The sequence below is a fragment of the Homo sapiens genome, chromosome 2 (assembly GCF_000001405.40).
Source record: "Homo sapiens chromosome 2, GRCh38.p14 Primary Assembly".
NCBI classification, from domain to species: domain Eukaryota; kingdom Metazoa; phylum Chordata; class Mammalia; order Primates; family Hominidae; genus Homo; species Homo sapiens.
This window is the reverse complement of record NC_000002.12, coordinates 5,514,682-5,586,770: the sequence shown is the minus strand read 5'-3', so window position 1 is coordinate 5,586,770 and position 72,089 is coordinate 5,514,682. Positions and strand designations below refer to the sequence as shown.

The 72,089-nt window shown below is 40.6% G+C and overlaps 2 long non-coding RNA genes across 2 annotated transcripts; one reads left to right on the top strand and one right to left on the bottom strand.

The window, feature by feature from the left end:
* Window positions 1–30,610: 30,610 nt before the first annotated feature.
* LOC124905950 (uncharacterized) lies at window positions 30,611–36,991 on the top strand. Its single transcript, XR_007088652.1, has 2 exons — window positions 30,611–30,782; window positions 36,716–36,991. It is a non-coding gene; the product is annotated as an uncharacterized LOC124905950 (long non-coding RNA).
* On the bottom strand, window positions 36,572–46,671 carry LOC107985842 (uncharacterized). Its single transcript, XR_001739261.2, has 4 exons — window positions 46,472–46,671; window positions 39,339–39,435; window positions 38,770–38,917; window positions 36,572–36,946 (listed from the first exon to the last, which is right to left on the bottom strand). It is a non-coding gene; the product is annotated as an uncharacterized LOC107985842 (long non-coding RNA).
* Between the last annotated feature and the right edge of the window lie 25,418 nt (window positions 46,672–72,089).

Here is a 72,089-nt window from a genome sequence, read left to right as displayed (position 1 = left end):
TGCTCTGAGAACCACTGATGTAGACTAAGGCACCCACGCACACCAGGGCCAGCCCCAACAGGATTGGAGCCTCAGGCAGTGCAGTGGTGTTCCAGGCACACGTCATGGCCCTCCCCTCATGTCTTATTTCTGTCCTGGCTGCTCATCTCCCCAGCGATGTCAGGGTATATCCAGTCCATCACTTTTTAGTTTCCTTTGCCATTCTTACCTCTTCTTATCCATGATTTAAGGTTTGGCTTCTACAGTGTTGACCTCAGTCTCATAGATGAATTTCTATTACTGGCTTTATTGAGATACAATAGTATATTCATGGAGTTGTGTAACCATTACCACTATGTATTTTTAAGACATGTTCATTGCTCCCCAAAACACTCTGTGCCCACCAGCAGTATTCCGCATTCACCCTCCTCCAGTCCATGGCCATCACTAATCTACTTTCCTTCTCTATGGATGGGCTTGTTCAGAACTTTTATGCCTGGCTTCTTTCACTTAACATAATGTTGTCGAGGTTCATCTACATTGTAGTATGTATCAGTACTTCACTCTTTTTTAGGAAAGAATAATACATGTCCAATGACGTACCACATTTTGTTTTCCACTCATCAATTGATGAATACATGTGTTGTTTCCACTTTAGGGTTATTATGAATAATGCTGTTATGAGCATATGAACATTTATGTACAAGTTTCTGGGTAAACATATGTTTATATGTTTTCATTTCTTTTGGGTATATATCTACGAGTGGAATTGCTGGGTCATATGGTAACTCTAACATTTTAAAGAACTGAAAAAATGTTTTCCAAGGTGATTGCATCATTTTACATTCCTACCACCAGTGAATGAAGGTTTTGATTTTTCCATCCTCTATCATTGTCTATCTGGGTGATTATAGACATCTTAGTGAGTGTGGAGTGGTAACTCATTGTGGCTTTCACTAGCATTTGCCGAATGATGAATGATTTTGACCATAATCTTATATGCTTATTGGTCATTTGTATATCTTCTATGGAAAAAATATCTATTAGATCCTTTGCCTTTTAAGTATCTTATCAGATACATAATATGTAAATATTGTCTTCCATTTTGCAGGTTGTCTTTTTATCTTCTTGATGCTGTCCTTTGAGACATAAATGTCTTCAATTTTTCACAAAGTCCAACTCATCTATTTTTTCTTTTATTGCCTCTGTTTTTGGTGTCATATCTAAGAAACCACTGCCTAGCCCAAGCTTACAGAAACTTACTCCAATGATTTCTTCTAAAAGTTATATTGTTTTAGCTCTTACCTTTAGGTCTATTTTTAACTTGGCAGTAATATTTGTTTCTGGTATAACATGTGTGAATTAGGTGTCCATTTTAATTCTTTTGCATGTGTATATTAAGGTTTCACAGAACCATTTGTTATAATTACTATTCTTCCTTTATTTCTTAGATGAATTTTAAAAACTTTCTTCTCATGTATCAGCCTGAAATACCTTGATAACATCTCAAACTAGCCAAGCCTTCACTCTCTCCCCTTCAAGACCTGATCTTCCTCTTTAGAGTTTCTCTGTCTCTTCTGAGAGGGGATTGGACAGCCTTTTAGTTAGGATACACTGAAGAAATCCTTATGATCTTTAAGGAAGTTTGGGACACTCTGTATTGGCAGTGGTCCTGCAAATGTTCAGGCGTTGAGTGCCTGTGGAACTCCAAAGTCTGAAGAAACAAATTCTTGTTCTGCTGTAATCTGACTTTATAGATCAAGCACATTTTTCAATATTCACAGTCATATTGTGAAGATAGAATCTTTTAAATGAGAAAGTCGCTGCCACAGGGTTTCCCACATAGATAAAATTAATGCTTTTTAAAAATTTTCTTCTTCAATCATTTCAGTTTGAATATGTACCAAATGAGGAGTTGAAACACTATGAGACTCAACCTAGATTTGTCTCTATGAAATCAGTCAGTTCTGGTAGGGTGGGAATTTAGATACATTTGGAGAAGAAAATACATTAATTGTTGGAATTTATTGAGTGGTTATTATGATCCAGATAGGTTGCTAAAGATTTTTAGACATTTTTAATTTAATTTCTACAACTCCTTATGAAGTGACACTATAACTACCTCCACCTCTGCCAAGTGAGGACAATGCGGCTTTAGAGGAGGTATTAAGTTGCCAACAGTCCCAGTTTGAATAAGGCAGAGCTGAGACATGACCAGGAAGTTTGACTGAAAAGTTTGCATTTTTAATCATTGCACTAAACATTTCTAGGAAACCTGCTTACCCAATTTTTCTGTTTTTTATAGTTTCATATTTATACCAGAACATATCTTTGCTTTATGTGTTTTGTTTCGTTTTGTTGTGAATCCAGGGTAGTTCATTCAATAAATATCAATGCTAATCTTGTTTTGATTCATAATCAATTAAATCGAGAAAAAGAAAAAAAGTGCTGCAGGGGCACTTACTCTGAATGCCTGAGTCCATGTTCTTAGTTAGAAAAGAGATGCAAGGCTTATTTGAACTTGGGGCCACGGAACCCAGTAACAACATTTAAGGATGGGTGATCATCACTCAGTCCCTGCAGGGCCAGGACTGCAATTGTATAAGCTCCTTTTGGTTTTAATGGGAGAGAGCTGAGGTCTACTAACAACATAAAAGTCTCTTTGGACCCACAGATTAAAACCAACACAATTCTGGTTTTAATGCCTGCTTGACAAGCATTTAGAGCAATAGACTTTACAGAAGATTATAGGGTAAGAAGAGTGCCAAGACCCCTTCTAGCAGCTGGTGAAATTGTAACATACTTTTTTTTTTTTTTTTTTTTTTTTTTGAGATGGAGTCTTGTTCTGTCACCCAGGTTTGAGTGCAGTGGCGTGATCTCGGCTCACTGCAAGCTCTGCTTCCCAGGTTGACGCCATTCTCCTTCCTCAGCCTCCCGAGTAGCTGGGACTACAGGCGCCCACCACCACGCCCGGCTAATATTTTTGTATTTTTAGTAGAGACGGGGTTTCACCATGTTAGCCAGGATGGTCTGGATCTCCTCACCTCGTGATCCGCATACCTCAGCCTCCCAAAGTGCTGAGATTACAGGCGTGAGCCACTGCGCCCGGCCGAAACTGTAACGTTTTGTCAGGGGTAATGTCTGATAGCATCAGGGATCTCCACAGTGCTAACTTCTGAGAGGACCAATGAAGAGCTATTGAGGTCATTGAAAAGGTCAAAAGCCTTAGCAGTAGGGAGTCCAGTCTTCTGTTTCGCTTAATGGACTAGTGCCTTCATGAGGCAACTCTTGAAAAAGCCCCAGCCATGGAAAAGACAATAGGAGTGTCAACTGTTAGAAGAAGGGCTTCCTCATGAACCCGAGATGGAGGGACATCCAGGCTGTACGGACTCTTCGTGCCCACGTAACAGGTGCCAATGCAGAATGGGAGCATTCATACATCAAACCTGAGCGGGAAAGAGGTGGAGTGCCGATCATCAGGATATGGTAAGCTGTCCAGGCCCAGAGGGAAGTGCTTCTGAACATTCCTTCCGGAAAAATCCGCCAGCGAGAGCTAAAACGCAGACAGAGCTTTCTAACTGTTCATTTCATTATTATTTATCATAGTGAAAAAATGAACATTACCCCAATGTTATAGTAGTAGAACATTTGAATAAATTATAATTTCAACATATGATGGATATTATACAATTATTAAAGTGAGGATTGTAAGGGATTTATTAGTACTTCCTGATGACATGTTGAATGACAAAAGCATATTGTAAAGTTACATGTACGATATGATTAAAACTATACATGGACTTAATAAAAAATTGGGTAGCTCTAGTTATATGAAGAACATTTGAATTTTTAAAAAAACCTAGAAAACAGGCCAATAAAATAAATACTCAACATTTGAGTAAATATATAACACTGTTTCAAGAAAAGAAGGAATCATAGAGTGGACATAATGCCAGAGATAGATGAAATCTGAAAGTTGATCACTAATACATCCTAATTTTGGGAACAGAAACCGAAGCCAAAAGAGAAGTTATTTGCTGTTGATTAAGTTAGTGACAAAGCTGGAGTTAAAATGTGGTGCTCTTAAACCTTTTCTCTTCTCAACTTCTTGAAAGATTTTTTCACATTCACTGATGTGACTATTTCTCTTACTTCCTTCCCTCCTCCTCAACAATTCCAGATCCATCAAAGGCTCTGGAAAGGTTGAATTAAACCAAGAGACTTGAACTATGTCCAGCAACCTCACTATAATTCTACTCCATTCACTGCAGTTGAAGAAAATAAATAACATACAAAGGACTGAAGATAATGTTGTGATGTGGATATTCAATTATGCTGTAAATATTTAAATATTCATTTGGAGTATGAAAAATTTGTTATTAGTAAAAAATTATTTTATATTCACTCACCTTTACACAGATTTTATGGTTGAGAGCTATTAGGTCTCAAGGTCCGTTTCACCTAAAATCTGACTACTTTCTTAGAAGTAAGGAAAAGTGAATTTCTCAGAAGAGGAAAAGTAAATTTAAAAGACCCCTCATTAATGAGGCGAGCATTTCAATGAGCAGTATTCTGGTCTTGCCTTCCTGAGCTCTGATGGAAAGTTTCTATTTTAAAGGAGTGGCAGCCGTTCTTCTCATACTTCTGTCTAGCTCATCCAAGCAGAGTGGCAGAATAAGTGGGCGTTCATCAGCAGATCTTCTCATGAGAATGTTTAGAGCTTCTTATGGAAGTCAAGGATCTTCAGTAATACAAGACTAGCTCATTCTCTAGACATGTTTTTTACACTTCCAACTAAAAGTCACTGTCATGAATAAAAAGATCAATTATTGGAAAGGCATAACAATCCTAAAGGTATATGTACTTAGTAGAAGACCTTGAAAACACATGAGAAAAAAACTGATAGAAGTTAAAGGAGAAATACACAAGCCCGCAATCACAGGGAGAAGTTTTACAATATCTTTCTCAGTATTGTATACGACAAGTAGACCAAATGTGAATAGAGATATAGATTTCAATAAAACTATTAACCAAATTGATCTAATTAACATTATAGAACACTACATTTAAAAATAGCAGTATACATTATTTTCAAGTGCTCATTAATTATTTACCAAAATAGATCATATGTTGGGCCATGAAATCAGTCTTAAGAAATTTCAAAAGTCTGAAGTATTATAAATTATGTTATTTTACTATAACATTTGGATTAGAAATCAACAGCAATTTCATATATAGAAAAAACCCAAACATTGAGAAAATAAACACTTCAAAATAACTCCTAGGTCAAAGAAACATAAATTATAAGACAAATTAGAAAATATTTCAAAATATATTTTAAAAATATTTCAAAATAAAAACAAAGCATATAAAATATGGGAATGTGCCTAAAGTAGAGCTTAGAGGGAAATTTATACTCTACATGTTTCTATTGAAATGAAAATTTTAAGTCAATGGTCTAAGATTCCACAGCAAAAAAACAAAAACAAAACAAAACAAAAAAAACTAGAAAAAGAGAAATGGGGAACATTTTTAAAAATGAAAACTAGAAATTTATGAAATACTGAGCAACAATATAGCAAATTATCAAAGCCAAAACGTAGTTCTTTAAATAACTTAATAAATTAAGTAAAACTCTAGGTAAACTGGTCAGAAGTAAAAGAGAGAAAGCACAAATGCCAATATCCTGAATGAGCAAGAGGATACTATAGATTGCACAAAAATATAAATATAGATTGCACATTATAAAGCACTATTCATGAATGATATATCAATAAATTTATAATGGATAAATTTCTTGAAAACATGATTTACTAAAACTGACACTAGAAGAAATGGAAAATTGGAATAATTAATATACATAGGATAAGATGTATTTATAATTAAATACCTTCTGACAAGGAATACTGCAGATCCAGATATTTTTACTAGTAAATTCTATCAAACATATACAGAATAAATAATAAAACTCTTTAAAAAACTGAAAAAATTCTTAGAAAATTGAATTGATATTCTAACATTCACCAAGTCATTTTTGTGAGGCCATCGTGAACCTGATACCAAAAAATTACAATAACACTATAAGAAAAACTCAAATTATAAAAACAGATGCAAAAAAAGACAGTATCTATCTTTTTGTGACTGGCTTATTTCACTTAGCATAATGTCATTGAGGTTCATCCATGTCAGAGCATGTGATAGAATTTCCACCCTTTTTAAGGCTGAAAAATATTTCATTGTATGTGTATACCACATTTTTTTATTATTCATCTGTTATGGACGTTTGTATTGCTTCCATCTTTTAGTTATTGGGAATAATACTACTGTGAACATGAATGTGCAATTATCTCTTTGAGATCCTGCTTTCAATTCTTTCAGATTTCACCCAGAAGATGAATTACTGGATCATATGGGAATTATATTTTTAATTTTTTGAAGAATCTCCATCCTGTTTTCCATGGCAGCTGTACCATTTTACCTCACCAACATTGCACAAGGATTCCAATTTTTTCCATATCCTTGCCAACAGTTATTTTGTTTTTTTGATAGCTGCCACCTTATTGAATGTAAGGTGGTATTTCATTGTGGTTTTAATTTATATTTCTCTGATGATTAATGAAGTTAAATATATTTTCATATACTTATTGGACATTTATATGTCAACTTTAGAGAAATGTCTATTCAAGCCTTTTATCTATTTTTTAATTGGGTTATTTGGCTTTTGTAGGTGAGTTATAGGAGTTATTTATATATCACAGATATTAATCTTTTATCAGATGTATTATTCACAAATATTTTCTCCCATTCTGTAGGTTTTTTTTACTCTATTAATTGTGCTCTTTTATGCACAAAAGTTTTTCAGTTTGATGTAGTACCATTTATCTATTTTTGTTTTTGTTGTCTGTGCTTTTGGTGTCGCAGCCAAGAAATTATTGTCAAATTCAGTGTCATGAAGTTTTTCCCCTATGCTTCTAGGAGTTTTATAGTATTAGGTGTCAATTCATGTCTTCAGTCCATTTTGTTACTTTTAATATATGCTAAAAGATAAAGGTCCAGCTTCATTCTTTTGCATGTGGATATTAAATTTTTGCACCACTATTTCTTGAAGTGATTTTCCTTCCCATATTGAATGATCTTAGCACTTTTGTTGAAGATCTTTTGACCATATACACTACGGTTTATTTCTGGACTCAGTATTCTAGTCTGTTTGTCTGTCTGTCTATATGTCTGTGCCACTCTGTTTGATTACTGTGGCTTTATATGCTTTGCAATCAAAAGGTATGAGTCCTCTAGCTTTGTTCTTTTTCAAAAATATTTTTGCTATTTAGGATTCCTTGAGATTCCATATAAAATTCAAGATGAACTTTTTTCTATTTCAGCAAAAAAAAGTCATTGGGATTTTTATAAGGATTGTACTGAATCTGTAGATTGCTTTAGGTAGTGTCAACATACTAACAATATTAAGTCTTCCAGCTTATGACCATAGGATATATTTCCATTTATTTGTGTCTTTAACTTCTTTCAGCCATGTTTTGAGGTTTTTATTGTATAAGTCTTTCACTTTCTACGTAATGTTTATTCTCAAGTATTTTATTCTTTTTGATGCTATTGTACATGGGATTGTTTTCTTAATTTGCATGTAAGATTTTTCATTGTTAGTGTGTAAAAACACAACTTACTATTGTGTGTTAATTTTGTGTCCTGCAACCTTGCTAAGTTTATTTATTAGTTCTAACAGGCTTTTGTGGAATCTTTAGAGTTTTCTACATATAATGACAAACAGAAACAATTTTACTTCTTCCTTTCCAATTCAGATGCCTTTTATTTCTTTTTCTTGCCTAATTGCTCTGGCTAGGAGTGGTGAGAATGAGCCTCCTTGCCTTGTACTTGATCTGAGAGGGAACATTTCCCATCTTTCACCATTGAGTATGACGTTAGCTGTTGCCTTTCATACATGACTTTATTATGTTGAAGTAGCTTCTTTCTATTCCTACTTTGTTCAGAGTTTTTAATCATGCAAATGTGTTGAATCTTGTCACACTATTTTTTGCATCAATTGAAATGATTATGTAGTTTTTGTCCTGCATTCTATTAATGTGGTATATTATACTGACTGATTTTTATGTATTGAAACATCCTTGCATTCCAGGAATAAATCCTATTTGGTCATGTTGTAGCAACCTTTTAATGTACTGCTGAATTTGGTTTGTTAGTATTTTCCTGAGGATATTTGCATCAATATTCATAAGGGGCATTGGTCTGTAGTTTTCTTTTCTTGTACTGTCTTTGTCTGGCTTTGGTATCAGGGTCGTGTTCGCCTCATAGAATGAGCTTAGAAGTGTTCTTTGTCTTCAATTTTTTGAAAGAGCTTCAGGAGAATTAATGTTAGTTCTTTAAATGTTTGGTAGACTTCTTCAGTAAAGCCACCCTGTCCTGACCTTTCCTTTGCTGAGAGTATTTATTAGTGGTTCAATCTCCTTACTTTTTCTTGGTCTATTCAGATTTTTTATTTCTTTATAATTCAATTTTGGTAGATTGTGTTTCTAGGAATTTTATCTATTCCTTCTAGGTTTTCCAAACTGTTCACAGTATCCTATTATAGTCCTTTTTATTTCTAGGGTGTTGGTTATGATGTCCTCCTTTCATTTATGATTTTAGTTATTTGAGTTTTCTTTCTTTTTTTCTTAATCTTGCTAAGGATATATCAATTTTGTTGGTCTTTTTCAAAAACCGACCCTTCGTTTGTTTATTTTTTACATTGCATTTCTATTCTCTATTCCATTTTTCTCTGATCTAATCTTATGATTTTCTTCCTTCTGTTAGCTGTGGATTTTGTTTGTCCTATTTCTAGTTTCTTGAGGTGTAAATTTAGATTGCTGATTAAAGATTCTTTTTCTTTTTTAATGTATGCATCATAGCTATAAACTTCTTTCTTAGCACTACTTTCACTGGAACCCATAAGTTTCAGTATATTGTGTTTTTATTTTTATTTGTCTAAAGGTGTTTTAAAAATTCCCATGTAACTTCTCATTGACCCATTGTTTATTTAAGATTGCATTGTTTACATATTATGGATTTTGTAGTTTTCCTTGTGCTAGTGATTTGGTTTCATTCCATCAAGATCAGAAAAGATTCTTCATATAAATTCAATCTTCTTGAATTTTAAGTCTTGTTTAGTGGCCTAATATGTGATCTACCCCAAAGAATTGGTCCATGTATGTTCAGGGAGAAAGACTATTCTGCTGCTTGTGGTGGTCTTTCAAGGTCCAATTGACCTGTGGTGTTGTTCAAGGTCTCTATTCCCTTATTAATCTTCTGTCTGCTTGTCCTACCCATTATTTAAAGTTAAGTATTGAAGTCTCCTACTATTATTGTATTCTTGTCTATTTCTCCCTTCAATTCTGACAAAGTTTGCTTTGTATATCTAGGAGTTTGAAGGTGTTGGATAACTAATTATAATGGTTGTATCTTCTTGGTGAATTGACCCTTTTATTATTGTATAACATCTTTTGTCATCTTTTTTTTTTTTTTTTGAGATGGAGTTTGGCTCTTGTCACCCAGGCTGGAGTGCAATGTCACAGTGTCGGCTCACTGCAACCTCTGCCTCCTGGGCTCCAGTGATTCTCCTGCCTCAGCCTCCTGAGTAGCTGGGATTACAGGTACCTGCCACCACACCCAGCTAATTTTTGTATTTTTAGTATAAAAGGGGTTTCACTATGTTGGGCAGGCTAGTCTCAAACTCCTGACCTCAGGTGATCTGCCCGCCTCAGCCTCCCAAAGTGCTGGGATTACACGCATGAGCCCCTGCACCTGGCCTTTTGTCATCTTTTGTAGCAGTTTCTAATTTAAAGTCTGTTTTCTCTGATATTAATATAGTCACTTCTGCTTCTGTTTTGTTACTTTTCCAATATCTGTTTCCATCCTTTTACTTTCAGCTGATGTGTATCCTTAAATGTGTAAGTTTTTTGTAAACAGTATATAGTTAGATGGTGTTTTGCTTAGTTTTGTTGTTTTCCATTCAGCTAACGAATCTGTGCCTTTTCTTCAGGGAGTTTAATACATTTATATTTAAAGTAATTGTTGACTGGAAAAGACTTGCTATTGCCATGTTGTTAATTCTTTTCTGTACATTTCCTACCTTTCTTGCCCCTCCTTTCCTCTCGTACTCCTTTCCTTTGTGCTTCATTGATATTTTTGTAGTGATATGCTTGATTCCCTTCTAACCTCCTTTTGTATATATTCTATAGGCTTTTTGTAGTTACCACTGAAGTTGTATCATGCTATTTTAAATTGATAACAACCTAACTTCAACTGCATATGAAAACTCAATTTCTTTACTCAATTGTATTTTTATCTACAAAAAAAGAAAATAAAATTTAAAATATTCAATTTATAATATCATAAAAACATAAGTTTATAGTAATAAACAATAAAAGACATGTAATCACTCTTTACTAAAAGCTATAAAACATTACTGAGAGATATTTTAAAATGATCAAAATTGAGAGAAAAATATTTCATACTTATGGATTGCTATGTAGTTATACTGGCTTCTGAGTTTTATCTATTACTCAGCATATTCCCAACCAAAATCTTAGTAAGCTGTTTCATAGAAATTGACAAGCTGATTCAATTTATACGTAAATGCAAAGTACTTTAAAAAGCCAAAACAGTTTTAAAATAAAGAGCAAACTTGGAGGATGTACCGTATCTGATATCAGTATTATTTACTAGATAGCTTTAGTAATCAAAATAATGAGTTAAGGATAGACGGATTTCTCAAAGTCAAGTCAACTAATTCACCCTCACATGTTTACTGCGTAGATTTTCAACAAAAGCAACAAGGCAATTCAGTGAAGGATACTAAAGTATTTTTGTCAAATGGTGCTGGGATACATAATTAGGTAAAAAATTAACTTGACTTATGCCTCACACCAATTATGATTATATAATGATTATATAATCATTCTATATAATTATATAATGACATAGAATATAACATTTCCAGAAAAATTGTTTTTTAAAAAAAGAATCTATGTAACCTTTCAGGGAGGCAAAGATTTCCTAGACAGAGCATAAGAGCATTAGCCACAAAAGAAAAAAAAAGGATAACTTAGACTTCATAAAAATTAAAAACATTGGCTTATCAAAAGGCTATTAGAGGCTGGGCGTGGTGGCTCACACCTGTAATCCCAGCACTTTGGGAGGCCGAGGTGGGCTGATCACTTGAGGTCAGGAGTTCAAGACCAGCCAGGCTAACATGGTGAAACCCTGTCTCTACTAAAAATTCAAAAACTTAGTTTGGCATAGTGGGGTGCACCTGTAATCCCAGCTACTAGGGAGGCTGAGGCATGAGAATGGCTTGAACCTGGGAGGTGGAGGTTGCAGTGAGCTGAGATTGTGCCACAGTACTTTAGCCTGGAGTTTTTTAGACTCCGAAAAAAAAAAAAAAAAAAAAAACTACTGGGAAGATGAAAATTAGTCACAGAATAAAAAAATATAACGGACATAGGACTTGTATCCAGAATATGTATAGAATTTCTACAAATCAAAAATAAAAATAAAAATAAAAAAACAAGCAAGCCCAGTTAAAACTGGCTAAGCTGTGTGAACAGATACTTCTCATGGAGATACATGTAAATGGACAACAGACACAGGAGAAAAGGGGCTTGCTACTCTTGGCCCTCAAGGAAATGCCAACTAAAACCACAGTAAGAGCACATAAGACTCACACTTTCTACACGGTCAAATCTACATGGCCAAAACATCAAGTCAAAATATAGGAACGAACAGACAGAAATGTATCTTAAAAATGAAATACCAGCTCACATATTCTAGAACAACTAAAACTACAAAGATTGACAATAAGATCTTGAACACCTGGCACTTTAAATTTTTACTAACCCGAACCCAACTTCAATTTCATATGAAAGCTCTTCTTCTTCACTGAATTGTACTTTTATCTATAAAAATCAAAGACATTGGAAAATAAATTTTAAATATCACATTTATAATATCAAAAACATCAAGTTTATGGTGATAAAGTTAATAAAAGATATGCAACCACGCTATACTGAAACCACAAAACACTGCTGATAGATACTTGAAAATGATTTATACTGAAAGATTAAAATGTTAAAAAAAAACCTTTGGAAAATTGCGTGGCACTTATTTATAATCCATCAATTTCACTCCTAGACATTTATCCAGAAGGAATGTAAACAAAAAAATTGAAATAAAAATATTAATAGCATGTTTATTATAACCTCAAATTTGGAAAAACCAAAATGTCTACAAACAGAAGGACTGATAAACAGTTATTAGTACATGTATACAATGAAATACTACTCAACGATTAAAAAAAAAAGAATTGCTGGTATTTGCACCAATATGGATGAATCTCAAAAACTTTATCATGTGAACAAGGCCAGGTACAAAAAGTACACCCATATGATTCCATTTATGTATAATTCAAGAACAGACAAAACTAATTTCTCTGATTATAAAAGTCAGAACAGCGAGAAGTGAGGAAATGGACTGGTAGAAGTCTTGGAAACTTTCTAGATCTGGATTGGGGTGATGGTTACACAGGTATACATACAGGTACTTGAAGTTAGAATTTAGTTAAAATTAAGATCAGGGCCAGGCGCGGTGGCTCACACCTGTAATCCCGGCAATTTGGGAGGCCGAGGCAGGCGGATCACAAGGTCAGGAGTTCAAGACCAGCCTGGCCAACATGGTGAAACCCTGTCTCTACTAAAAATACAAAAAACAAAAAAAATTTATCTGGGCATGGTGACACGCACCTGTAATCCCAGCTACTCAGGAGGCTGAGGCAGGAGAATTGCCTGAATCTGGGAGGTAGAGGTTGCAGTGAGCCAAGATCGTGTCATTGCACTCCAGCCTGGGTGACAGAGCAAGACTCCGTCTCCGGGAATAAAAAAAAAATAAGATCAGTGTATTTACTTTAGGTTTACTTGAAGTTTTTATACATATAAAATCATCATCTTCAACTTTTACATTCTGACCTTCCTGTAAACTGCACACAAGTCTGGCACTGGTTTTTCACTGAATACCCAAAGGGTGCTCTCTTTCTCCACAAAATGGAGTCATCATGCCTTGGAGACGGCACTGACTCTGACGTCCAATCTGGGTCTAGTTTTGTCTCTGTCACTTACTCACTGTGGGAATTAGGGTGGTGACTTAAGCTCTCTGAAAGTAATTTACTTCATTGTCAAGCAATAAAAAGTAACTTTTAACTCATAGCACTGTTGAAAGAATTAAATTTTTTGAAAAAAATAGAAGTACAGTGTTAATCTCATTTAGGCACAAACAGTAAATTTAATTCTATTCCCTGTGTATGCCCAGAAATATGTTAGAGAAAAACTGTTCTTGATCATTATTATTATTATTATTATTATTATTATTATTATTATTATTATTTTGAGATGGAGTCTCACTCACTCTGCCACCCAGGCTGGAGTGCCGTGGCAAGATCTTGGCTCACTGCAACCTCCACCTTCTGGGTTCAAGTGATCCTCCCACCTCAGCCTCCCGAGTAGCTGGGATTACAGGAATGTCCACCACACCCAGCTAATTATTTTTGTATTTTTAGTAGAAATGGGGTTTAGTCATGGTGGCCAGACTGGCTCAAACTCCTGACCTCAAGTGATCAACCCACCTCGGCCTCCCAAAGTGCTGGGATTACAGGCATGAGACAACAAGACCAGCTGAGAAAAACCTGTTCTTTAGAAACGGGCTTAGTGAGCTATGAGTTTTTAAAGGATTCTCTATTTACTCATCCAGAAAGTTTTCTCATTTTTCCACCCATATTTGCATTACTTAGCACATGTGCACAATTCCATTTTCACAATTGCTTGGTCTCTTGCAGGAAAGAGAACTCTGCAGGCTTCACAGCCTGTGCCTTCCTGTTATCACTCCTCACCTCCTCTTCCGATAACAAATACCAACTGATCCAAATGGGTAGACTGCGTTGTCAGGGAGCTCGTTCAGAACATAACGTGGTCTCCACACAGACATGAGTTCGTTTTCTTTGTATAGTTTATCTAACCAAGCAATGAGGAAACAGAAAAACATGGACTGCTAATTGATAAAATAGAAAAGATCAAACACATGTCAGAGAGCAGAGCAAATCTTCCCTTCAACTGTAGATGTTCCTAATTTGGAAACATCTGAAAATGGTTTACTTGTGAGATGTTCAAGTTCAGGAATGGAATATGGGCCTTTTCTAAAAACACTGTATCTGTATTGTGGTTTACAATGTAGGCATGTTATGAAGACTCTCTAAGAAGTTCTAGGAAGAAGAAAAGGCCATCTGGCCCATCAGCCTCCACTCTCTGTTCTAGTTTAATTTTACCCGCCTGCATTTTCGCTCTGCCCTTTAATCCCTTCCTTGTCCAGAAAAGGACTGAGGTGGTTATTGAAGTGATTTATTCTGTTGCCTTCAACAGCCTAGTCTGGTAACCTTTTCCATATGTTTCGTAGCCTTCCCTTTAAAATAAAAAAGGTGCCTACCTTCCTTCAGCATTTCTATAGGTTCAATATGTCAGTTTTACTCTTTAGTCTTTTAACTCTTTCCCAATAAAAGATATTGAATTTCTTACTATTTGGTTTAGTTTCTACAATATGTAGAAACTACAAAATGTAGTTTTGAAATGAAACTGAAATATGTAGAAACTACAAAATGTAGGAACTAAACCAAATAGATAGAAATTCAATATTCTTATTGGGAAACAGTTAGAAGACTAAAGAGTATTCCTGATTTCTTTTTAATTTCTTCTGTGGCAGATTGTTAAGGTCTTTCAAAATATTCTTATAGCTTGATAAAATTTTCTCACACTCGGTTTTCCTGAATTGGAAAGTTTTGCCATGTCATACACAACCAAAGAGAAAAATGACCACTTATATTAGTTAGGATAAAGCAACAAACTGCAGTAACAATGCTACAGTTAAAAACAATCTGACATTTTCAATTCATTAGTGCAACACTAGACTATTTTCTTGCTCACCTATGCATCCAGTGTGGGTCGTGGCTGAGCTCTGCTCATGGTAGTCACTCGGGATCCCAGGCTGGTAGGGGCTCCATCGTGGGGATGCGTGCTTTTGTGATCACTCCATCAGTGGAATGGAAATATGGTGGATGCACGCTAGGTCTTAATTCTTCTCCTTGGAAGTGACACATTTCACTTTTGCTTACATTTTCTTGGCCACATCAATAAATATTGCCACCTAATATTGAGGGGGTAGAGAATTACATTCCTTATATGCAAGGAAGGGGATATTATGAGAAGATTTGGTACAGCTGTAATGACCACCATATAAAGTGACATTGACTATATGGACCAGATCACAGTTGATGCTGCTGGTTTCAGGGAAATGGCAGTGCCTAGCTGGGACTAAAATTCTTCATGGTAGAGTAAGGATGGGGCTAAGAAGTGGGCTTTACTATTGAAAGGGCATAGCTAGACTTCCAAATACTTCAACTAGAGAACTGATATCTCTGCCACCCCAATGTACTTCCTGTTTTCCCACAGATTGTTTCTGGCCCTAGATCTGTAGGCATGGCTGTTAATCTAGAAGGATATCCAGGGCTAGCACCTGAGTGAACGGAGGGAAAGAGGAAGGAGGTGACCAGAAACAGCCCGAACAACAGGCAGAATAAAAACAGGTCAGGAACAAGACCCTCTGCCTCATGTCAGGATTAGCCAAATCCACATAAGAACACAGCTCCCATTAAGACTCTGACTCCCAGCCTCTGCTGCTTATATTTCTAGGGGACTTTCAAGCTTTTAAAACACATTCACATAGACCATTCATTCAATGAAACTTAATGAATGCTGCAGAAAATAGTAATGTCCTGTCCTGGGAAAATAAAATGTTTTCTCTGCCTATGAGATGCAACCAAGTGGCCCTGTGGTTGAGAATGAGATACAAACAAATAAACCATCCATGAAAACATAACCAGTGCAGCAGTGGCATGCAGGGAATCCTACTAAGGTTGTTAAGTCAGATATCTCATATAATGGGAGTTAGAGGAGATTTTTTGAAAGTTTTGAAATAGCATGGGGAAGACGCCTACCAGAAAAAGAAAAGGACTATGCTAGGGAACCAGACTGAGCAACGAGCATTTCCGAAGACTCAGATGCATGAGGACATGTGACTGCAAGGCAGTTGGTAAGAAGGAAAGAATTTGAGACTTGTTACAACACAGTAAGGTTGGAACATGAATGCTGAGTTTAACATGGGACCATGTGCTCTTAGAAATGAAGCATTATACAGCTTGGAGAGGTGTCACTAGCACTATCTATTGACATTCACTCTTCCTGTCTCTGAAAAATCCCTAACATTTTGTATGCTCTTGGCCTTTCCTATAATTGCCAGGCAATCACTACAGGATACAGAGCCGTTTATGATGGCGTCAAAGTTTCTCACATATCTCCCTAAATACATACTGCTCCCCAACTCTTCTGATTCAACTCTTTTCTTGAAGGAAACTTGAGTATTTATTCATTTATTTATTTTTTGAGACGGAGTCTTGCTCTGTCTTCAAGGCTGGAGTGCAGTGGTGCGATCTCGACTCACTTCAAGGTACACCTCCCGGGTTCACGACATTCTCCTGCCTCAGCCTCCCAAGTAGCTGGGACTACACGCGCCCTCCACCACACCCGGCTAATTTTTGTATTTTTAGTAGAGACGGGGTTTCACCGTGTTAGCCAAGATGGTCTCAGTCTCCTGGGCTTGTGATCTGTCCGCTTTGGGCTCCCAAAGTGCTGGGATTACAGGCGTGAGCCACTGTGCCCCGCGAGTACTTTTTAAATGTACATTTTCATAATGAACATGATAGTCTACCCCTGTTTCTTGTAGCAGGACCAGCACTATGATTTTCATAATATCAATCAACCAGGTGGGTCAAAACTATTTCCAGAATCCAATGTAAATGCCAAAAGGAAAATAAGCTAGGGCAAGACAGCACATCTTACCAAGCACTTTCACATCGCAGGAGAGGGCTTGTTGGCTGAGAATGTCTGTGATGGGGAGCGTGTGCTCATTAGCCCAAGGCTATTGTCAAGTCCGTGGTACATTTCTCATTGACTGCTGGTGTAGCTGACCCTCAAAGTGCGAAGAACTGCATCAAAGTTGATTAGTATGATACAAGACACATCAATATAATTTGGCACAGGTTATAGCATGTCACCAATTATTTTTCTGAAAGAAGCTTCAAACTCCTTATCATGGCATTGAAAATTTCTGAATTCTGCGTCTACCAACATGTCCAGTTTCCACAGCGATGCACATTACACTCTGGCTGTAGTGGATGGCTGCCAGTTTTCCAGGCGCAGCAGTTGCTTTTAGCCCTCTGTGATTTTTTTTTTTTTAAGCTCTTTTCTCAGCACAGAACACAATATCATTTTCTGCCCATCATAAATCCCTCTGTTTGAAGCTCCAGGGTGAATGACATCTCTACCATAATAACTATTTTGTTCACTGTAGTCAGGACGCATCATATCTTTCCTCTCACTTGTACCTCTATTACAGAACTTATTGAATTTTTGCTTGTTTTGATGGTAGAGGATACAGTCTAGCCCCACTGAAGACCAGAACTATTTCAAAGATCTGTTTACTTAAGGACAACCTGTTACTGTCCCACTTGTACACACACCAAATCTTGGTGGAAAAGAATGATCTTCCCCAAGAGAAACTAACCGAAAGAGGTAGACTCTTCTTGCATGGAAGCAGAGCAGCACTGCAGCTGAGGGCCCTGGTTCTCTGCAGTGGTGGGGTGTGGAGGGAGCCATTGCTAACTGTTACATCGTGTTACTGCCAAGTGGCACATGGAACCCATGGAAGAGAAACTGAACTGTGTCTTCAGATTTAGGTACGTTAGAAGGGATGGAATTGCAGGAGGGATTTTGCAATGGGCTGTGAAAGGAACAAGAGGATTTCTAAGAGGAAAAATTAAATTCCATTTATCCCACTTTAAGTATGGCTGGAATTTGACCAGTGTTGATACTAAGCAAGAGACCCAGGGAAAAAAATGGAAATGGAGTTCTACTCTAGAATGAAACCTACTTCTTGAATTCACTGTCCCCTTAATCCTCCTGAAGGTATCTCTAACACTCAGAGGGGACATAGATGCAGTAAACGGAAGGAAACACCACACTGAGGTCCAAGCAGTTCCTTTGTGGGAGCCTCCCTTTCTCCTCTTCTTTCTTCTCCACAGGCCAGGACTCAAGACCAGAAGGCTGTTTTCCCACAGGACAGAGAAGAGGCAAGCATGAAAGTTAAGAGTGAACAAATACCACCACATGAGTGGATGGGGCAGAGCACAGGTGGGTCATGAGATATGCTCCAGTAACACCCACATCAGAAAGTGATGCTGGAGAAAGGCAAGGGTGGCTGCCACAGCAAGCGTGTGGGCTGCACTGTGACGTGGGGGTGAGACAGTATCATCATTAGGGTACTCCCATGGCGTCATAAGAAAGAGGGAAGCAAAACTGATATTCTGCAATTTGGCAGGCAGGTAGGAGCTGGGGGTTGAGTGGCTATTGAACCAATGGACCTGGATGCAAACTGTTAAAATGACCTTAGCAAGGCTCCTCACACTGGCAGGGCTGTGGAGACATTTGGGTTGCCTGAGTGCTATTTGCGGTATGTTTCATGAGTTTCCCTGACTTACGATGAGCCTGTTTGTATATACACTATCTGTGCTTCTTCTTTTAGTCTTTCACAATGGTCTTTCAGGTAGGCCCTAAATAGAAATCTGCATTTTTATGTAAAATAGTAGCAGAAGATAATGGAGTTCTAAACCACATAGATAACATTTCCATTTCAATCAAGAGTTTTTAAAATCTAATTTTAGATGAATTTTAATTTCTCATTGATTTCTTTAGATCACATTTAGGGCATTTATGTCATGACAAAGGCTCCATTATAATGACTTTTCTTATTTTTGTAGCCCCATCTAGGGCTCTAGAGCCCTCGGCAGCCTGGGTTTTTAGATAGTAATGACCTGTGTTTAGCTTACACATATGTAGCCTCTGTTATTCAAATTGTAGTTGAATATCCAGAGGGCATTGATAGAAATCTCTCCCTCTCACTTCTTTTATTTTTCCTCTTAAAAAATTTTGAATGTTACATTACAAATAAATTAATAAATATCAGATGTTTCATCACTTTTGTCCCTTTTACCAATTTTCTGTGATTTATGTCAGCCATGCATTGACCTCAACTCATTTTAAAAATAAGGGACATACCTGACTCCCACTGTATTTCATTTCAGAAATGAGTATTTTTCTCACTTTATTATAACTTCATTATTATTTGAAAATTATGTTGCATTTGGTTAAACTGTTTCCTTTCATCCAGTGGCCTTAGAAACACTTTGCTTTCTTTCAGAAAATAATTGATAAGAGAAACTTTGCTCTATTTCTCTTCCCAATCATTTTCTGAAATAAAACTATTTAAAAGTCATTGTGGTTCATTAGGGTCATAATAAATACTCTTGGGCCATATCTTGCCTTTCTAGTTGTTTCCATAGTGAAGAAAATAACTTGTTTCTTGGTATTAAAAAACAAACAAAAACAAGCCAATGGATACAGGAACATTGCCGTGAAAATAATGTATTTTACAATAACTGTAATTATGTTATTTTTTCTTGCCAAATTGGCCTTACTCGAAAAATTAAAAAGCTTAAATATCAGGATTACAATAACTCTATATTTCTAAAACTATGAATAATAAATTTTGACAAAATTTCTCTCTGTGTAAATAAGAACTTTCACTCATTGTGATTGTATTTTGGCCATTTGTTCTTTATTTCCTAGAGTTTAAAATCAAATCGATTTATTTTAATGATGATAATATTGAATGGTTGATCAGAGAACAAGATGTAGAGTTTTGACTTTTGTGGTCTCTAGTTATAATTTCTGTGTTATTTTTGACAGTATTGTTTTATAAAGACCACCCCAAAGAGTTCTTCAATTCCCTCTTCACAAAATAAATAAAAGGCACTGGAATTTGTGTTTTAAAAATTTGAGATAAATCACACATCCATACAATATTCTGTATTCACTAAAATCTCCATTAATTAAAGTTTTGATAATGGAAGTTTTATTTCCACTTCTTGAAATGTCTACTGAATTCAGATATAAATAAAATCCTGTTTTGATACTCACTGATAACATTTCTAAAGGTATTAGAATATGTTACCTTGTGAATAGTCTTTTGATCAAAGTGCAATGTCTGTTTGACGTTTAAGTTCTTATATAGCCCAGTAATAAGTAGAAATACCAAATATGAGTAAAATTTTTTATCCTGGAAGCTTATTTGTATGTATATTTGACTTGAGGAATGTCACAGAAATTGTTCAGATTAAAACAAAGAACCTGAATTACCAATGCTAGTTAGTTTTGCTCTTTCTTTCATTCATTTGATAATATATTATTCTTGCAGTATCTGCTAAAGATCTGGAGACATGGAAGTAAGCAAAACTGATCAGGTTTCTGCTTCCATTCACTTTACCATCTGGTGAATCATCGTTTGTCAATCTTTTTAAACCAGAGGCTGTTTAAAAAACACACTCATGCCATGCCACCCAAGTGTCTGTTCATTTGAGGGTGCTAAATAAAATAAAGATGAATTTATTTAGAAGTTAGACTTTAAAATTCACATTTTTTAAAACTTTTTGAATGTCAACTACATGCTAGCCAGTGCCTAAATACTGGCATGTGTGTGATAAGGAAAAAAGAAATGTGAGTTTACACAATGGCAAAAAGTTGGGTGAGACTACATTTTTGTCCTAAGGTACTTCCAGCTAGTGAGGGAAATACACCAAAAGTAGGAAGTAATGACGGAATCTGCGACTCATGAAGAGAAAGCTATAGAGTAGTTCAGAGAAGGGGTTTAGGCACAACTTCTGAGAGGCAGTGTATACGGTTAGGAGAACAGGGCTAAATCAGATACACCTAGCCTGGAATTACTTCCTGGATGGGCACCATGGAGCAAATTACTTAACTGTAACTTCTTATCCTGTAAAATGAAAGTAATAATATCTGCCTCATTAGGATTGTTGAGAGGATTAGATTTGATACGCTGTTTTTTGGTTTTTGTTTTTTTTTTTTTTTGAGACAGAGTCTCACTCTGTCACCCAGGCTGGAGTGTAGTGGTGTGATCTTGGCTCATTACAATTTCCACCTCCAGGATTCAAGCGATTCCCATGCCTCGACCTCGCAAGTACCTGGGATTTCAGGTGCGCATCACCACACCTAGCTAATTTTTGTGTTTTTAGCAGGGATGGGTTTTTGCCATGTTGGCCAGGCTAGTCTCGAACTCCTGGCCTCAAGAGATCTGCCCACCTCGGCCTCACAAAGTGCTGGAATTACAGGCACTAAATTAGTTTTTAACGTAGCAAATTGACTGGCACTGAATAAATGTTAGCCAGCATCAACATCATCATCATTGTCACCAGCATCACTATTATTACCATCGCCATCATCAACCTTACTCATATTTTGAAGGATATGTAGGAGTTGGCTTTCCTGAGAGAAAGGAAGAGCCATCAAGGGACTTACAGCTGTAGAATGACAGGACCTGATTGAGAAAGTGCTAATAACCAATATCTAATGCAGATTGAGTTGGTTTTGTCCACTGTCAACCTGCACCTCCTCACACTGTCCTCACTTGCCTTTTCCTCGTAGACTTTTGCTTAAACTCTTCTCCCAAGCAGCTCAGGGGCCCTACTGGGAGGCACATCCCTGCCTGCATTCATCAGCTCACCTTTCTTAGCAGCTCATTAGCCCCAAGGCTTTATTGTTTAAAAATCTCATAACCTAAGGATCTGTTCCCTGACTCCTGGATTAAAACAAATAATAGCTTTTACAAAAGGAAAATAAATAATGGATCTGAAAATGCAAATAGCATACATACAACTCCATCTGTACATGTGATCACGTGTAGTCCTCACAATGCCTGAATCAATGTTCCATCAACCCCACGTTGTGGACAAAGAAACTGAGACTCCAAGAAGCTCAGGGGCAGCAAATGGCAGAGCGAGGCCCTTAACTTGGGCAGAATGAACACCACCTACTGGCTTTTTGCACTGTGTTCTCTTATCATAAACATACAAGAAATCTGAATGCCTTCCTTGCTTTCACTCCACATTCCTATTCCAGCACACTGACCACAGTCACCTTTACTCTTTCTCCTTCCTCTAGTTCATTCTGCAGACTGAGAAGTGTTCTAGATTCTTCCCCAGAGAAGCCTCTCATGGTGAAGAAGGAGAACTCACATTGCACAGGTGGTGAAATACTTGGGTGTGGCACAGGTGGTGGAGTGCCAGTGTGTGGCACAGGTGTTGGAATACCCGGGTGTGGCACAGGTGTTGGAATACCCAGGTGTGGCACAGGTGGTGGAGTGCCCGGGTGTGGCACAGGTGTTGGAATGCCCAGGTGTGGCACAGGTGGTGGAGTGCCCGGGTGTCGCACAGGTGGTGGAGTGCCCGGGTGTGGCACAGGTGTTGGAATGCCCAGGTGTGGCACAGGTGGTGGAGTGCCCGGGTGTCGCACAGGTGGTGGAGTACCCGGGTGTCACACAGGTGGTGGAATATCTGGATATCAGGGTGCTTTTTGTGTGACATCATAGATGATTTTTTTTGTTGCTTTTTAAAAAACTTTTAATTAAAGCATAAAATAGATTAAAGAAAAGCAAACAAGCCATAGCCATGAGCTATCCACAGAGGACACCAGCCCTGCACCCAGAAACAGACCATCACCTGCACCTGAGCAGGCCATCCAGGCCCTCCCTGGCACCTTCTCCTGCCAATACCAGAGTGTTTGATATGTCATTGTTAGATATATTTTGACATTAAATCAGACACAACTAATGTGATGTAACCCATTTTATCCACATGGAAACAATGAACAAAACTGTAAAAAAAAAATCATAAAAAGAACAACTTCAATGTAAAACTCATTATGAAAAAACTTGATTTTCCTGGAGAATGTAGGAAAGACTGCCACTGCCTGAGTGGCTCGGATCCACCTGGGGACAGCTCCCGACCAAAGGGCTTCTGCAGCAGCCTTTGGAAGAGCCTGAGCACCAGCACTATGGTGCGGGTCTCCACGCTGGGACAGCGCCTGTGCACCCTCCACGAATCCCCCAGCCCAGGGCCGCACTGCCAGCACTGTCGCTGTGAGGGGGACTTCTGACCCCTGTGGTTGCGAGAGCACAGCCCCCTTTGTCCCAGGAAGAAATTCCCACTGCATTCTTCTACATTTCCCACCAAGATGTGGCAAAAAATGCCATGACACCTGGGCGCTTTCTCCCAGGCGGTCCCTGTGTCACTCTCTCCCGGGCAACACCCACATCTCCCGGTGTCCTTGTGAGGTCATTTTCCTGCTCTCTTACACAGACATGCACACACACCACACATACACGCACACACACACCCATACCACACACACACCACTGCATGCAAAATATCCCGCACACACTGCACATCTCACATCTCACGTAGACACACAGTGCACACACACTACACATGCTCCACACACACCAAACATCCCCCACAACACACATATCCCACACACCTCACACTTAAAACTCCTCTCACAACACCCCCAACACATTACATATACTTCACCACACACGCACCATGTACAACTCACACACTACATACACCATAGAGACTTCATACATGCCACACACAAACACACAGAGACAAACCCTACATTGTACACACATACCACATGCACCACACACACACGCAGACATTCACACACACATGCACACACACACACATCCCCACATTCACACACAGGCACACATTCACACACACACATTACACTTTGTCTGAAGGGTTTGCTTCAGGCATTCTGGGCACCCCAGTTCAGAAGAATTATGTTCTCTAGCAAATGGTGTGTGCTTTGTGGAGCAGGAGAGTTCCAGAAACAAAATGCACAACCCCCCGTGGAGGATGCACTGACAAAGCCAGCCTGAGCCCGATGCGTGCGCTTTCTGCCTGCCTGGCTGCCCACCTCCCTCCCGTATCCTTCCTGGGAAATTTGTTTCTGATTTGCCTGCATTTTTTATTTCAGCACAGACTTAGTGTGACGAAAGGGAGAATACCGCCTGAAGCACTCATCACACCCGCCACACGCTCCCATGGTTCCCAGCCAACTCTAGAAAGAAAGAAAAAAATCTGTGTGAACACATACTCTAGAATCTGGAACAAACTCTGCGAAAGAGCAGTGCTCTGCAGATCTGTCTTGTACGATGAACTTCGGGAGTCAGGTGAACTCCCCCCAGTGGATGGAGACCTGGTGCAATCGCTTCCCTGGATATAATTGTTTTTCATGGTGAGACGATTACTTCAACTCGAAATCTCCCAGTGTGAACAATCCTCAGGATGGCTAATGTCATAATAAGGCGATTGTTCCAAGTACCGCAGTGGGAACTGCGTCAAAACTTGTGTTTAAATTTGTGGGGTTACATTAGGGAAACCGTCACGATTACCTCAGTTTGTTGATAAAAGATGTTATGATGAATGACACAGAGAGGTCTTATATTTCTAAAGTACCATCATTTTTGCAAAGAGATACATGGTATCTTCACAAGCATGTTATAAAGTGTCATAAATAATTAAAATTAAATTTCATTTGTCCAAGGGCAATAAAGAAATTGCACTTGATAATGAAATCTCCATGTAGTTTTATCTTAATCTCCTTAATTTACTGGACAGCAAAATTTACCAGATGGTTGCATCTTCCTGTTACTAATATAAATAGTGAAGTTTTACTAGGTGTACTCGAGTCCACCGTAGATCACAAATAGTGAATGTCAGCACTAAATAATATACTTCCCTGAAACAAGTATATATATATTTAGCATATAGAAATATATGACAGGTTGGGTGTGGTGGTTCACACCTGTAATCCTAGCACTTTGGGAGGCCGAGACAGGCGGATCATTTGAGGTCAGGAGTTCAAGCTCAGCCTGGCCAACATGGTGAATCCCCATCTCTACTAAAAATACAAAAGAAATTAGCGAGGTGTGGTGGTGCACACCTGTAGTCCCATCTACTCAGGAGGCTGAGGCAGGAGAATCACTTGAACCTGGGAGGTGGAGGTTGCAATGAGCCGAGATTGTGCCACTGCACTCCAGCCTGGGGTAGAGCAAGATTCCATCTCAAAAAAAAAAAAAAAAAAAAAGACAGTATTCTCTATTGGTTACATGTATATATATCTACATATGTATATATATGCATGCATGTCCACACACACATATGTATACATATAATACATAGAGATAGCTGGCTTCTGATGGGCCCTTCGAGGGCAGTGGTGACTGCAAGGTGAAGCTGACCTGGGCCTTTGCCCCAGCACTCTGAGGCTTCTGGTTGGTTTGGGATGCCACAGCCCCTCCCTTTCCCCATGTGGCATGCTCACCAGCTTTTCTCCCACCTTCTGCCCTTGATTTATTTATTTATTCTGCTGGCCGGATGTGGGTCATGATTCATAGAGCATGTCCACTGGCTCTGTCCTCCTTGGCTGTTTCAGCCACTCCCCACTCTGTGGAGCACTGGTGGGGAGCCATCCAACAACAACACCCCCGCAGCCAGCAGCAGCTCTCATTAAACAAAACACATGCAGAAGCGCAGTCATCTGCTTGGCAAAGATACCGACGAGGCTACCATCAAACTAGAGCAGCAACGTGAGTGCTGGCATTCAGGGCTGAGTGCTGTGCCCGAAGCCCTGGAGTCGTGTAGATGTGTTTGTGAGTCTGCTCCTGGCAATGCCTTCCTCCTTGTGACTGACCATACATGAGAGGAAGCTGCTCACCCATGACCCTTGAAGCAGCGAGAGAGGTTTCGGCCCTTGTCATTTGTTTGAAGATGCCAGATGTGCCATCACTTTCCTAATGCCAAATTTGTGGAAAGGAGATGGAAGTAAGAATGACAGCTGAGATTTAATTATTGCAGGGAATTCTTTTTTTCAGGATGTAACCATCATAATGAGAAAAAGTCATGCTCAATAAGTAGGGTGTCTATAATCATATGTGTTAAAACAATCAATCCAGTAATACCATACATGATACAGTGGCTGGAACTCCTATGTAGAGTTTAGTACATTCACCAAGGAGTTTCAATTTCTGAATATTAATGTTGTCACATATATACAAAACTGACTTTCAAAAATAAAGCTACAAGTATAGATTTATAGAATTTTTGCCAATAAGTCATAGCCAAGAATGACACTGAAGCTACATCATCATTAGAAAAATCCAGAGATAAATTGGGTTGTTATCTGAGAGCAACTCATATATAAGGCATTTTGATTTCACCTTTCAAATTTCAATTAAATGTACAATCAAAAGTTTTTTATTTGAGAGAGGGTCTTATCAGTGTGTTTGCGTTGTTCTCTTTTGTGCAGATTTAATCCTACTTCTGAGTAATTAAGGCAACTTACTTTGAAATTTGAGACAGTTTAGAGTTAAGCTGAAATCTGTTTACTTACATAATTTTCTTGGGGTTTTTTTGTTACCACTGACTGGAAAGGGTGAATTTTATAATAGGGAAAGTAGACATGTAAACATTCTGCTACATTTTGCAGACATGCATTTATTTTAAGTGACCAGTCTCTAATGAAACAAAGGTGTGGTAGTGTGCTTGCAGAAAATCAACAGGTACTTACAACCTAATTTGATAGGCACTTACAACCCTAATTCATTTTAATGCATAAGAAAAGTAGATTTCTCTTGTCCTCTAAATGAATTTTTAATCTCTTTATCATCATGTTTGAATGAAATCTGAAAGTCAACTTGTTGGATTTCATGAATTCAGTCTTTTGTACAGTTAAATAAAATTAAACGGCAAAGTCATTTGCTGCTTCAGTGTCAAACTTTCATAAAGAGGTGATATGATTTGGCTGTGTCCCCACCCGAATCTCATCTTGAATTCCCACATATTGTGGGAGGGACCTGGTGGGAGGTAATTGAATCTTGGGGTCAGGTATCTCTCATGCTGTTTTCATGATAGTGTGTAAGTCTCACAAGATCTGATGGTTGTTTTAAGGAGGGGTTCCCTTGCACAATCTCTCTTTGCTTGCTGCCATCCATGTAAGACGTGACTTGCTCTTCCTTGCCCCCCACCATGATTGTGAGGCTTCCCCAGCCAAGTGGAACTGTAAGTAAATTAAACCTCTTTTTTTTTTTTTTTTTTTTGTCAATTGCCCAGTCTTGGGTATGTCTTTATAAGCAGTGTGAAAACAGACTAATACAGTAAATTGGTATCAGTAGAGTAGGGTGCTGCTGAAAAGATACCTGAAAATGTGGAAGCAACTTTGGAACTGGGTAACAGGCAGAGGTTGGAACAGTTTAGAAGGCTCAAAAGAAGGCAGGAAAATGTGGGAAAGTTGAGAACTCTCTAGAGACTTGTTCAATGGCTTTAACCAAAATGCTGATAATGATATGGACTATGAAATCCAGGCTGAGGTGGTTTCAGATGGAGATAAGGAACTTGCTGGGAAATGGAGCAAAATGTGACTCTTTTTATGTTTTAACAGAGAGACTGGTGGCATTTTGTCCCTGCCCTAGAGATTTGTGGACCTTTGAACTTCAGAGAGATGATTTAGGGTATCTGGTGGAAGAAATTTCTAAGCAGCAACACATTCAAGAGGTGACTTGGGTGCTATAAAAGGCATTCAGTTTTATAAGAGAAGTAGAGCATAGAAATTTGGAAAATTTGCAGCCTGACAGTAAGTTAGAAAAGAAAATCCCATTTTCTGAGGAGAAATCCAAGCCAGTTGTAGAAATCTGTGTAACAAGGAGCCAAATGTTAATACTCAAGATGATGCGGTAAATGTCTCCAGGGCATTTCAGAGGTCTTCACAGCAGCTCCTCCCATCACAAGCCCAGAGGCCTAGGAGGAAAAAGTGGTTTCATGGGCCAGGCCCAGGGTCCTTGTGCTGTATGCAGCCTAAGGACTTGGTGCCCTGCATCCTAGCCACTCCAGCTGTGGCTGAAAAGGGCCAACGGACAGCTTAGGCCATGGCTTCAGAGGGTGCAGGCCTCAAACTTCCACATGATGTTGAGCCTGCCAGTGCACAGAAGTTAAGAATTGGGGTTTGGGAAACCTCTGCCTAGATTTCAGAGGAGGTATAGAAACACCTGGCTGTCCAGGCAGAAGTTTGCTGCAGGGGGGCAGCTCTCATGGAGAACCTCTGCTAGAGCAGTGTGGTGGGAAATGTGGGGTCAAAGCTCCCACACAGAGTACCTACTAGGGCTCCACCTGGTGGGGCTGTGAAAGGGCCACTGTCTTCCAGACCCCAGAAGGGTAGATCCACTGACAGCTTGTATAGTGTGCCTGGAAAAGTCTCAGACACTCATGGGCTGGAAAAGCCAGCCCATGAAAGCAGCCAGGAGGGAGGCTGTACCCTGCAAAGCCACAGGGGTAGAGTTGCCCAAGACCATAGGAACCTACCTCTTGCATCAGCATGACCTGGATGTGAGACATGGAGTCAAAGGAGATCATTTTGGAACTTTAAGATTTGACTTCCCTGCTGGATTTCAGACCTGCATGGGTCCTGTAGCCCCTTTGTTTTGGCCGATGTCTCCCATTTGGAATGACTATATTTATCCAATGCCTATACTCTCGTTGTATCTAGGAAGTAAGTCACTTGCTTTTGAGTTTATGGGCTTATAGATGGAAGGGACTTGCCTTGTCTAAGATGAAACTTTGGACTGTGGACTTTTGAGTTAATGCTGAAGAGTTAAGACTTTAGGGGACTGTTGGGAAGGCATGATTAGTTTTGAAATGTGAGGACATGAGGTTTGGTAGGGACCAGGGCAGAATGATATGGTTGGGCTGTGTCTCCTCCTAAAATTAATCTTGAATTCCCACATGTTGTGGGAGGGATCTGGTGGGAGGTAACTGAATCATGGGGGCAGGTCTTTCCTATGCTGTTTTCATGATAGTGACTAAGTCTCATGAGATCTGATGGTTATTTCAAGGGAGAGTTTTCCGGCACGGGCTCTCTCTCTCTTTGCCTGCTGCCATCTGTGTAAGATCTGACTTGCTCTTCCTTGACTTCTGCCATGATTGTGAGGCCTCCCCAGCCACATGGAACTATAAGTCCAACTAAACCTCTTTCTTTTGTAAATTGCCTAGTCTTGGGTATGTCTTTATCAACATTGTGAAAACGGACTAATACAAGAGGCATATTTAGTTTATTTACCACTGAAAAGTGAGTTTTTGGAGTAAAATATATCAAGGTATTGTACCCAATTAGATTTTTACAGATGTTGTTTTGTTCTTTAAACTCCTACTTTTCTAGTAGTTGTGCACATTCTTCATTGTTGAAATCAAACAGCCTTTAAATTTAATACATTCTCTTTTAATTAACTCAAACACATGCTTGTAGACAGGAAAGATACATTTAACATGAATATGGACTCCTTACACACACATATACACATGACTTATTTTTTAAATTTGAGAGTTCAAGTTTCTTTTTTTTTCATTGCAAACATTATGCATTTTCAAGTTCCAAACTTAAAACCTCATGGTAAAGGTTTTTTTGTTTTGTTTTAGAGTCCAATTTTATTAACCCATGGTTGAAATTTGGAGGTCTTAAGACTCAAATCTCACATGACTGAGCTAAATCCATCTTAACTGGTGACCTCTGACAGGAATTCAACTTCCATCATTAGACAGAATGCTCTACCCAACCTATGTGCCTGAGAGAAATGTAGCAAGTTGTAGCAGCATGTGTGCATAACCATGAATAGATAGGCAAATTCCAAACATATTTTCAACATTTTAAAATATTTACTTTTGACCAGGTGTGGTGGCTCACGCCTGTAATCCCAGCACTTTGGGAGGCCGAGGCAGGCGGATCACCTGAGGTCAGGAGTTCGAGACCTAACCAACATGGTGAAACCCCATCTCTACTAAAAATACAAAATTAGCCAGGCATGGTGGTGCATGCCTCTAATTCCAGGTACTAGGAAGGCTGAGGCAGGAGAATTGCTCGAACCCAGGAGGCGGAGGTTGCAGTGAGCCGAGATTGCGCCATTGCACTCCAGCCTGGGCAACAAGAGTGAAACTCCATCACAAAAAAAAGCAAACAAACAAACAAAAAAATGATTTTTTGGTTTCTCCACTTCAAAATATGTATATGTATACATACACACACGCACACACACACTTACTTACACAGAGGTGGACCCCAAAAGGGTATAAAAGCCGCTGTTGGTCCAAGATAAGAAGAAAAATGAATTGTATTTGCATTTCTCCACATAGCAATTAATGGTTCAGTTTTTTTTTTTCTTTTACTTTGTTCTTTAAGGGCGCTGCTTCTGAAGTATGTGCCAGGTGGGCATAAGAGAGATTTTCAACAATTCCAAACGAGGCGGCCGTGCAATGCTTGAGTATGCAACTGAAAACGAGCATCCTCAGCCAACAGAAATAACAGCAAAGTCATGAGCAGTGTGGCCGCTTTGCATGTGCTGCTGCTTGTCCCTTTGAGAGATGTGCTGTGCATCCCAGTTCCCATTCCTGCATTTTCCCTTCTCCCATCGGGGCAGCCATGCTGAGAGGGCGGAGCTCCTCCCTCACACTCCTTCCGCTTCTTGCTCCGGCTTCTGCCGCCTTCCCCAATGAATTTCTGAAATGAAAGGAGCCTATTCCCTGCCTTTCCACCAGTGCAGAATGAAAATGAGAGCAAGGAACAGCAGAGCACAGGGTCTTGCTCTGAGTGAATGCACCCCTCGTGCACCCGGGAGCTGAGGTTAGTGCTATCAGTTACATGTTAGCAATCGATCAAATGGAAAGGGGTGTTGTTTGAATGGAAGGGAAAGTCAAGGAAATCAAACCTTTCCAAAAGTGAGGATCTCTCACAGGGCGATCCCAGTGCTACAGAGGCCTGCCGGAGGCGCCTGAGAAGCAGGGCACCTGGGTTTGGCAGCCCTTCCCCCGTGACCAAGAGCCCCTGGCGCTGACTGCCGTTGACCTTGACGCATAACCTTGGACAACTCACTCAGTACAGTCTCAGGAGCTCCTCTCCTTATCTCCCCAAAGTGGAACTGCTCAGAGCGCATCATTCCCAAGCCCCAACTTTCTCTGGCCCTTTCCCCAAATCTGTCTTAAACAAAGATACCCAGGAAAATAACTGACCTCTCTGTGTTTCACATTTTTCTGGAGCCAAAAAGCAATGTGGTTGCTGTTTGAAGCTGCGAACCTGGCAGAAAGAGCCTGTCACAGCTGCCTGTCCGGCCGGACTTCCTTTCATTGGCTCCATGTCCCGTTCTACCCTCTGTCCTCCAGGTCTCCCCAGAGCTCGCTGAGATCTTCCCAGCCCAGGCTGTGGGGGCAGCTCCCTGGAAGGCAGCTCAGTATTAAACTCCCTTCGTTTGAGAAGTGAATCTGAGAAACTCCTTACTATCTATCAGAAGGCTAGCACAGGAATGCATTATACTCCTCAGAAGGCGCAGGTACCTTATAAGAGTGGTTTCAGCTCCCCAGGGGGACTTCAGTTTTGTGAATTACCAACACATAACAGACTTGTGAGGACAGAGTGACCAAAGCATGGTTCACAGGCTCAGCTAAAATCTTCCTTCCGGGCCGGGCGCGGTGGCTCACGCCTGTAATCCCAGCACTTCGGGAAGCTGAGGAGGGCAGATCACAAGGTCAGGAGATCGAGACCATCCTGGCTAACTCGGTGAAATGCCGTCTCTACTAAAAATACAAAAAATTAGCCGGGCGTGGTGGCGGGCGCCTGTAGTCCCAGCTACTCGGGAGGCTGAGGCAGGAGAATGGCGTGAACCCGGGAGGCGGAGCTTGCAGTGAGCCGAGATTGCGCCGCTGCACTCCAGCCTGGGGTATACAGCGAGACTCCGCCTGAAAAAAAAAAAAAAAAGAAAAATCTTTCTTCCGACCTCATTCTCATCCTCTCAACTAACATTTGGCCAACATAAAGGATCAGGACGGAGATGATTCGGTAATTAATTTTGATTTGACAATGTTTTTTTTGGGAATTCTATCTAGACTCACTTTTATAAGAACCTGTCTCTGAGAGGTTCAAGAAGAGTATTTGTGATGCTTTAGAAAAAGGACAAATATATTATTTGAAAGACAGGGACTTAAAATATCTGATCGTGTATGAAAAAATTCATAGTAAACAAAATTGTCCATAATTAATCTCATTTAGAGAATTTTCAAGACAGTGCCTTTCCATAAGATATCTGAGAGAATATTTTAGTAGCTAATACCTGTGCATGTCTCAATGATCATGTTTCTGTAGACATTTACCAACATAGGATGAGGCTGGCATGCTCACGTGTCCTCATTGTTCATGAAGGGATGTGCATTCATCTGCTGAGTAAATGTCCCTGACCTCATACAGCTCATGCTGTAACGCTTTTATTTGACAGTCTATTAATTTTACTCTTAAGTTCTTTCTAGTCACTATAAATTCCTGGCAGAAATTCACATTTTGGGTTCAGTAACTATCTGAAAAAATGGCAATGTTTTATTATGCAGTAATTCTTGTATTTTAAAAAATCCTTTGGTTTAAAGGAACTATTTAGCACAGTGTATCTAACATGAATTTGTAGCCACACTGAGCTGAGCTCAAATTCCACCTCCGCAATTAACAGTGTATCATAGGAAACTTAGAATAGCTTTCTAAGTTACGCTTTTGCTACTACGTGCCCCATGAAGCCTCATTCTCTCTCCTCTTTTTATTGAACTTTCCCTCTGACTTTGCAGGACATTCATATTCTTATTTAATTGTAGTTTCCATAGTTGTGATTCAGCTCAGGTCTGCAAAGAGTTCTCTTGCCATGCCCTGGGCTGAGGTTTGAAAATGTGAGACCCAGTCCCTGCTCTCACTGAGCTTGTAGTCTAATGGTCTCATCCCCACATATTTTCATCTTCCTGATTTGTGTGTGTGCATGTATGCACACAACTTCTTTGGTTGTAATTTAATCACATGCAAATTCTAGGCTGTGTTGCCTTCACAATCCCGTCTTGTTTCTGCTTGAAAACGTGCCACAGATGCATTTTCTGGCATAAAGGAATTTTCCACACTGGTCTTCCCAAGCTCTTCTGCAAATATCATCATATTTGTAAGTGGTTGTTTCGGAGTCTTCCTCATTGTCCCTTGACTGATTTCACCTCCTCTTCCCCACCTCCTTGGGCTGGACTCTAGACTAGACTGGGGCTTGGCTGCTACGTGCCTTGATGGTGGTTTCTTCCCTGAGGTCCTCAGATGCAGAGCTTCACCAGATCCCCTCCAGGAGGAGCCGAGAGTCCAATGTCCTGAGTCTTCACTTGTTCTGAAATATTGATTGAACAAATAAAAATGTAAAATGCTCTTCCCTTGGAACAAAATGTTTCTCCTTTAGACCTCCCTCTGAACAAAGAACAACAGTGGCCCTCCCTAGAACAATAGTGGCCAGAGACCACACAATCCCTTTCCATTGGGAAATGCAGAGAGCCAATGAGTGTAGTTGATAGAGAAGGTGGAGATGTTGAAGAGGGTAAAGAAGATGGAGCTGGTGGAGGTGGTAAGATGGTAAAGAGGTGGAAAGGGTGCAGGTGGTAAAGACGGTGAAGAGGGTGGAGAGAGTGGAGGTGGTGGAGACAGTGGAGATGGTGGAGAGGGTGGAGAATGTGGAGGTGTGGAGGTGGTAGAGATGATGAGATGGTCGAGAAAGTGGAGGTGGTGGAGATGGTAGAGGTGTTAAATGATGGAGAGGTTGGGGAGGGTGGAGGCGGTGACGGTGGTAGAGATGGTGGTAACGGTAGAGAAGGTGGAGATGATGGAAGTGGTGAAGATGGTGAAGAAGATGGAGAGGGTGAAGATGGTGGAGCTAGTGTAGATAGAAGATATGGTAGAGATGGATGGTATCAATGGTGGAGAGATTGTAAAGGGTGAAGAGCATGAAGGTGGAGGAGGTAGGTAGAGGTGGTAGATATGGTTGAGATGGTATAGGTGGTGAAGATGGTGAAAAGAGTGGAGAGGATGAAGGTGCAAGAGGTGGTGAAGGTGGCCGAGGTGGTGGAAAGAGCGGAGAGAGTGAAGGTGGGGGAGATCAGGAGCTGGGGAAGAGAGTGAAGATGGAGACTGTGCAGGAGTGCAGGGTGAGATCTGTCACCCCTCCCACCAGCAATGCTATTACAGGGAATGCCGCATTACCACATCTTCCAATTTTTCAAAAGAAGACAGATATATATATATGTGTGTGTATATAATCTATATCATCAAATTTTGGTAACACTTTAAAACAATTTCAAATCGTGATCACTGCAACATCTGCAAACAACATTCATTTCAAAACTCTATTTAAGCATTCAGAGTCTTTCCTTAGCCTCCATACTTATTCTAGTAAATATGTGACAGTGGGCTAGAACAGCATTGTATTTTTCCAACATAGTAAGGGTTTTGCATTTAGATAAGCCAGTGATTTTGTTGTTCCCTCCCCTTAGTCCCTATGACACCCAAATGGAAATTTACGTGACATCCTTGTGGTAGGTACATCTGAGCAATCCATATTATTTGTTGGTCCAAATCAGGCCAAGCCAACAAACATGGTGGCACTCATCCACATCATCTTGAAATCCTACAGCAGGACTCTGATTTGGACTTCAGTGACATGCAGTTAGTTGAAATAAAAGGACTTGAGAATTAGCCCTGCATACCAGTGACCAGATAGCTGTGGGGCTCTGATCGAGTAGCCTGTCCTTTGCAGGAGTCAGGGAGTGCACGCTTGTTCTCCCTGCTCCCTCACCCTCTCCAGCCTATCTGACATCTTCACCACTTACACCATTTCCACCACCTCCATTGCCTCTACCCTCTCCAACCTCTCCACCATTCATCACCTCCTCCACCTTCACCCTCTCCACTTTCTCTACCATCTCACCACCTCTACCACTTCCACTGAGCTTGAGAGCTTGGCTCAAGAGGTTAATACCATTCCTAAATGCCAAGAAAAGCTTCTTTCTTGGAGAAAAGCACCATGCTAGGTGGATTTCCCTGATGGAGAATGAGACTTTTATAGTTCACTAATTTCCAGCTGTGAGGCCCTCTGGGTGCCATCCAGGCCCTTCTGTGGCTCTTTGAAGTTGGACTAAGAAGCAAATCTCTACTTGCACTTTAAGCAAAGTTGTTCTAAGGGGATCTCATGTCATTTTTCACTTTCAGTCACATGAAAGAGTTAAATAGCTTTTTAGAGAGCCACTGATGGAGACTATTTCTACTTCCCTTTTTGCATTGGTTGTCAGAGGACTCAGAATCTCATTGTGTCATCTCCTGCAGCCGGCAAAAATGAATTTTATCTTTCACAATAATTTATATCAGCATAGCATATGCTTTGTAGTTATTAATGTTTATCTACTTTATTTTACATTATTTTAGAGGCCAGTTCAAATCTTCAGAGAATGAGTTTGGATGTTAAATAAAATGAATATATATTGTGCTGTTGAGCTGTTGTCATACCATATATGCGTCAGAGGTTATCTGTTGTCAAACCCTGGTACGGGCTCTGTTAGGTCTACAAAAGAAATGCTTGGGGGAAATAGGTTGGTGGTTGATCCTCAAAATGTTATTCCTGGAACTATCATATAACCTAGCAACCCCATTCCTATGTATATACACAAAAGAATTGAAAACAGGGGTTCAAGCAGATACTTATGGACAAATGTCCATAGCAGCACTATTCCCAATAGCCAAAGGGTGGAAATATGTGTCCATTAACTGATGAATGAATACATAAATTGTGATATATCCATGCAATGGAATATTATTCAGCCATAGAAAGAAATGAAGTTCCACTACTTGCTACAACATGAATGAATTTTGGAAGCATTATGCTAAATGAAATAATTCAGACACAAAAGGACAAATTTGTATGATTCTACTGGTATGAAATATCTACATTGGGTGCAGTTATAGAGGTAGGAAGATCAGAGGTTATCAGGGGCTGCATGAAGGGAGAATGAGAAATTATTTCTTGGTGGGTAAAAAGTTCCTATTTGTGGGTAATGAAAAAGTATTAGAAACAGATAATGGTGGCAGGGTACGGTGGCTCACACCTGTAATCCCAGCACTTTGGGAGGCCGAGGCTGGTGGATCATGAGGTCAGGCGTTAAAGACCAGCATGGTGAAACCCCGTCTCTACTAAAAATACAACACTAAGCCAGGCGTGGTGGTGGGCGTCTGTAATCCCAGCTACTGGGGAGGCTGAGACAGAGAATTGCTTGAACCCGAGAGGCGGAGGTTCCAGTGAGCCGAGATCGCACTACTGCATTCCAGCCTGGGTGACAGAGCGAGACTCTGCCTCAAAAAAAAAAAAAAAAAAAGAAAAGAAAGAAAGAAGAAAGAAATAGATCGTGGTAACAGTTACAACTGTAACTACCTACTATAATGTGATAGTACAGCATTGTGAATAGAATTAATGCCACTGATTTGTACACTTAAAAGTGGTTAAAATGGCAATTTTTATTATTTTTCATATATGTAACCATAATAAAAATAATTTCTAAAAAGAAGTGCTTAGAAAATATTTATTGCTTTTTTTCTAGATTAATAATGAATATAAGAAAACGTTTGTGAAAATTAACTGCAAGTGATTGGGAAGCTTGTGTGTATTGGGCTTTGGTTTGTTTCAAAGATCATCCAAATCAGAATCTGAGCTTATTAAAATGCTGTTTCCTGGACAGACCTCAGCCTGCAGAAGCAGAATCTCCGTGGTGGGATCCAGAGCTTGTATCTTGGCCAAGCCCTCCCAGAAGTTTCTAACATACACTGAAGGTTCTCCTGCTTCAAGAGCCAAGATCCTCAGGCACAAAATCAGGCAACAGGAGTCCTGGGCTCTGCCCTTGCTTGTGGAGTTCTGGAAACGAATGCATTTGGAGTAGGTGATGTTTAATGATCCTTTCTGTTCTCAATTCCTGTAATACAAATAAACAATAAAATACTTACATCTTTATTATTTACATTATAGTTTAAAGTTGTATATATTGATGCAAACAATTAGGTAAGATAAAATAAACAGAAAAAATAACAGATTTATTCATCAGAAAATATGATCTATTCATCAGAGAATGTCAAAGAAATCCAAGAAATGTCTTTGTATGAGGAAAATGAGCAATTGTGGATTTTACCAAAGGATTAGAGACACTGGGTTTTCTTCAAATCTGTCTGTGAGGCTTTCAAAGGGCAGGGCCTCAGCCCAGAGCACATGCTTGGTACACACATGCATCAGTGGTTCCTTGAGCTGTATTAAATTCATGGAGAGAAAAAAATCAAGGTCAACTTGTGCTTTTTTCCCCGACTGTAAAGGTTTTGCCTGTAATCCCCTGCTTTATGTGAATAATTTGTTTCACATGAGTTGAATACTGTTTAAACAAGCCAAGTATCACATTCCTTTTGTCTGAATAGCTGTAGAGGACATATTTTAAGGTAAACTAATTAAGAATGGGCTTTCAAAAGGCCTATTTTTAAGAAGGTGAAAAATCAAGAGATAGGAAGTGTTGTCTGGGTAAAGTCAAGCAACGTGAAAGCCGGTTGGAATGTTTATGACCAGCTCCCTCTCACTGTGGTCCGAGGGCCAACCTGAACACAAATTCTTCTTGTGCTAGGAGCGGGGTTTGGGGTTGTAATTTGATCCTTTCAATTATACAGCAAATGCAGCCACTGTGAATTGTACCAGGACTATCCAGCTTCCACAGTGCATGACTATACTGATATTCTCCTGCAGAAAATGAAATCTTCCAGACTGCCATTGGTTCTGGCCATTTGAATGTTAAATATGGGTAATAACTGCAGTGGTTTACACTCAAATATTTAGAAAATGCTCTTTAGCAATCCTAACGAAAATCAGATGTACCTTGCCCCAGCCCCACATAAGCACTTCTGTAAATGTCATTTGTAAGTCTACAGCTTGCTTTTCTGTCAAGAAATGCATGCCGCTTTTGGGGAATATTTTCAATTTACAATCCATTTTCACCTGCGAGCCTCTAGAATGATTGCTGGGGAATGGGATTTTTTAGATGGTTTAGGCCATTTCCGACTATTCCATGGCATGGCCCAGAATTTTGTGAATTACAAAGAAGTTAAGATCAGCATTGTTTTTGATGATTGTCTGGTTGAAAATGTATCCATCAATGAAGAATCATGCCCACTGTGATTTATTTAAAAAATTACCGCTTTTATGTTGTCCTCTTCCTTAAGAGGTCTATTACAATTACATAATACTCTACTCACACAAAGGATGTAATTTTCATTTTGTCTGTATTATTGTCCTTCATCTAAAACAGAAAGTTTAGTTGGAGAACTCTGGGAATCGTTCATTTTAGTTTTTGTACAATGTCAGTGTGGGTCTGAGTGTGGCCTTGGCACACTGCACAGAGGTGAGCTGACAGAGAGCTCTTGCTAATTGACCACAGACTTGTTAGAGGCCCTCAGACCAGTTAGTTACCCTCCCAGCCTCAGTTTTCTCAATTTGAAATGGACATATATGTTGTATAAGATCATCTGTAAGATCTGTGGTGGAAGTCTCATCTAGATAAGGCAGGAACTTTGATATGACTTGGCTGACATTAATACTTTTGGATTGAACCATTGACTGGCACCATGTGGAGAAAGATCCAGGCTTGCCTGCCCACTGGGAACAGGGCCGTATGTATGCATCAGGTCAACTGAAAATGAAACAGAATATTCTGGATCTGCCATAGTTCATGCACACCCTCCTTTAGTTTCAACTGGTACCAACTTCTAGAAGAGGAACAGGAGATCAACGGCTCTTCTCCTGATGAGATTGTTCTTATTCTTAGTCATCTCTGATTTTTCTCAAATGCCAAGTTCTGGTTCCCAGATGGTGCTTTGATGAAAGGTGAGGCAATATGAACACTCAGCCCATCCTGAAATAGGAAGAGTTTTGATTCATCAAGTGCTTTGGCTTTCTTTTCCCCTTTCATAGATTTAAAAAATTTTGCATGTTGGAGGAAGATGCTCTAGTTTAAACATACCTTCTTAAAGGGCATGGTTGGAAAGGAGATAGCATCCCCCTTCCACTTTGTCACCTATGCTGTGCCCACACTCCTTGGCAATGCTAAGGCAAGGTAAATGATTAGTTTACTTTGTGCATTTTGGAGGGGGCAGTGAAATAGCAAGATCAACAGATGAGGATCCCCCACGTGGGTCAGTTTCAGCTGGGCTTCTCCCATGGATATACTGTCTACATCTCTTTAGTAAACTCTAATTCACAGGCCTTCATTTCCATGAAGCAGAAAATACTGCAATCAATAATTGATAAAGTCCATTTTGGAGCTTATAACTTACCATTTTGTTGTGGTTAGAAGGGATTTGTAGAGGGTGGTTCTGAATCCATCAAAATCCCTTGGGAAGCTTGTTGAATATGCAGATCTTGAGCCCCCTTCTAAGAAACACTGGGTCAGTAATAGAACCTACAAATCAGTGTTTCACAGAATTTCCTCAAATGATCAGGAAACACTTTATTGAATTTACTGATGAAAATTGGCCTGGGTAGTTTATTTTAAATTGGAATCTAGTGATCTTCAAGATTATCTGCTTTAATATTTTTTACTCCTTTTTCTGTGATCTTCATGGTATTGATACAAATAAAGGTGCCATGGTCAAACAGACTTGGTAAGAGAAGAGGCAGGTTTCTTCACTGTGTGTTCTCTGGAGCCTTTAGCCTGCTACTGTGTCATGAAGCCTCAGGGTGGCCATGGGGTATGCAGCACCTCAAACATTCTTGACCTGGGGATATTTTATCCCCACACTGTCCCTCAATGTTTCCAGAAATACACTTTGCAAATGCAAATTTATTTACCTTCTCTCTCTCTCTCTCTATATATATATATATACACACACACATATACATACACATATATATACATATATACATACATATATATGTATATACATATGCATACATATATACGTATGTATATACACACATTCTCTCTATATACACATACACATATACACATATACATACATATATGTATATATACACATACATATATGTATATATACACATATACATACATATATATGTATATATGCAAGTATACATACATATATACATATATATACACACACACACATATATATATATATAGAGAGAGAGAGAACTTCTTGAGACCTCCAATGAGGTGCTTTGGTTCTCTGAGGTCTCACGACCTCATTGTTTTCAAGGAAACTTATTCCCAGGAGACTTAATGACATCACAATTGGAAGTCAACATTTCTTTATTGTCCTATAATACTCATCATTGTCTAAAACTAGTTACTAGTTACTGGCCAGCTTTGAATAAATCATCTAGATGAATCAGAAGGTGAATTCTAGGATATACTTTTGTCTCTTGCATATTCAGACTTGTGGTAAATGGCACAAAGTGGAGGTGACTCCTCCAGAGTTTAGTCACAAGCTCTTGAGTCATTTCTATGAGCAGGTTGATGAGCAATATCAATCCAGCTTTTATGGTGCACTTTCTTATATTTTATTAAAGCATCAATAAATGTAGGACTCCTTGGTGCCTGATAATTGGTTACATTTATTTCTTTAAAAATAATGTTTTTCTTGGTGTATAATGTAGGGTAATTAAAAAAATCAAATTCCCTTTATTGCAAATTAAAGAAGTGCAAAGTTGTGTGGTCAAAATTAAAGCTCATTTTAGAGTTTTTTACAAACTCATTTTAAAAAAATTTCATAACTTTATTAGTCATTCCTGAGATACCATTTTTAGCCATGACTTATTTTTTCCTTATCACTCTCTAGGTCTCCAGCCCTCCATTCCATCTCTATCTGTCTATCAGAAATCAATACATCCCTCAAGGTCCTGCTCAAATATCCTCTTTTACTTAAAGACTTTTGGGATTGTCTTCACTGGGAAAATACCTCTCCTACCTCAGAGTTTTGATGTTGATATTTTAAATTTAGCACTTTTGTAAAACTTATCATTTTATGAAATATTATAGTTAGTATGTACATGTTTTCTTGTCATATTATAAACTCTTCAAGATAAAGACAACTGTGTCACATTAGACCCACAACAGAGTCTTGGTCAGTGCCAAGAACATAGTTGTCTTTGTAAGCTCTGGCTGCTAGAAGAGAATACCAGATGCTAGGAGGATTACATAACAGACACTTCTTTCTCACAGTTCTGGAAACTGGGATGTCCAAGATCAAGGTGCTCACAGATTTGATTCTGGTGAGGACCAGTTCCTGGCTGCCTGCAATATGTGTCCTCATACTGTGAGGGAAGAGAGAGAGAAAATTCTGGGGTCTATTGCTCTTCTTATAGGGACACTAACCCCATTGTATTTCTAGCAGTTCACACTACTAGAAAGAACTACCTGAGACTGGGTAATTTATAAATAAAAGAGATTTAATTGATTCACAGTTCTACATGGCTGGAGGTCTCAAGAAGCTTACAATCATGGCAGAAGGTGAAAGAGAAGCAGTACCTTCTTCACTAGGTGACAGCAGAGAGAGCAAGCACAGGGGAGACTGCCACTTTTAAACCATCAGATCTCATGAGCTCTCCCTCACTATTATGAGAACAGTATGGGAAAACTGCCCTGACCATCCAATCACCTCCCACCAGATCCTTCCTCAATACATGGGGATTACCATTCAAGATGAGATTTCAGTGGGGGCCCAGAGCCAAACCATATTATTCCATCACTGGCCCCTCCAAAATTTCATGTCCTTCTCACATTGCAAAATCAAACATGCCTTCCCAACATTCCCCCAAAGTCTTAACTCATTCCAACATTAACTCAAAAGTCCACAGTCCAATGTCTCATCTCAGACAAGGCAACTCTCTTCCATGTATGAGCCTGTAAAATCAAAAATAAGCTACTTACTTCCAAGATACAATAGGGGTACAGGCATTTGGTAAATATTCCCATTCCAAATAGTAGAAATTGGCCAAAACAACAGGGCCACAGGCCCCCTGCAAGTCCAAAACCCAGCAGGGCACTCGTTAAATCTTAAAGCTCCCAAACACTGTACTTTGACTTGATGTCTCACATCCAGGGATGCTGATGCAAGGGGTGGGCTCCCCTGGTATTGGGCAGCTCTGTCCCTGTGCTTTTTCAGGGTACAGCACTCCTGGCTACTTTCATGAGCTGGTGTTGAGTGTTTGCGACTTTTCTAGGTTCATGGTGCAAGCGGTCAGTCCATCTACCATTCTGGACCCTGGAGGACAGTGGCTGTCTTCTCATGGCTCCACTAAGCAGTGCCCCAGTGGGGACTCTGTGGGGGTTCCAACTCACATTTCGTCTATGCATTGCCCTAGTAGAGGTTTTTCATGAGGGCTCCACCTCTGCAGGAGACTTCTGCCTGGACATTCAGGTGTTTCCATGCATCCTCTGAAACCTAGGTGGAGATTCCCAAAGCTCAGCTCTTGTTTTCTGTGCACCCACAGTCCCAGCACCACATGAAAGCCACCAAAGCTTGGGGTTTGCACCCTCTGAAGCAATGACCTGAGCTGTATTTTGGCCCCGTTTATCCACAGCTGGAGCTGAAGCAGCTGAGATGCCGGGTTCCATGTCCTGAAGCTACACAGACCAGCAGGGCCCTGGGCCTGGCCCGTTAAACCATTTTTCTTTCCTAGGCCTCTGGGCCTGTGATGGAAGGGGCTGCCATGAAGATCTCTTAAATGCCTTGGAGACATTTTCCTCATTGTCTTGGTGACTAACATTGGGCTTCTCATTACTTATGCAAATTTCTAAAGCTGGCTTGAATTTCTCCCCAGAAAATGGGTTTTTCCTTTCTATTGCATGGTCAGGCCACAGATTGTACAAACTTTTATGCTCTGCTTCCCAATTAAATAAAAGAACCAGCTTCAGATAATCTTTTTTGTGAATGTATATGATTGAATGCTTTCAGAATCGCCCAGCTTTTGAATGTTTTGCTGCTTAGAAATTTCTTCCACCAGACACCCTAAGTCATTTGTATCAAGTTCAAGTTCAAAATGCCACCAGTGTCTTTGCTAAAGCATAGCAAGAGTGACCTTTGTGCCAGTCCCCAATAAGTTCCTCATCTCAATCTGAGAGCACTTCAGCCTGGACTTCATTGTCCATATAACTATCAGCATTTTGGTCAAAACCATTCAATAAGTCTCAAGGAAGTTCCAAACTTTCCCACATCTTCCTGTCTTCTTCTGAGCTCCCAAAACTGTTCCAACCTCTGCCTGTTACCCAGTTCCAAAGTCGTTTCCACATTTTCAGATACCTTTATAGCAGTGCCTCAAACTCCCAGTACCAATTTCCTGTTAGTTCATTTTTACACTGCTATAAAGAACTGCCTGAGACTGGGTGATGTATAAATAAAAGACATTTAATTGACTCACAGTTCCACATGGCTGGAAAGGCCTCAGGAAACTTACAATCATGGCGGAATGTGAAGGAGAAGCAATACCTTCTTCAAAAAGCGGAAGGAGACAGGGCAAGTGCAGGGAAAACTGCCACTTTTAAACCATCAGATCTCATGAGAACTCCCTCTCTATCATGAGAACAGCATGGGGGAAATTGCCCCTATGATCTAATCACCTCCCACCAGGTCCCTCCCTTGACACGTGGAGATTACAATTCAAGATGAGATCTGGGTGGGGACACAGAGCCAAACCACATCACCCATCATGGGGGCTCTGCTCTCATGACCTCATTTAAACTTAATGATCTCCCAAAGGAACCACATCCAAGTACCTGAGGGTAAGGGCTTCAACATACGAATGTGTAGAGGTAGAACTATTCAGTGCATAAGAAGGGTAGTATTCAAATATTTATTGAATTAATGAAAAATGAACCTGTTTTTAATGTTAGATGGTATTGGCAGGAGAGTACTTAATAGTAGATCGATGCATTCCTAAGACTGTAGAGGTTTGAAGCCTTTGTGGAATCCCCAGCTTCATCCATTAGCCCTGAGTGGGAAGGATCTACTATGCTATTTTTGTTTATAGAGGAGGTGCTGCCATTCAGATGGTTAAGTGACTTTCACGGGATAGCAGTGGTGAGACCAGAACCCAGGTCTTGCACCTTCCCATAGCCCAGTGCCCTTCCCTCTGTGCCATCTTTCTCCTGTTCAGTGCAGGCCCTCCCCACTACTCACCTGCCATGATGGCTCATCAAATCAGTTATTTTTTCTAGATAGTGACAAGGTCCGGAAACTTTGCACAAAAATTTTAAAAGTATGGAATATTGTACCTGCTTGTTGGATTTGTTACAATCTTTTTTTTATTTGTACAAATGGATGGGGTACATGTTCAATTGTGTTACATGTGTAGAACTAAGTAGTGGTGAAGTCAGGGCTTTTAGGGTATCCATCATCTGAATAACATGCATTGCACCCATTAACCAATTTCTCATCTCGATAAATCAAAATGAGTTCACCAATTAATGAGAGTCTTACTTTCTGCTATTTATTTACCAGATTGCCAAATACCAAAAAACAGCCAGAATGATAGCTATTGTTTATTATGTACCTATTATGTCTTAGTCCATTTGGGCTGCTCTGAAGGATACTAGAGACGGGTGGCTACTAGAATGCTAGGCGGCTTAAACAGAAGTTTATGCTGTCACAGCTCTGGAGACTGAAGTCTGAGATCAGGGTGCCAGCATGGTTGAGTTCTTGTGAGGGCTCTCTTCTTGGTTGGCAGGAGGCCACCTTCTTGCTGTATCATCATATGGTGTACACCAGGGTGAAGCAAGCTCTCTTCTATCTTATTATAAAGATAATCCCTTTCATGAGGGCTGCGCGTTATATTAGTTCATATCATATTACATGCAAAATACCATCTAGAATCTTAAAATTTAAAACTTCTATTAATTGCCACAATCATCCTAAAAGTAAGGAATATTCTTTTTTGTACAGAAAGGGGTGAGAGAAATGTAACTTGCCTGAGACCACAGAACTCATAAACAGTGGAGCTTGGATTTGAGCTAGGGAGTTTTTAATTTCAAAGTCATACTTTTTTTTACAGTACTAAACTACCTCTAAACTCTGCGTGAATGATATTAGGTGTGTGGGATCACAAGCCCTGTTGGTGTCACTGCCCCTTACCTACTACTCCAGACTTAGAAGGAAAAGCATGAAGTTGATAGATTTCACTCTTACTTTGGTTACCTTTTTATTTCTTCTACTCCATGCCTTTTATAGCCTTTTAAATATTTTCTGCTTGAGAGCCAGTATTTTTGCCTTTGTTTTGTTTTTGTCTTTTGTTTCTTTTTAAAAATATGTAACTAGAAAAATACATATACATTAAAACATATGTCAGTTTATGATAAAGAGGGAGACAACATACATTCATTACTTAGGTAGAAAAGAGATGTTAGAAGCAGGCATTTCCCATTCCTTCTCTTCTGATTATTGTGAACAATAATTATGATGACAATTGTTTGCTAGGTTCACATCCTCAGACTCTTAGCTCAAAGATAAGCTTATCTGTAAACCTCAACTGTCCTTTTTAATTTTTATAATGTCTTCTTTTCCTCTGGAACGGAACTGGAAAAAGATTTCTGAGGACTCTTACAAGGAGAAAGGAAAAAAACAGGAAAAATAAATAGAAGAAAGAAAACATTAAAATAGTTGAGGCTGGGTTTTGTGTGTGTCTGGGGTTTGGGCTGGTGTGCCTGTTTTTTATTAGCTCTGCCCACAGCCCAGGGTTAACCTGGCAGCTCTCTGTGGAGTTGGCTGGCCTCTTTATTGCCACGTGCACCCACCAGCTGAGCCAAATCCCCGAATATGGAGCTATGGGTGTATAAAATCATACGTGGGTTTGGGGGCACTAGCCCTTTGCTCAAAGTAATGATGGATGCCTTAGCTTTGCAGTAATTTTAGTTGACTGGATCAGTTTTCATATGGAAATTTAATTTTCGATTTTCTTTGATTATTGCACTTAGGCATTTCAAAGGACACATTTATGTAAACCATTCTGAGTCTTTTCTAAGAAGCCAGCCCACAAACTTACCTTTTCTGTTATGGATAAAAGCAAAATCAGTTTTTTTTTTTTTTATTTAAAAACAACAGAGACATTGTAATTGTTTATATCAGTGTATTGTTTCTCCTAATTTTTATAATAATGTACTTATTGATCTCAATTATAAAGAAGTAACAATGGAGAGCTAACTCTATATATTTATATTGCGTTTTAAGGCAAAACAAACAAGCAAAAAACAGCAATCAAAAAACAGTCCATTTTACTAAGGCAAGAATCCTGGATTTATCAAAAGGAAGTAGGAGTTTCGACTCCCATCTCTACCGTATATGGCATTTCAGTTTTCTCACCTGCAAAATGGCAGCACTAGGTCTACTGTGGGGACTCAGTGAGAAAGGATGTCAAGCGTTGCGTACACGGCGAGGGCTCCGTATCTGCTACTACCTTTCTTTGACTTATCTGTACAAATTAATGATAGATTAAAGAATCCATCACTTAAACTTACTATGGTTCGTTGTCCTCCTCTGCTGTGCAGGTAATTTTTGCATCATCCAGTTTTAAAGTTTGTAAGCAGAGTTCTGTCCCATGGAGGGTACCTTTAAAAAATCAAACTGGACTGAGAAACACACCAGCAAGCAGACTCGTGCTCCAGTCTGGGCATAGCTCTTCAGCCCCCTTCTGAAAATATAAACACAAGCAGAAAACTCCCGCAGCCGCTGGAGCACTTGGATAAACACAGCAGCCCCCTCCCCGCCTCCCCTCCACCTCCCTCACCGCCTGTTTTTCCGGAAGTCTGTGAAGTTCAACAGTCTCTCCTTCAGACCTGCAGAGCAGGCAGGTTCTGCGTCCCACAGCTCCCTCCCCTGACCCTGGCCCCCGGGAGGCTAAATCTCCTCCCGGTGCAACACACTGGGGCCCTTCTGGGGTGAACTAAAGGGGACAAAGGAATTTCCCAAGCAGAAAGGACCCAAAGGTTACCTAAAGCAGCACGTCTCATCTTGGGGAGTCAGCTACTGTGAACTTGTCCGCAGGGATTTTTATAAAAGCGGTTTTATAAAATCCTTAAACTAGAAGGTGCTGGCTTCTCCTGCTGGGGGTTGGGGGTGTGCTGTCTGAGTTGTTTATCAGATGGTTTTGCCCTGGGTCAGCCATCGTTTTCACCCCATCCTTCTTGTGGTCAGTGACTGGGGTCAGGAGGTGTCTCTGGTTCTTGAGTAGTGTTTTTTCTCTTGTAAGTGAACTGGGTCCTATGAGGATTGAACCGGTGACCTCGCCTCCATTAGCACCAGGCTTTCATCACTGGAACTCACCAGCCCAGATGAACTAAACACACTCTGATGTGTGCTCTGCTGAGTTTGGAAAGCTGCTCTGTTTAAATTGCTGAGGGCCAGACCCCACGGCACACCTCAAGTTCACTCCCACACCCTCTTCTGCTGCGATTTGGGTAGCCTTGGAATTTTTATTGAATGTTCATTGTTAGGTGAAGCATGAAAAAAGAAACGCATGAGGCTATGTCCAGACATGGACGAAGAAGTGTACAAAGAGCAGCAAGTCCTTCCCCCAGCAGAGCTCAGGAGTAAAATGTAATGGGTCTGTGTGCTTTCTTCCTCTGATTTCAAAGAGCCTGCGGCTTGTAATGAGGCAAACCCTCAAAACCAGAGCATGCCCCATGCTAAAAGTATCAGGTCTTTTGATACCTGAGGGAATGAGTCCCCCCTTCTGCATGAGATGGGCTATATTATACACAGCTTGTTAAGTGTGTGACAGATCAGCTGGAGGGTAGACTTCTTGTGGGCTCCAGGCCTGCACATTGGCTAATAAACCAGCTCCATACACAAACAGCCTATTCCGGCACTCAGATGCCCTGGTTCATGTTTCAGCCTGCAGCCATTCTGAAGCCGACGTTTTCTGCAGGACGAGCAAGACCACGGCTGTGCATTTCCCTTCCAGACGCCAGCCTGCGCCAGATGTGGGGCCTTCATTTTCAGTGTAGCAAGGGTGTCTGCTGACCCCTCACCCCGTGTCTAATGAAAGATGGACTGTGCTGCGTTTTCTTATAGCAAATTCTATATTAGAAGACAGGAGATTTAAAAATTAATTCAAGATTAATTCAGGGATGACTGCACATGGAATTATTTGGCCAACTAATGAAAAATGAAATTTTCACTATAAAGAAGGAAAATTGTAGAAGTGTCCAATTTTAATCCCATTTCCCATAAAGAATTATCATGTCCCAAGACCTATCTTGGAACCCCAATTAATCACTGAAGCACCAGGCTTTCCCACACTGTCTGTGAGTGAGCACACATGAACCGTGATGCCATGTGTGTTTGCTAAAAGATTCCTGTTTGGGGGAAGGAAAACACTAATCAGCCCTATACTAAGCCTCAAGGGAAGAAACCAAAAGCAACAACAACAAAAAATAATCAAAGGAGATTTTTTAAAAATCCAGATCAAGAAAAATTTGTTAATTTTTAAGCACATGAGAAATAAATAAAAAAAAAAAACAGGAAAAATATTTTCTTATTTGAGGTCCTGTTAAATTTTAATGTCTACTAGAAACAACATAGGCCTCACTGTCTCATTGAATCAAAAGGAAAGCAACTCAGGAAAATTTGTAAATGTAAAGACCTTTTTGATGGCGGTGGGATTGTGGTTAACTCTAATTAAAAAACATACATGCTAATTGAATCGACAAGAATTAGGTCCTAGCCTCAAATTGAGAGGTGTATTGGAGAAAAATATACATTTTTAAAAACAAAGGTATTACCCATCTAAGGCATATGCTACCCAAATGAATAATCACGTAATAAAATCACCCTGGGGTGGTTGTGCTATATTTTGAAATATTAAAAGCTGAACTTTCTCTGCACATCTCCCAGCTTCAAAAAGCAGAATGCATCTGGACAGCTTTTTATGGCTTTCATTTTCTTCTCCTCCAGTTTTATAGGCGAATGCACATTTGAGAGAGGATATACGTTAAGCAGTAGACTAAACTTCAATAATGCATTTTGTTTAATGCCCTGTTTGGTCTGATCATTTCCTGAAAACTACTCAACGTGGTCCCTTACTTTCTAAGCACAGACAAAAAAAAATCAGGCAAGTTATGGAGGGACTTTGAAAGAAATGGAATGGAATGGAATTGAATGTGTTTTCTGAGCAGTCCACAGTACATTACAGGGCCCAACAATTATGAAACTAGCAATGAGTCCTCACACTCCTGCTATGTGCAAATTAGATGGGCCACCGACAAGGCAAGATGGAAATTTTGCCAGATCAGGTGTTTTCATCCTTGGGGAAAGAGCCCTCATTTACATAGCGCTCCCCCTCCCAGTCCATCTTGTGCCTCTCTGGGGCTGGTTACCTCATTAAAGGAAACTTTCAAAGGGACTGCTGTCTGCTGTGGTTGATGGCTTTTTTTTTTTCTTTTGCTGAATCAGCAGGCTTGATGTTGAATCAATTTCTATTACCTTTACCTTTTGAAAGCAAGAAAATATGGTTAGCTGAACAACACCTTTAATTTGCAGAATATGTGAAGACAGAGGTAAGAGAAGCCAGCTCTCAGAGAGAAAGCTTTTATTTGTAGAAGAGATTGGTGCTGAGTTTACATTTCCTCACTTTATTGTAGTTATTATTACAGTTTTTTCCCCATTCATATTTCCAAAATGGTGTAGGAGATTGAAGATCACATAGAGTAGTGGTTTTTAAGACTTCCAAAACAGCCATTACTCCCAACACAGAAAACATGAAAATGGCGATGGGGCCTCATGCCTCTCTGGGATTTGGCATAGGGGAGATTCAAGCCCAGCTTCCCCATTCTGTAGAGGGAAGGCACCACTCACACTGCTCTGCATGTCCGGAGTCAGGTGGCTTTGCCCAGGTCACTTCTATCAGGGGTCAGGAAAGAACGTAGCATCCCTTCCTGGAGTTAGGAGCACAGGACGAGGAACAGGGTTGGTGAGAGGGAAGATGGCATTCTGTTTGGAGCACATGGAATTTGAAGTGCCTTTGAGACATCAGGTGAACAGGCTTAACTACAGAGTTGGATGTAAGAGGCAAAGACTTAGAAGAGGTTGGGTGGGTGACTCATGGGTAGGAACTGAAGTCATCAAAGTGAATGACGACCACCAGGAAGAGTGTTGTGGAGAAAGAAGAGGAATGAAGGAGGAACCCCAGAATATCCACAATATAATGTTTTGGCAGGGGAGACTAAGAAGGTGTAGCCAAGCAGCAGTATAAAACCAGAATTTCATGGTTTCAAAGAGCCACAGCAGAGCAGGTTCAAGAACAAGCCAGGGCTGGGCGCAGTGGCTCACACCTATAATCCCAGCATTTTGGTAGGCTGAGGGGGGTGGATCATCTGAGGTCAGGGATTCGAGACCAACCTTACCAATATGGTGAAACCCTGTCTCTACTAAAAATGCAAAAAATATTAGCTGGGTGTGGTGGCGTGCACCTGTAGTCCCAGCTACATGGGAGGCTGAGACAGGAGAATTGCTTGAACCTAGGAGGCAGAGGTTGCAGTCAGCCGAGATGGCACCGCTGGACACTCCTCTCCAGCCTGGATGACAGAATGAGACTCCGCCTTAAAAAAAAAAAAAGAAAAAAAAAAAACAGCAGCAGCCAGTAAGAAAAGAAGGTGGGCAAGTCAGCAGCCCACAGTGGGGCACCTCCTTCATGAGAATGATGAGGGTGCTGTTTGTGGACAGCCAGTTGGATTCTTGGTTTGAGGATTACCTGACTTTGAGCACCTTGGCCGTATGCTTGTTCAAAATTGAAACAATCCAGGAATTTTTAGCACTTTTATTAGAAATAGACAACGATCACATGAAACTTTGAGCTCCCAAAGGGAATGACCATATTTTTCAAAAATCTGGGGAAGGACCATATTTTTCAAAATTGCCCAGAAATTTTTCTCTCCACTCCTAGCAACAATGTAGTGTTGAGAACACGTGAACTGAAGGACGTCTTCTTCTTCTTTTTCTCTCTCTAGCGGATGTGCAAAGCCCTGCCTTTCTACATAAGCTGATAGCTCTTTGGAGGGAGAGACTATATGAAAAGAGTTCTCTTATGAAATCCTCAGAATTTTTCTGGTCACAAAACAAGGACTCTAAAAATTTCCTTTAAATTGAATGTATGGTTCATTCAGAATAATTGATGATAATGTACAAGGCTAGAACAACAAACAGAATGTTGGAGATAGGATCTGTGATTATTATCAGATGATTAGATTTCTCCAGGTTCTACCTTCAACGAACATCCAGCTACCCAGAGCATGAGCATTGTAGTTAAGAGTGCCCCATAGCCAACAGGCATCAGACAAGAAGGCCAGGTGGAAGCCAGCTGTTGTAAGGTCCGGCCCCCTGGGGCACCTTCCCTTCCACATTTCTAATGCCCCAGCCCCTGACGTCTGGGCCTGTGAGGTTTTCTGAAAAATATGAATGGCTTGTATTTTAAGAGTGGCTCAATTAAGATGTTTGTCAAACCTCTTATCAGCATGATTTGGTAGAAAGAGCACCTGATTTAGAATAAGAAAACTTTAACTGATTTTTTAAAAACTTTTATTTTAGTTTCAGGAGTACATGTGCAAGTTTGTTCTATAGGTAAATTGCATGTCATGGAGGTTTGGTGTACAGATTATTTTGTCATCCAGGTAATAAGCATGGCACCTGGTAGGTCGTTTTTCCATCCTCTCCCTCCTCCCCACCTTCCCCCTCAAGTATGCCCTCATGTCTGTTGTTCCCTTCGTCATGAAGATCTACATTTCAATCCCCATTTTACCCAGGAATGTAAAATCCAGCAAGTCCATTTATCTCTTTGAGATGTAATTTAGTTTTCTATTAGATGGTGATGATTATACCTATTTCTTGATGTCTTTGTGAGGATCAAATATGATAATATGTATGAAAATTCTTCGTACGTGATAAATGTTAGTGGTTCCTCAAATGTGCCAAATGTGGGCAAGGAGTTTAAGATCTCACTTTCCCCACCTTTCACTCTAAAATGGGAGCTAATGTTCATTTCAGTTCAGAGGGAACTTGGTGTGTTCACAGAGCTAAGGATGGAATTTGTGGTGTGAAAAATAAGGATGCCTTGATTCTCTTTTGCACAAAATATGTCCATTGTAGATTGCTCCTTTTTCTTCTGAACCCTGTCTCCTTTCTCTCTCTCTTTTCTGGAATTTCTCCTGCTTGGAAGAGGGTCATTACCCTAGAAAAGCTAAGTGGGACCAGGCCTGTGCTCAGGGTAGAGAAGGCGGGAAGCTTCTTGGGATTTAGAATTGAAACCTGAATTAAGGGAACAGCATGGAGTCCCTTTTACAGCATCTTGGTCCTTTCTGCAGATCAGCTCTGTTATATTCTTTTTACCAAAGATCCTTCCTTATTTGCTCCTTGTTTCTTCTTCCTTATAATTGAGGCAAACATATTGGAGTCATTTTCTCTCCGGCCCTGATTCGATGTGACCTTCTAGCTGCAATACCCAACCAGTAACTAATCACTTTGTTCTTTTTTTTTTTTTTTTTTACATCAAGTTCCAAAGAGCTGCTCTGCCTATTTTTCTTTCCATGTTAGACCACGAGACACCATCAGATCTTGGGTCCTGCCAGCCCACTCCAGTCTAGTCCGTTGTGATTGGGATTAGATGGAGAAATCTGATATTTTAAAAGTGACTTTTAGGGGCAGCAGAGATTATGGACAAAGCAGCTGTTCTCCAGGGGAGTGTGGGATGATAGGTTGTGATTGGCATCACTGGTGCAACAGCAAGCAGTAACAAGTGAAATAAATGCTGGCTGTTATCACAACATTCAAATATGTATACAATATTGTCGGTTTCATACCAACAGGGTTTTAGCTACTGTGTTAAGATGTTGTGAAAACCAACTATAAATTAGCCATTGGTATTTTGGAAATTAACATTGTATTGGGGAAGGAATGAAAGCATGCCAGTAAGTAATTAATAATAAATAATAGTAAACCGGCCGGGCGCCGTGACTCACGCCTGTAATACCAGCACTTTGAGAGGCCGAGGCGGGTGGATCACCTGAGGTCAGGAGTTCAAGACCAGCCTGACCAACATGCTGAAACCCCATCTCTACTAAAAACTCAAAATTAGCCGGGTGTGGTGGCACATGCCTGTAATCCCAGCTACTCGGGAGGCTGAAGCAGGAGAAGCACTTGAACAGGGAGGCAGAGGTTGCAGTGAGCAGAGATCAAGCCATTGCACTCCGGCCTGGATGACAGAGGGAGACTCTGTCTCAAATAAATGAATAAATTATAGTAAATCAATAAATAGACCTAATTCTTAAGGTAAAATTGTTTTCTAGTGTCTCACTTTCTCCTGGCTTACCTTGTTAGCTTTTCATGTCAGTACTTTCAGGAAGATAGTGTGGTTGTTTTACAGAGGAGAACATAAAGTTCCAGTTTTAAAGAGTGGCTTATGGTTCCAGAGCTTGTCAGGCTCTACCAGGCTTGTCCAACCCACAGCACACGGGCTGCTTGCAGCCCAGGATGGCTTTCAATGAGGCTCAACACAAATTTATAAACTTTCTTAAAACAGTGTGAGTTTTTTGTGATTTATTTTTCTCATCAGCTATGTTATGATCATCTATTTTAAAATCATCAGTATTTTATGTGTGGCCCAAGGCAATTCTTCTTACAATGTGGCCCAGGGAAGCCAAAAGGTTTGGACATCCCTGCCAGTGGTCTTTCCACAGTGTCCTGATGTAGGACAGGCACCACATCCTTCTGAATCCTTCCATCCTCAGCGAGGGCCACAGAAGACCTTTCACTGGTCATACACAGAGTGGGAATAAGGACATTTTGCAGGATTTGAGACCTCATCATTTTCAGGAGAAGAACAGAGTTTTGTGAAGTGGAGAGAAGCACCAAGGTGAGTTACCCTCATGTTAGGAAATGCAGGAAATGGTTCAGGTTAGGCAGCTGCAGTGAGCAAAATTCCGAAAAGCATGAACTTCTCATTGGTATCATCTTCGTCATATGTGACCTAGGAAGGCCAACAGACCTAAGATGGAGCTGGACTGGTCAGGGGAGTTGCTTCAAAGTAAACACCAAAAGCTGGATGTGGTGGCTCACAGCACTCTGGGAGGCTGAGGTAGGAGGATTCCTTGAGCCCAGAAGTTAGAGACAAGCCTGAACAACACAGTAAGTCCTGCCTCAACAAAAAAAATCAAAAAATTAACTAGATATGGTGCCTCTAGTCCTAGAAACTTGAGAGGTTGAGGTGGGAGAGTCACTTGAGCCCAGGAGGTGGAGACTGCATTGAGCCATGATTGCACCACTGCACTCCAGCCTAGAAGAAAAGATAGAACAAGTTCCTGTCTCAAAAAACAAAACAAACAAACAAGAACAAACAAACAAACAAACAAACAGGCACAGTGGCTCATGCATGTAATCCCAGCACTTTGGGAGGCCGAGGTAGGAGAATCACTTGAGGTCAGGAGTTCTAGACCAGCCTAGCCAACATGGAGAAACCACATCTCTACTAAAAATACAAAAATTAGCCAGGCATGGTGACTCATGCCTGTAGTCCCAGCTATTCGGGACTCGGGGTCGGGTGGGGGCATCTGAGGCATGAGAATTGCTTGAATCCAGGAGATGGAGGTTGCAGTGAGCTGAGATCCCACCACTGCAACCAGCCTGGGCGACAGAGGGAGATTCCGTCAAAAAAAAAAAAAAAAATCCAAACAAACAAACCATAAAACAAAACAAAAACAGCACAAACAACAGCAACAAAAAGCAAAATAAGTAATCTTTATTCAACTATGGATTAGGATGGTGAACATAAGAACAGTAGGGCATTGCTATCCCTGAGTTGCTAATTTTTGTTGTCTAACAAGATATTAATAAATAATGTCTTATTTATTTGTGGATATGACACTCACGACTTGTGGCAATCATATTGAAGTTTATGTCCGGCTTTATCGTGTGGTTTAAACACGTAGGATTTTGTTTTGTTTATGCATTCGTTGAATAATGTTATTAGGCACTAACTACTTCCTAGGTGCTGGGAACCCAAAGTTGAGCAGACCAGGTTGGTATCTGCAGGAGCTTACATTGTCTCTGTGTTAGGACAGGGGAAACATCACCCTTTAAGTTCCACTTCTGGCCATATGACCCAGGGCCAACTGATCCTTGGTTTCCTCATCCATAAAATGGGAGCATTAGTACTTACCTTATTCATAAAGTTGTTCTGAGGATGAAATGAGATGATACTTAAAAAGCTAAAGCAGCTAAAGCCTGGCTTGTGGTCAGAGATCATGTCACACCCCCCTAAATCAACAGTAACTGACACAGTGACCGACATATAGCAGACATGCAATAAATATTAGATCCTTTCTTTTATTCCCCACTCAATGTCATATTCTTTTTTTGAAACACAGTCTCACTCTTTTACCTAGGCTGGAGTGGAGTGGCGCCGTCTTGGCTCACTATAACCTCCACCTCCCAGGTTCAAGGGATTCTCATGCCTCAGCCTCCCAAGTAGCTGGGATTACAGGTGCGCACTACCACTCTGGCTAATTTTTGTATTTTTAGTAGAGATGGGGTTTCTCCATGTTGGCCAGGCTGGTCTCAAGCTCCTGACCTGAACTGATCTTCCCGCTTAGGCCTCCCAAAGTGCTAGGATTACAGGAGACGTTACATTCTTTTAATCCTTCCCAAGAGGACATTGCCTTTTTCTTCAGTCTTACTGAATTGCTGGCCCATGCATCTCATAGTTGAGGAAATCCTTCTCTACTCTAACTGCATTTTCCCAGGATGTCTGCATTCTGTATTTTGAAATTAAATGGGCTCCTCTTTTGCATACAGCTTTAACATCATAAATGTTATTGCTGAAATTTATTCCGTATATTTATTGGCCTTTTTTTTTCATTAGTCACATTGGACAATTTGAAGTTACTGCTATTGCCTAGGTAATTACTTCCCAAAAGAACTTTCTGGAATGAGAAAATGTCCTATACCTGTACAGACAATGCAGCTATTGAACATGTGGTTCTTGACCACTTCAAATGCAGCTGATGCCACTGAGGACGTAAACTGTCACTTTGGTTTAAGTTTTAATTTTAATAATCCCATGTGGCTAATAGCTATATATTGTACACTGCAACTTTAAAATTATTAAGATCCCCACTTAATCAGAAACCACCTAAAAATGTTTAATTACATAGATATTAGGACTAATTCCTAATATCCACACAGTATATGCTACTTGCTGTTACCTCCTCCTAAATGAACACATACACAGGACTCTAACCGCAGGCTGTGCATCTACCACCTGCACGCAGCAACGGGAACCCAGTGGCACTTCCTGGTGTGGACATGACATGCTCCACTGTGCTCAGTGATCTAGACACAAGACAACTACTGCTTTTCAGTATAATGCTTCTGAAAACTGGTTTCCATAAGAGGAAAATTTTTTTGTCCATGTCTTGCTTCAGGTAAAGAGAATGAGAAATGAATACTCCATTTGGGACTTAGGCTAAGGCCGGTGAGCAGGCTGGAGGAAGGAGGGCCTAGCGGTGGTTTCTGGGAAGCCACAGCATCATCTGATATCGCAGACTCATGGGTGAATTGCTGCGATCCCAGCCGGCCAGAGTATTGCCTGCCATCTGGTAGCAGTTGGATAGAGAGTTCAAGCTGATGAAGCCGAGCCAGACAGCTGGTATCAGATATTAGAAAATGTTCAACTCAAACTCCAGAGTAGCTTTTTGAGCAAAGCTGGTCCTGAGCCTGCGATTCTGGGACGGGACACTAAAGTCTCCTTTATAAAGCTGACTAAGCAGGTGGGATTTTCTGAATGTGTAACTAAATGTTTAAGACCCTCTTTATGTGCTCATGAGGGAGTGCGTGGCACATCCATTCTTAAGCCAGCCAGGTTGTGGTCAAACACTGTGTTGTCTCACAAATCACCATTCTATTTTTTTTCCCAATATGATTTGGATAATCCTTTCTCTAACAGCACATCTCAGAATTAATTGTGAAACATCCAGCTATGATCCCTCATAATTATAATGGAAAACTGAGGAGAAATGACCATCAGAAACAATCCTCATCTGATCCTGGTGCAGTTTAAAGATGGACTATAAGCCTAAGGGATTGTGTAAAAAGTATAGGAATAGATGCACTGCCCGACAGGGCTAGCGTGTCAAAGCTGCTCAGCGGAGCCAAGCCTCGTGTCCACTGGTTCACATTGACAGTTTCCATTGCTGAAGGAGTGAGGGATAACGAGCCACTTCCTCTCTCTCCCATCCCCAATTTGGCTGCCGGGCATGTGGAGGAGGATGGAGATAAGTAAAGAAAACTCTGGGAACTCCTTTTAGGTCAGAAGGGCTGCAAGAGAGACCCTCGGATGGCCAGAGAGGGAAGCCCACTCAAAGTTAGTAACAAGACGTGCTGCTCACAAGGTACTGTCTAGTGTGCATTCACTGAAGGACAGTCTCCCTAATGATGGCCTGTGAATATCATGTTTCTGGGGTGGTAGGAAACCCTGAACAGCCTTGTGTCTCTAATGTTTACAATGGAAGCACCATTACCCTAATGCCAGAAGCCCATCCTCCAAAACAGACATGGAAGTTGTACAGCCTCTTATGATGCTCTGACACCATAAACGGTTTTGCAAAATGGGCACAGGTCACTGACCTGCAAACAAAATTTTGTCTATTAAAAATGGCAGTTCCCAAGTTCAGATGTAAAGAAAAGAGCTATCATTGTCTTTTCTTCCTGTCAGTGTTTGGCATGAGTTATTAAACCATGTCCTGGAAAGAAGCCAAGGGTGCATGTGATTAAAGTGAACCCCTGAAGAAGTGTCAATTTTTCAGTGTGATATCACACGCATGCAGATGCAAATCCACGTCTGGCAGGCTCCGCGGCAAGAAGAACGCTCTTCAGAAGGTAAGTATGTGTAAGACACTTCTTGATAACCCAGATTTCTAGCTGATAAGGAACTGAGAAGATGTGTTTCCCCCCAGAAGGTGGTTTCCATCTGGCCCATGTTGAAAAGACATTAGCGGGAGGACCTCACTGCCAGAAGACATCGCGGCAGGAAGTGCAGCCCTGCTAATTTATGAGGGTCCCACACCTTAGAACTGTGGGCCAGGCCGGGCTTGGCCCTTTCTCACCCAGCATGGTCTCTCAGGCCAGGGGCTGGAAAGTTTCCAAACCTCTTAATTGATTGCTTTCTCTGATCAAAAGCCTTGAAATACCGGAGTTTCCAGCATCTTTTGGTAGCTCTGTTCTGATTCCAAATTGGCTCTTGAATTACATGAATGATAATTTTGTTCCAAGCTTAGATCCATAAGGGATTCTAATCTTGGGATATTTTGGAACACACAGTGGGTTTTAGTAGGTAGTTTTATTTCAGAAGCACCCGAGTGAAGTATAATGAGCTTAATAGCACCGGGTTGCTGCTAGTTTTGGAAAGCGTTCTAATGTAGAGTGAGTGGAGAGCCCTCTGATTATTTGAATATAAGTGGAAAAACGAATTTACAAGACACAGAGGACAAGAAATCTTAAGTGGGCAACAGAATATTCAAAATGAGATTAAAATACTTAGGAATCCTTCAGTGAATTCATGCTAGACAGTGCCTTGTGAGCAACACGTTTTGTTACTAATATTGGGTTGGCTTCCCTCTCTGGCCATCCGAGGGTCTCTCTTGCAGCCCTTCTGACCTAAAGGAGTTTCCAGAGTCTTCTTTACTTATCTCCATCCTCCTCCACATGCCCTGCAGCGAAAGTGGGGATGGGAGAGTGAGGAAGTGGCTGGCTGTCCCTCACTCCTTCAGCAATGGAAGCTGTCAATGTGAACCAGTGGACACGGGTCTGGGCTCAGCTGAGCAGCTTTGACACGCTAGCCCTGTCAGGCAATGCATCTTTTCCTGTACTTTTTATACAATCCTTTAGGCTTATAGTCCATCTTCTTTTAACTGCACCATGATCAGATGACGAGTATATACTGTGACATTGCTTTGGTTGCAAGTGTGTCCTTCTGGGCAGAGAGAACTTGATACTTGGAGAAACGGTGACACAGCATGAGGGAAACTCAGGTAAAATTCAGCACCAACATCAGGGAGAGCCAGTGTGTCCCCAGTGCTCAGACATTCACTGGAACTTTTCTTGGTGTCCCGGAATTTCTATTGAGGACTTCATGTTGAGGTGGACGGGTAATAAAGCTCCCCACATCCCTACAGAGCTTGCCAACAGGTGTTCAGAGCAGTCAGCCGGATTACCCCCACCTTTAGTCTACTTAAGAGAATTTTAAAAATTCATCAGAAATAAAATTTTTGAGACGTATGAGTATACAGCGTTATGTTGGATCTGGTCCCTTCTTCTCGGGCAAACTGAAGCCATGTCACAACATCCGTCTGTTAAGGTTGGGATTGTCGGCCAGAAGGTGAAACTGATCTCTCAGTGTTCTCGCACCCAACCCACTCCCTGCCTCGATGGCTGCTGAGCTACAGAAACTCACAGACCCTCCAGACTTGAGCACGAAATTCTCAGGAGAACCTGACGTGTCCAGAGTCTGGGGACAGAAATGTTAATCGCAGACTCCAAGCTGGAGAGATGTGAAGGTGGGTATTCTGGGTGGGGGACTCCCACAGGGCATAGGGCAGGCAGAGCATCAGGTGAGGGCTTCCACCCCAGAGTTTTCAGGGCACGTGCCACACAGGCCCTGTGGATTCAGGACAAATAAACCCTCTAGAAATTCAGATAATTGAACAGACTATTAAGAAGAAATGATAGGCCAGGAGTGGTGACTCACACCTGTAATCCCAGCACTTTGGGAGGCCGAGGCAGGCAGATCACACAGTCAGGAGATCAAGACCATCCTGGCTGACACGGTGAAACCCGGTCTCTATTAAAATACAAAAAAATTAGCCAGATGTGGGGACAGGTGCCAGTAGTCCCAACTACTCGGAAGGCTGAGGCAGGAGAATCATCGTGTGAACCCGGGAGGCGGAGCTTGCAGTGAGCTGAGATTGCGCCACTGCACTCCAGCCTGGGAGACAGAGCAAGACTCCATCTCAAAAAAAAAAAAAAAAGAAGAAATGGTAGAATTCCAGGAACACTGGAATTTTCTGTATGAATTTTTAATACGTCTCTCACCAAAACTGACTAAACAACAACGACAACCACAAAAATGTAAAAATGGCAAAGAAAGATCAGGAGCGGAGGACTAGGGAAGGCTGATGTCATAGCACAGACACTGAGGAGTGTTCACCAAAAGCAGTCAGATGAAGAAATACAGACACAAGTCCATTCCTCAAGAGACTAATGTTATAAAATAAAAAATAGATGAATGAAATTCTGAAAAAGTCTCTTTCAGGGACAAAGCCTGCCAATGCAGGGGCCCAGGGTTGGGCCTGGGGATCCTGCGTGGAGCTCCTGTCTCTCCTGTGGGTGACGGCACCTGGTACAGCAGCAGTAGCAGACCGGAGGGAACTGTGAGGCCACAAGGCAGAGCTCTGTTTGCTGACAGCAGAGTGGATCCATTCTGATATCTGAGAAATGTATCCGCTGGGTGCCATGGCTCACGCCTGTAATCCCAGCCCTTCGGGAGGACGAGGCAAGTGGATCACTTGAGGTCAGGAGTTCAAGACCCGCTCGGCCAACATGATGAAACCCCCATCTCTACTAAAAGTACAAAAATTAGCCAGGCGTGGTGGCACACACCAGTAATCCCAGCTACTAGAGAGTCTGAGGCAGGAGAATCACTTGAACCCAGGAGGCAGAGGCTGCAGTGACCTGGAATCATGTCACTGTACTCTAACCTGGGCACAGAGCAAGATTTTCTCAAAAAACAAATTAAATTAAAATTAAATTAAAGAAGAAAAATACATCCAACCCAAGGAGAGGGAATGTTGAAGGCTGAACGGCCTATGGTAGGAAAAATGGGGCATTTTTCAAAAACCTTTTTCTTCAAAACTAAAAACCAGTAGTAACTGAAGCAACAGGAAACTCACACTGTAGCATCAAAGAGCCCTTAAAACCCAGGACTTCTACTCATCCCACAGCCTGTGAGCCTAAATTGAGGGAATAGGCAAATCTATGGGGAACGCCCATGGCAGACTGGGCTGTGCCTCTCCAGTGCAGGGGGCGAGGCGAGAACTCTGAATAGGAGGGAGGAGACCCCCAAATCTTCTCTCAGAACCTGGCACCCATTCCGCCTCCCTAAAGCACCTGCGTTCATGAGCAGGCAACTTAGACATGGTCACTCAGAGCTCCAGGCAATGGCAAGGGGAGGGTACACATGACATCCAGGCAGGTGCGGACAGGAGGGCCCGGACACCATTTGACCTACATTACTTTGGGGCCAGTTGGTGGTCGAAAATGAATTGCCTCCTTTCAAAGATAAATAAACAACTAGGAACAGAAATAGAGGAAAATAACCATAACAAGCAGAATATGTTCGCGGAATGTTTTGGAAGATTTACATCAGGAAACAACTATTTTATCAAAACAGCACATCTTTGAGAACGTAAAAAAAATCTGAAATAAAAAATTATTTGCTGACAAATTCTGAAATACAAAGAAAATAAAGGAGAAAGGTAATATTGCAGCAGTAAGTGAGAATTTAAGATCACCTAAGTTATTAATGGCATGTGAAGTCAATAAAAATAAATTTACAAATATGCAGTCTCAGGTGGCTCATGTTCTCGCTCCCTTTCTTCCCTGGAAGTTATGTGAGGACATAATTGGAATAAATAACCCATATATGGGAAGGCTTTGGTATAAGACCAGGCAATAAGGTTAAAAATAAATGAAATTAAATTCAAATAAACAATTATTATGTTTTCTAAATATGTCAATATTATCCTTTATGAAAGAAAACCACAGTAAGGTGGATGCCACCTAAGTGTGCATTAATTGGATGCAGCTATATATGCTTGGGCCCCCTAAAAAAGTGATGGAGCAGAACTTAAATAGTGCCATTAATTTAGCCTGCCATCCCACTCAAGGCATATGTCCTAGCAACCAATGAGATGAAAGGCACTTCTGTGGTCCCCTTAGAGGGGCTCATGTCCCATGCACTTCCCGGAGTGGGAGCAGCTGTCTGCATTGTGGTTCAAGGGCTTACAGATCTCCACTTTGTTACACTGGGGTCCCTAATAGCAGGCCATTTACTTTATCTGATACTGAACCACATAAACAGCTATTTTTTTCAACATTTCATACCAAAAGCTGAACTTGTTAATCTTATCAAAAGGCTTTATCATAAAGCCTTCAGTAGTGTGTCTCCTTAGGAATTTTCAAGGGTAATTTTGACTATAAATGCTTTTTATCTTTTCCATGATATTTGAAATCAAATCCCTCATAAAATATAGTTCTGCAAAATACCTGTAGTAGACTAGGAAAAAGATTCAAAAACTTAACTGCCAAACTTGGGCTATGAAGTGGGAGACGTGTAGATATCCTAATATAATTTGCTTTTATAAAATGAATAAATATTCCTTTGCTTAATGTTGGCTTTTCACTAGTATAAATAAAAACAGATTATTTCCTCAAAGTAAATGGGGCAAAAACCAAAATCCAAAACACAAGATCATGCAGCAACTAATTAAAAGCAACAGTAACCAAAAATAAAAACAAACAATTGTAGGAACAAGAAAAACATGAAAACATAATTTGGACTTAAAAAATTGGGATCACGAGCCAGTATGTACTGAGAAGAAGGCTAAAAATTGTATTCAGGTATGCACCCAGTTATTTATATTGATTAACTCAGGTGACAAAATGTTTGGAAGGTTTTATTTTATTATTGAAACTTTTGTTTCAGATTTTTTAAAGAGAAACACGTATTATTTGTGTGTGTGTGATTAGATCCAACAACAAAGTTATTTCATTTAGTCCCATACACTTTCTACCATGAATATCTAGTCTTGGACGATGACTTCCAAGGGTAAGAGTGGGAAACCTTAGGCTCCACATAACCTTCAGTCTTTGGAGAAACGTCTGGTGACGTTCAGAATCTGTACTCTTTTAGTTAACATGGAAAGTACACCAATGACTATTATCAAAAAATTTTACATCAATAAAGTTGTTTTTTTTTGTTTTGTTTTTGTTTTGTTTTTTTTGAATTGGAGTTTTGCTCTGTCACCCAGGCTGGAGTGCAGTGGAACAATCTTGGCTCAATGCAACATCCACCTCCTGGATACAAGTGATTCTCCTGCCACAGCCTCCTCAATAGCTGGGATTACAGACGCACACCACCATGCCTGGTTAATTTTTGTGTTTTTAGTAGAGATGGGGCTTCACCATGTTAGCCAGGCTGGTCTCGACCTCCTGAGCTCAAGTGATCCGCCTGCCTTGGCCTCCCAAAGTGCTGGGATTACAGGCATGAGCAACCTCACCTGGCCTTCATCATAAAGTTTTGATTAATTTCCTGATCATGCAGAATGTTAAATTAATCAGTGTCCCACTCTTAACATATTCCAATCAATTGATCAGCTAAAATTTCAAGGCTCTTCTTGGATACATAAAAACGTCTCCCTTCTCTTTTCCCTTCCTACTTCTCTCTTTTCTCTGTTACATAAACTTGGATCTCTGTAAAGATTTGAGATATCTTGTGGTTTCTTTCCATGAAAATCTTGCTGTCTTACCAAAGTTATGGAAACAATGTAATTATCAGTATGTATTTTTGGACATACTCCCTATTTTCTCTTATTTCATAAGCTGTTGATTCTGGTTTTGCTTAGGCCCAAGTGATAAAGATTTTTTTTCCATCTCAACAAGTAAAAAGTGCTATAATTAATGGTTCTTCTCCAGGAACAGAGCAAAGAAATTGTCTCAACTGGCTTGGAATAAATACAAAATAGAGAATAACTTTGGTTAACTTTGGTAGTGGGGAGCATTCAGTGAATATCTGTCTTATCAGTTCTCTGACTATACTGATGGTTCCTTTCCCTTCACTCCATACACATGGTTCCTTTCCTTTAAAAAGAAAAGCACTTTAGATTTAAGAACTCCTCGGTATCAGAATTTGTTGTGCTAATTTTATATTTCATGCCATAAAACTCATGTTCTATACATCAAAGCTTTATGTCTACTTTAAATTAGAATTTACTATTTGGCATTTAATGGAGGCCAAAGAAATATATCTGTGAAATTAGGCTAAGATATTAGTAATTATCTTGCCAAAGTCAAAAGTCAAGACAGTTGCCTGCGTATTTTAATATTAAGTACTAATTTTGGTGATGTAATATGCATATTTGATTAACTATTATACATGTGATATATTGGATTTCATCAGGGCCATATTTGCAGCATTGGTGGACAGAAACGAGTTGAGCTCCAGCTACTAGCCCTGTTGTTTTCAGGTATGAATGAAGACAAATTACCTACTATTACGAATGACCTTTAATGATATGCTGATGACATAAAAATAAAGATTATTTATCTATCCATATCTATATCTATATCTACATATTATGATTATATAAAATTGTAGTCTATCTATATATACTATAGATATAGATATATAGATTTTTTTTTTTTTTTGAGACGGAGTCTCACTCTGTTGCCTAGGCTGGAGTGCCATGGTGCGATCTCGGCTCACTGCAACCACCGCCTCTCGGGTTCAAGCAGTTCTCCTGTCTCAGCCTCCCAACTAGCTGGGATTACAGGCATGCACCACCACACCCGGCTAATTTTTGTGTTTTCAGTAGAGATGGGGTTTCACCATGTTGGCCAGGCTGGTCTCGAACTCCTGACCTCAGGTGATTTACCCACCTTGGCCTCCCAAAATGCTGGGATTACAGGCATAAGCCATCATGCCCCACCAAGATAATAAATATTAATCCACTTTGTGGTCCTCTTTCCTTTTTGTTGCTGACATTTCAGCCTGATTTCTTATGCTGCCTTAAATGTAAATAACTGAAGCTCGGCTCCCCAATTGTTTATTTTGGGAAAAAGATGGAAACTAATGCAATGGTGTGAAGCTGGGGTCTTCAGGAGCCGCTCTAGCCACGAAAGAACGACTTGGGGGCTTCACCTTTCCTGATTAGGGTCATGAAACGGGATTGTCCAGGAGGCAGAGAGGTTTCCATGAGACTGTCCTGTGGCTGAGCCTGCTGGTTCCTATCACTCAGGAGTATTGGCAGCCTCCCTCGCTGCTCGAACTGAGACCAGCAGCTGCTCTAAGTGAGCAGTGATGAGTTGGCCCCTGTGCAATTGAGATGGAGACTGTCACCTTCACACTGTGACGACAGCTCACAAAGCCTCAGTGAGAGAAATCTCAGCCTCTTCCTCATCAAATCATCTCATCTCTCTCCCTTTTCAAGAATGTAAGTCAAAGCCTGTTTTCATTAACATACAACATTAAAACAGCAACCATAGCAAAAATTATAGTTTATTTTCAGTGCCAACAATCCACTACCTTTAAAGGAAAAAAAAATAGATATCTGGATGGCATGATCCACTGGGACACCATCAAATGTTGGATGCATCAAACAAAAACAATAAAAACAAAAACAAAAACAAAACAAACCAGGGAAGAAAATCAAACTAATTTGAAAAATCACAACAGAAAATGTTCTGCTAAGGTGGATTGTGAATAATTACCTTTATAAAATTATCCTACAACTTCCAGAAGCCAAAATGTTCCTATTTTCACTATTCTTTCTTTCTTTCGGAAATATAGTTAACTAAATATAAACATGGCCAGATCACTGCAAAAGTTCAAATTTTACGATTCGGGCTCCAACAAACATGATAAAATAATTAAAGAAATGGCTTTGAAAACTCTGCTGACTTTTAACGTAAAGAATGTTTCGGAATGGTTAATGATTTCTAATAGATCATATTCATAAAAGCTGCCTTTGCAGCACATAAAGCACCTTCCATTTGGAAGCATGAGTCACAGCTACTCTGAGGTCAGCCGCTCTTTATTGCCAGTGTCAGGAGTTCTCTGGGGGCCGTGCTGCTGTGCTGGAAACAATCACAGAGCAGGCTTGATTTCAAGACTGTTCACCATTTGACTTCTCCTCAGAGACTGCCAGAAATAGTAGCAAGGAGAGCTTAAAATGATGACAGTTTGAAGGGACTGGTACACTCTTGGGTTAGGCCCTGGATGGGGATGATTAATGCTTAGCACACAAACCCTGAAGCAAGCAGAGGGAAGCGAGCTTTAGCTGTCCCTAACTGTTCATTCACTCTTTCAACAAAAATGCATCGAGCACTACTGCATGCCCAGCAAGGACCTTGACTGTGGGAGCGCAGCAGTGAGCAAAGCAAGGAGGCTTTCTCGCCTCATGGAGCTGAGCTTCCTGTGGGGAAGGAAGAAATGAGCAGTCAGGCTGCAGCATGGCGGGCAAGGAAGGAAACACAAATAAACGCAAGGCAAGAGACGGAGGGAGGACAGAGGGCAGGAGCTGCTGTGTGTGTCACTATAGACGGGCCATGGAGCAAGTGCTTGAAGGAAGATATGCATCCAGTGATGCAGATATCTGGGGGCTGGAGGGACATCTGGTGATGCAGGTGACTGCAGAAAGAGGGGTCTGGGCAGAGGAAAGAGTAAGTGTCCTGAAGTGCAAGCATTGGATCTTAGAAATAAGTGTATGGATTTAGAAATAAGAAATATTACTCAATGTTGGAGAGCCCTAAAGCTTGGTTCTCAGATCTCTTCCCTTTTCTGTAAACAACCCCTTCAGGGTTAATAGTCCCAGATCGTGACTTTCAATACAAGTATATTGAACAGCTGAATTCATATTTCTAGCTACACGTCTCCTTCGAACTCCACTGCCCACCTTATGTCTCCACCTGGAACTCAAGCAGGCATGCGCCCAAACCTGCTGCTCCAGCGTTTTTCTCAGGCCTGTAAATGTTGTTATGAGTTGAATTATGTCCTCTCCAAACATTCATACATGAAAGTGCTAATCTCTAGTCCCTCAGAGTGAATATAGGGTTGTTGCAGACATAATTAGTTAAGTCAAAATAAGGTCATACAGGAGTAGGGTGGCTCCTAATCCAATATGACAGATGACCTTATTAAAAAGGGAAACTTTGATGCAGAGGCATGCACAAAGGGAGATACCATGAGAAGGTGAAGGTAGAGATCCAGGTGATACTTCCATAATCCGGGGAATGCCAGAGATTGCCAGAAAACAACCAGGAACTAGAGAAGGATGGAACAGAGTCCCACTCACTCCTCAGAAATAGTCAACACTGCTGACACCTTGGTCTCTGACTTTCCACCTCCAGAAGTGCAAGGCAATAAATTTCTGCTGTTAAAGCTGCCCATAGACAGGACTTTGTCATGGCAGTCCTAGCAAACAACACAAATGATAATAATGCTACTCTTCCTTTTGCTCTAGCCCAAAACCTAGACCCTCTTCCATTCCTGCACCTTCAATCAGTCTATCTGCAAAACCTGAGCACATCTCACCACCTCCCTGCTCCTGGCAGGCCTCCAACACCATCTAGCCTGCAGTCATAAAGTCACCTCTTAACCAATCTACCTGCTCTTTCTCTTGTTTCTCTGCAGTGTCTTCCTTCATAACACCTTTCAAAATGTGTTAGATCGCATCACTACTATTCTCAAAATTCTCTAATAATTTACATACACTTGGTTTAATTTCTATGATGACATTGTCAATGCATATTTTTATTATCTTCCCAATCTTTCTATGGCAATTGGTCTGTTCAAATTTCCACTTCTTAATTCAGTTTTGTTAATTTATGTTTTCCTAGAAATGTATACCTTTTCTCTAGAGTTACATGTTTATTGCCATAGGGTTGCGTGCTGTGTTTTCTTACAATTCTATTAATCTATTCTAGGACTTACATGTTTCCTTTGCTATTCCTAATCTCTTTCTCCTTTTGCTCTTTTTTTCCAACTCAGACAAAAGGAATTTATCTGTTTTATTATTCTTAATAAGGAATAAATAATTTATAAACATTTAAACTTACTTTTTCTATTTTTGTTTTTTTGATAATATTAACTTTGGTTATTATTATTATTTTTCCTACTGTCCTCTTTTTCTTTTTCTTTTTTCTTTTTTTTTTTTTTTTTTTGAGATGGACTTTCTCTCTTGTTGCCCAGGCTGGAGTGCAATGACACAATCTCGGCTCACTGCAACAACCGACTCCCAGGTTCAAGCAGATTCTCTTGCCTCAGCCTCCTGAGTAGTTGGGATTACAGGTGCAAGCCACCATACCTGGCTAATTTTTGTATTTTTAGTAGAAACAGCGTTTCACCATGTTGACCAGGCTGGTCTGGAACTCCTGACCTCAGGTGATCCACCCACCTTGGCCTCTCAAAGTGCTAGGATTATAGGCATGAGCCATCATGCCTGGCCGATTCTTTACATTTTCTATAGATCTACAATAGCAGAGATTTTTAGTGCTCACCTGCATCTAGTTCTCATCTCATGGGTAATATACTATCTAATTTTTTTTGTTTATTTTTAAACATCTTTTTCTTTTCCTCTTTGGTAGGGGGATACTTACTCTTTGAGCTGAGTAGCACTTATTTTGGTTTCAATGTTTTCATTTTCAGTAATCAATGGATATTTTTCACTCTCTATGTTCTCTGGTAACCCTGTGATTTAAAACCTCCATTGTCAGCCGGGCGCGGTGACTCACGCCTGTAATCCCAGCACTTTGGGAGGCCGAGGCGGGCGGATCATGAGGTCAGGAGATCAAGACCATCCTGGCTAACACAGTGAAATCCCGTCTCTACTAAAAAATACAACAAATTAGCCAGGCATGGTGGTGGGCGCCTGTAGTCCCAGCTACTCGGGAGGCTAAGTCAGGAGAATAGAGTGAACCAGGGAGGTGGAGCTTGCAGTGAGCCAAGATCACGCCACTGCACCCCAGCCTGGGCGACAGAGCAAGACTCCATCTCAAAAAAAATAAAAAATAAAAAAATAAAAAATAAAAAATTAAAAAAAATTAAAAAAAAAAAAAACCCTCCATTGTCAAGAGAGGGTAGTGGGCCCTAGAGATTGGTCTGTTTCAGGTAACACTGTCTTTGTCTCTACTTCCATATCACCAGAGCAGGAAAGATTGCAAGTCTCAAACACCATCAGGACTAATCCCATTGTACCCTTCATCTATTTATATTAGTTACCTCCAAAAGTAAAAAATGAACATAAGGCCAGGTGTGGTGGCTCACGCCTGTAATCCCAGCATTTTGGGAGGCTGAGGTGGGTGAATCACAAGGTCAGGAGTTCAAGACCAGCCTGGCCAATATGGTGAAACTCTGTCTCTACTAAAAACACAAAAATTAGTTGGCCTTGTTGGCCTGCGCCTGTAGTCCCTGCTACTTGGGAGGCTGAGGCAGAAGAATAGCTTGAATCCAGGAGGCGGAGGTTGCAGTGAGCCAAGATGGCACCACTGCACTCCAGCCTGGGTGACAGAGTGAGACTCTGTCTCAAAAAAAAAAAAAAAAAAATGAACATAAGGCCAAGATACACGGGCTGTACAGCTCTGTGCACCTCTAAAGTGACTTCATCCCTCATGCTTCCTCAGCTATCAAATCCTTCCCTTATTCCTTCTCTACCTCCTGAGACTAAAGTCTATCATGAACAGAATGCCCACACCTTCAAACTTTCCCTTGAATATTGAATATTGTTTTCAAACTTTGTCTACAACTACCTTCCCCCAATGCCCACAGTCATCTCAAAGTGGTTGTTTTCTCTCCAACATCTTTGCACAGCTGGACCTTGGGGTGAGATCAATGTATTCATTGCTTTTTACTGCCATTTCCAGAGTATCCGGTTCTCCACTCTAACCCCTTCCACCTCTGATGCTTATACCCACCACCACTATCTTTGCTTTTTGCAGTATCTACCAACACTCAGAAGATTCTCTTTTCCTAGTTGTGGCTCCTGGCTCCCTGCTCCTCCCTCCAGGACTACTTCTGCCATAATTCTTGGAAACTGCACTGACTACAGAGATGACCTTTTCATTACCCTGTCTAAGTTCTTTGGCATCCTCTGCTCCAATTATCTTGCACTCCCTCCCACTTCAGACTCCCATTCTCAAGGTCACATTTTGGGACTTGTCATTACCATTGACTATGTCCCTCCATTATCACAGTTTCAAGCATTCCATTCTATGCCCTTAATTTCCTATATCTTCTGCACACTTACTCAAGTTCCTGCAATCCAACCATTATTTAACATGAACAGAATAGACCATCAACTCTTCCTACTGCATTTTATCTGACCCTCATCTTTCTCAGGTTCTCACTTCCTCCCGATTCCATATTAGACTCTATAGTCAACATAAGCCCTCTCTTGCTTCTCTCTTGCCATCTGAGGTGCTCATGAAAACGCTAGTCTAAGTTTCTACCTGTTCTATCTTTATACTCAAAAAGCTGAACTTGGATGTAGAGAAATTCAAAAGCATACTGACTGATCTTTCTAAATGTTTGGGCTGGGCATAGTGGCTCACACCTGTAGCCCCAGCATTTTGAGAAATTGAGGTGGACAGATCACTTGAGCTCAGGAGTTCAAGGCCAGCCTGGGCAACATAGTGAGACCCTGTCTATAAAAAAAAAATTGGGGCATAATATCGGCATAATAGCACACAACTGTAATCCCAAACTATTTGGCAGGTAGAGATGGGAGAATTGCTTGAACACAGGAGATTGAAGCTGCAGTGAGCCCTGATGGAGCCACTGTACTCCAGCCTGGGTGACAGAAGGAGACCCTGTCTCAAAAATTAAAAAACAATTATGACCATCACGTTGAGGCTGTCAGTGCTTTCTAGCAACCCTTGGGTATTTCTGATTCCTTAATTTTTGCTTTTCCTGGATAAGTAGCTTATTTCTCCTTCACATCAAACCACCAGTACCACCTCCTTTATCCTCAATCTCAGCTAATGGCCTTGCCTTCTACATCCTTGAGAAAAATAGAAGCAATCAGAGGAGGATTTCCTATCCTTACAATACACATCAATGAAACCACGTAATTGCCTTAGCTCCTACTCTTATAAATGACTTCCCGATGTTCCTGTCTAGGGCTATCTTCTTCAGAATTAGATCCCTTCTCTTTTGGTCTAATCATGGGCATCACTATATTTTTACAAAATCATCAATTTTTCTCTCCAATTATCATGCCATCCATGTGCAAATATGCTGTAATTTCTCTCATCAAAAAAAAAAAAGATTTATTTCTTTATACCTTGACTCCACATCCCTTCCAGCTACCGCTTCATTTCTTCCTTCACTTTTAACACCAAAATCCTCACATTCTGTTTACATCTCTGTGTGCACTGCCTCTCATTCCATTCCATCTTACATCTCTGAAATCAGGCTTCTGTTCTCACCACTCCAAGGAAGTGGTTTTTCTTGAAGTCATCAATGTCCTCTTTATTGCTAAATCTGGTGGCCATTTTCCCATCTTTATCTTATTTGATCTCCCAGCAGCATTCAACACAGTCTGTTGTTTGCTCCTGTCTGAGACGCTTTCTTCCCCTGTCTTTCTGAACACCCCACACTCCTGGTTTTCCTTGTGGTCACTAGCCATATCTTCCCAGTCTACTGTGCCCACTTCTCATGATCTTCCTCTACATCTAACTGTCTAAAAAGATAGGGCTTGGGCCTTAGATTTTTCTCTTGCTTCTTTCTACATTTATCTCTAGGAAATCTCATTGAACCTTAAATACTTAAATATCTTCCATGTTGTGGCCAGGCGCAGTGGCTCACACCTGTAATCCCAGCACTTTGGGAGGCTGAGGCAGGTGGATCACAAGGTCAGGAGATCAAGACCATCCTGGCCAACATGGTGAAACCCTGGCTCTACTAAAAAGGCAAAAATTAGCCAGGCATGGTGGCATGTGCCTGTAATCCCAGCTACTCGGGAGGCTGAGGAAGGAGAACGGCTTGAACCCAGGAGTCGGAGGTTGCAGTGAACCAAGATCGCACCACTGCACTCCAGCCTGGTGACAGAGCAAGACTCCATCAAAAACTAATAATAATAATAATTAAAATAAATACCTTTCATGTTGTGATGACTCAAATTCACATCTCTAGGTCAGACTTCTTTCCTGACCTCAAGGCTGGTATATACAATTTCTAATTGGATCTTTCCCTTTTTGCTCTGTTAGGAATCTTAAAGATGACACATCCAAAACTATTTTTTTTCCTTCACAATTGTCCATTCT